The sequence below is a fragment of the Haliotis asinina genome, chromosome 3, assembly GCF_037392515.1.
Source record: "Haliotis asinina isolate JCU_RB_2024 chromosome 3, JCU_Hal_asi_v2, whole genome shotgun sequence".
In the NCBI taxonomy this organism is placed as follows: domain Eukaryota; kingdom Metazoa; phylum Mollusca; class Gastropoda; order Lepetellida; family Haliotidae; genus Haliotis; species Haliotis asinina.
The window spans coordinates 21,061,898-21,132,551 of record NC_090282.1 but is presented as its reverse complement, the minus strand read 5'-3'; the positions used below and the strand labels follow the sequence as shown (position 1 = coordinate 21,132,551).

The 70,654-nt window shown below is 39.3% G+C and overlaps 2 protein-coding genes across 3 annotated transcripts; one reads left to right on the top strand and one right to left on the bottom strand.

Moving 5' to 3' along the window:
- Window positions 1–15,882: 15,882 nt before the first annotated feature.
- LOC137277652 (uncharacterized) lies at window positions 15,883–32,574 on the bottom strand. Of its 2 annotated transcripts, none has more exons than XM_067809489.1 (4): window positions 31,303–32,574; window positions 30,643–30,844; window positions 20,682–20,876; window positions 15,883–20,123 (listed from the first exon to the last, which is right to left on the bottom strand). In XM_067809489.1, the coding sequence occupies exons 1-4, from the start codon at window positions 32,314–32,316 to the stop codon at window positions 19,204–19,206; spliced, it is 2,331 nt and encodes a 776-aa protein (XP_067665590.1). In that variant the 5' UTR covers window positions 32,317–32,574; the 3' UTR covers window positions 15,883–19,203. The 2 variants fall into 2 exon arrangements, with proteins under 2 accessions (XP_067665590.1, XP_067665591.1); XM_067809490.1 differs by having other exon boundaries at window positions 15,883–20,108; window positions 31,303–32,558.
- A 378-nt stretch (window positions 32,575–32,952) lies between these two features.
- On the top strand, window positions 32,953–63,126 carry LOC137277653 (prolyl endopeptidase-like). Its single transcript, XM_067809491.1, has 20 exons — window positions 32,953–33,101; window positions 35,419–35,546; window positions 36,151–36,246; window positions 37,337–37,505; window positions 38,714–38,815; window positions 40,043–40,185; window positions 40,710–40,825; window positions 40,955–41,004; window positions 42,031–42,126; window positions 43,066–43,170; window positions 51,679–51,783; window positions 53,297–53,377; window positions 55,392–55,505; window positions 56,352–56,500; window positions 56,994–57,110; window positions 58,071–58,166; window positions 59,317–59,418; window positions 59,661–59,811; window positions 61,086–61,154; window positions 62,313–63,126. Exons 1-20 carry the CDS (start codon window positions 33,036–33,038, stop codon window positions 62,376–62,378), a joined length of 2,121 nt encoding a protein of 706 aa, XP_067665592.1. The 5' UTR covers window positions 32,953–33,035; the 3' UTR covers window positions 62,379–63,126.
- Window positions 63,127–70,654: the final 7,528 nt, after the last annotated feature.

The following is a 70,654-nucleotide window of genomic DNA, read 5'->3' as shown; positions in this document are numbered from 1 at the left end:
TATGTATACAGCGGTGGTAATTCTATACAAGCATACAAGGTATTTTTTAAAACTCATTTCGGTGTAATTAATGAAAATAAAATAATTAGGTTTTAAAACGATAAAGGATTCTCTTCCGTTGGCCCAGTGGTTACATTGTGACATGTACGGTTTCTTCTTATGAAACCTAGGTATACCTGTACATTCTGAAAGGTACACGAGATACATCGGAGTTGTTTTTGACACACGGTCCCTGTAACCTGTTCACCACGTAATATATTTCACTGATTTTATGACTGGTCTGTTGAGAAGTATTGACAGAAGTGTAATTCAGCGTTTATCGCTGCGTTGACACCTATACAGGGTGTAGATCATATGATCTCTTTCAAGTGGAACTCTCGGATGAAACCCCCAAATTGAATGTTGGAATATTATATCGTCCTGTTGTAATAAACACAATCTAGACTACACGTTCAACGAGGAGAGAGTATCACTTCACACCAATAGCAGAAAACAGTTGCTTAAAGTGTTGCGCTCCGGTGTTTTAATACAAGTTTGTCTGTTAGTTCTCTTGTCGATTATAGCTACAGAGGGGACAAAGGGTTTTGGGAGCGGGTTCAACAAAACGATTGTAGCATTCGGACTGTTCTAAATCGGCGTAAACTCTCATTCGGGAAATCTCGGCATATTTCGTTATCTACATCCACTGGCAACGTTGAAACCGTAGTGATATAGCATCATATCACATATCGAAAATACAAACTCTCCGCATAAATGCAAAGTCCCTCCGGATTTCTTTTTTTAATTTTGAAACTCCTAAGAAAAAAGATGGTACAACCCGTGTCTTCGGCGTGACAAGCGAACGGTTTAACCACTGTGCTACACCAACGCCCCCGTAGCAATCAGGTGTGAAATAATGACATCAATGAGGGACTCCTCTCAGAGTAAGATGGGCATAACCTCGAAGGCCAATGTGCTATGTTGAAGTAAACTGTTGGGTGCAAATTCAGTGTGGCTAAAAATTTACAAAAAGAAAAAAACACACCAAAATCTACAAGACTGAAAACATCCTCCGAAATACTACAAGGTCCAAAACACAGTTATGGTATTCATGGGCGTATCCTTTCTTTTGTCCAGGGCAGAATAGGCCTTCAGCAACCCATGCTTGCCACAAACCGACTATGCTTGTCGTAAGAGGCGATTAACAGGATCGGGTGGTCAGGATCGCTGACTTGGTTGACACATGTCACCGTATCTAAGTTGCGCAGATCGATGTTCATGCTGTTGATTATTGGATTGTCTGGTCCAGACTCGATAATTTACAGACCGCCGCCATATGGCTGGGATATTGCTGAGTGTGGCGTAAAACTCAACTCACTCATTTTTGTCAAGGGGTTCAAGTGCTCCAGTACAACGATGACTCCCCGGAACAAGGACCCTTCAAGCGGCCAAGGTCGGATGTCTACAGCTGTCTTTGGTAAATATTCTTGTAAAGTAGACCGGTGAACTGGACTCAACCACACGACATTTGAGCGAATTTTATGCATGTTTGTCTATGAATGTGCATGTTTGGGGATAAAACGTACTGAGCGGTCTCTCTTATCGCCAAAAGGGTTATTCTGTTATTCGTTACGCTTGCCATTAGATACACATCACAGATGTTCATACATGGAAAAAGGATTACCTGAGATGATACCAACTGAATACACTGACAGCTAACGTTTGTACTGTCATAGCTGGAGGTCTAACACATTGCTTGGGCATTATAGACTTGAGAAAGTAGGCGCGGTCAATATCAAATGCCAGCTGGTCCTAAGTATTGTTGGTTTGTTTCATAGCTTCTGCTGAAATGATTGTGAACTAGCTGTCAATGTCTAGTTAATCGTGGAATAAAAACATCCACTATACATTTATATTTAACTATAGACATGTACTGTCTGGGTTAACAAACCTCTCCTTGCTGAGATAATCCTGGTTGAAGAAGTCACGATCATGACTTTTGGAAGTAGCAATATACAAGGTATTGGACAGCAAAACAGGAAATACTGGGCTTAATGGACTCTGGAACAATTACAGTCAAAGATGCAAGGTCCTGCGTCAACCTTGATAATTGTTCGGTAATCACCCAGTCACATGACCGGCAGTCTGTGCAACGTCTGCTCATTATTCACGGTGTTGATAGATCACCATTGATTTTTCATTCTATATTTAATAAATGATGGTCACGATGGAGTGTGGTGGAGTAGTCGTTAAACGCTGCTAGATTACAGTTATGAATATATGAGGGGGAGATAACTGCCGTTGGTATAAATAAAGCACAACATCACGGCACCATCTTAGGAATCTAGGGTAGCCATATTGGTCTTTTCGGATTAAAGGACTTCCGGTAACTTCAATAACACTGGGCAATAGAGCAAATCAATTTGACTGAATTAACGATGGAGGTCTTGACGTTGATGACAGTGTGCGTAAATAGATACTTGACCCATGATTTCATATTAAAAAACAATACATTGACGTATGGTGTCCTTGACGACGTAGAGGAATACTGAACAATTTAAGAAAGTATGCGCATGTATAATAAAATGGTTAAATATTAGAATAAATACACAACACTTAGTCAAGCACCACCTGACATATCTCACCACCGAATGTCCCCCGACCCTTACTCTTTGGAGTGTATGTAGGTCATGGCTGGTCGTCGAGTGCAACAAACGAATCATCCTCTACAGATAATACCCTAGTCGAAAGCTGCTTTAATGGTATGGCATGATGGTATGGCATGGACTGTCTCTTCAGAAGATCAGGAGGCTGACAGTGGGTGGTGAGGAGGAGACTGCTGGTTGCCATACAGTCACATGGAGGATACACTCGCCATAGATCTTTAATCGTGTAAGACTCGCAAAATAACATTTTGAATGTCCACATTCACCAATAAGTTCAATATTTAACATTCCCGGTCCTACTTGTACAAACGAAGTTTTGTATGATAGTCGGTGAGTTTGTTGTTGTTTTTGTCTTGTCCTTTTTGTTAAATGAGCGATTATCATCACAAAATCAATATGGAATCCAGTAATATCGTCGTTTTTTAATGTGTCGAAAGATCAAACGGGTCATGTCAAGTTTTATGTACATGTTGACAAATTATCATTGCAAACATACAAGGGGATCTTGGTGTATATGTGTCCGCACAGGTTTTAATTTATAGTTAATTTAAATTAAAGTTAATTGCCATTCAAAAGAAAGTAGATATATAGGATGGTGTCTCAAACTAAAGAGAATACAAATGGACATTCCATGGTAACGTGTACTGGTGGCGTTGATGTATTTAAGATGTAATTCAACGATGCACACTTTGAATACCGCACTTGACACATTACCATAGAAGAAATGTAGGTCCACCGTTTTGGATCACATGTATGACCACTAACTGTCAAGCACATTCCGCTTGAATTTGGTGATCTTGCTCTTATCGGACATTTTTGGGGGGCAATGGTAATACCCTGTCAGAGCCTTTTAGAACAGATTCTAGCAGCTAGATTTTAGCTTGCTAATAAGAAATCAAACTGTTGACAAAATGTAGATTTTTACCAGGACTGTTGATTTAGTGATGTTTGACTCGGATGTTAAGGTTTTTTTAACCTCATATTTACTATTTGTCCACATACAATTAATCTAACCTCTGTTCTCGCAAACAGCTACAAAGTCGTAAATGCAGCGTTAATTAATATTCCCTCTTTTATTGGTGGTGCCATATTACGCCGATGTTTGGTGAAAATTTCAACTATCCCCATGTAACTCAAACAACTAACATTCCTAAACATAAGAACAAGAAGAAGGAAACTTATTATCCAATCCAAAATATATTTGAATTCATTGCGTCAAGCATAAGTGAGTGAGTGAGTGAGTTTAGTTTTACGCCGCACTCAGCAATATTCCAGCTATATGGCAGCGGTCTGTAAATAATCGAGTCTGGACCAGACAATCCAGTGATCAGCCACATGAGCATCGATCTGTGCAATTGGGAACCGATGACATGTGCCAACCAAGTCAGCGAGCCTGACCACCCGATCCCGTTAGTCGCCTCTCACGACAAGCTGAGTCGCCTTTTATGGCAAGCATGGGTTGCTGAAGGCCTATTCTACCCCGGGACCTTCACGGGGCGCGTCAAGCATAAAACGCAACTCAACTTTCATCAACATTACAAATATAACGATTGTCTTAAAAATAGAACTAGAAAAGACATAAATAAAATATATATGGCTTGATCGAAACTTTCAGTTCGATGATGGAGGAAAGCAGAAAGTCGGGTGCTAACGTTTTCCAGAACCAGGGAGCACAGGTATGCTGTTGATACACAATGTCCCGTTATGATCTTAGCTACGGCTACAACAGAGAATGTCTGAGTGAGTATAGTTTTACACCGCTTTTAGAAATATTCCAGCAATATCATCCCGAATGGCTTCACACATTGTACCCATGTGGGGAATGGAACCCAGGTCTTCACCGTGACGTGTGAACACTTTAACCACAAGGCTACCCCACAGCCCCTTACGACTACAGCATGTTCAAGTGTGGAAGTTACAATGACTTTAATGCAACGGGACCCTCGGCAAATCTGGGTTCCGATTAAACAAATCTGGATTAGAACCCAGGAACATCGGATCCTTGCACTTGCACCACCTTCACAGCAGGATACAGCGTCTCCAACTAAATGACCATACGTGTCCAGCTCACGCAAAGCTAATGCACAAAATGAACACTGTTGCATCTTGCTAATCACAGTCAGCATAAGGACATGTTCTGTGTGTCACCAGCATCAGAACTGAAAATAAATTAACTTTTTTTCATCCGAAGATTTCTGCTTACCTTTCCATAGGAACGTTCGAAGCTTGGTAATCACTACTACAAGATAACACCAAGGTAGAATGGGTTCAAATTTAACACCTACCTTTACTGCCCTGACGTCTTGTCTCATCCCTGGTAGGTCACGTACTAAAAAATATCTCGTCACTGTCCCATTCATAAAAGTAGCAGTACGTGACAAATAAGACCCGCGTATCTTCATTTATCATAATATATTCCAGCAGCCAATGAATGAACGGCTGCTATCGGGCGCTCGTGCAGAAGGTGCTGACCTCTGGCGGTCGATGGATAAACCACTTGAACAGTTTCCACTTGTAGATGAGGATTTTCGCAATGCGTGCCTTTATCGCAAACTAGCTGACTTTTGCGTGCTGTGGTCGCTTCCCTCGTGTTATATTTGACTGATTGTATCGACTTGCTAACAAGGACAGAAACAAGGTTTGTTTATATCCACCCTCGATCCGTGGGAAAATCAGGAAAGTCACGCGTTTTTTTTCTGTGTATACTTACAGGGTCTATAGAGTCCAGCACGATTAAACATGTTTCAGTTTATATAGTATGAAACAGTTTCACAGTAAAGGTATAAATCGATAACACGACACTTTTATATCGACCGGGTATTGTGAATCTAAAATATGTTTTTCGATTTCTTAAGCAATACAATCCGGATTCCCAATAGTAATTAACGAATATTGCTTTACGCCGTGTCAGCATTTTTCCCAGCTATTCGCAACGAGATTCACGTATGTACTTAAAACCTAGTTAATTGCATTAAGAACTATTAAGGTGTATGAATTATGTGATGACTGGAAACTGCTATCCGCCCAGACTTTTAGAGTATAGGTTTGTTATCAAATGTGTAATAAAATGCAGTAAAACAGCTCCAAGGAGAAGTCGTAAAATAAAACTGTGAGTAATGTAGTAAATATAGTACTTTTATTTCAACGCTTAAATATTCGAGTGCTTTTTAACAACTTTAACTGCAATCTGTCACTCAGATGACACGGAAGCACAGATGACCTACTTGTGTCCAAGAACTGGGTCGTATGATTATTGACACATTCAGACACAAATAATACAAAATGTAAACTTCAGAACAAATCTGAGTCTCGACCATCCCAGCGGGCTAACTACATATACAATCAGCTCTGTGGCTCTCTGTGAGTTCTGTAAGCTCTGTAGGGCCTGCACAGGGTTAAATTAGAATAAGCAGGGGACATAAAAACAAGTCTTGAATTTACTTAGGGAAAATTTACGTGTCCTGCAAGGTGCAACAAAAGAGGGTTACTGGATTCATTCGTACTGATACACTGGACGTGTACGTTTTCTTTTCGAGAAACACATATTTTATTATAGATTATATTTGATTCTCACTAAATATTTCCTAACTTATTACGTGTATGGCAAAGTGAGTGACTGAGATTGGTTTTACGCCGTTCTTAGTAATATTCCAGCTGGATACACCAGAAATGGGATTCGCGCAAGTGGAAATCGAACGAGGGTCTTCAGCGTAACGGGCTAACACATTAATTAACCACTGAGCTACCCCACAGCCCCGTGAAACCAAAATGTCATATTTGTGGTTCTACAGTAGCTGTAGAAATGGCAGTAGTCAAACATGCACCGTCAGACCTTGGTTCTTACACAAGGACATCACATTCAAATGTCGCGACAAAAGTTGGTAATATAGTGAATTATCTTGGTAATATACTAAATATGATCGCCATTTGCAATTGTTTCAGTAGCCTTCCTCTCATAGACAACATTGGCCACCAAATCTGTCCACTTCCACTACACAAATTGCAGCGTAGCGTTCGTTACGACGTCGATATACACGTGCTCATCCGTCGGGATGTCGCAGCATGTAACGCGACTTATCACTGAAAATAACAGTTCTCCACCTATGTAATGGACATAGAAGATGTTGGCGACACCACTGTCTGCGTTGTTGCCGATGTTGACGTGTAAGGACAGGCCCTCGCCGGGCGTGGTCACACGGGTCGACCTGACCTGGTAGCGATGCCAAAGTCTTGCTATGGTACTCCGTGACACATTCAGTTGCCTTGCAATCGTAGACTAAGACTCCCCGGCCTCCAATGACCAATCGAATTGTTGCGCTTAGCCTCAGTAGGCTTGACTTTAACACCAAATTTAAGATTGTCAACTGTCGCAAGAGCATTGAAACCTCCCTACATTTATTGGAAATGATCAATGGAATGAGCGTGGCAAAGGAAACATGAACTTCTTCCCGTTCTAAATTTATTGCATTTATTGAGGAAAACAGATCTTGGTGCGTTTTGGCGAGTTGTCCTAAATGACAATGGATTCAAACTCGGAAATGTTTGCAGACAGGGTTCACCATAGAAATACCGATTACATAGACACCAATGATTCAAATTCAAGTTAGATGGGAAAATACTAACTAAGCGTTTCTTTTCTGGAGTAGTTCAGATAAGGCGTGTGTACCGTGGCTGTTGTCCCAAGATACCTAACAAGGTGATTCCTTGGTAGTTCCACAAGAGACATGTCCAGAAACATGTTACTCTCGTCGCTAAACTGACTTCGAGCAGAGTCAGGACGTGGTCAGCGTCACGGGGGATTATATTGCTGAAAATATTACGTTCTAGGTTCAACACTCGTTCACTGATAGCCATTTACATACATGACATAGGACGTATTGTTTTCAGCAACACAAACCTTTGTGGTCAAAGTCGATATTTCTCACACAACGTTGTCGATAAATACGATGTTGCTGTGTCCGTGCAGTCACTGAAATGATCTGCAGAGGCCCATTCTTGCATAAGGAAACGTCACTGTGATCAGTATCCTTCTTGATCTTACGTTGTTGTTGATGACGTCACCATGGGGAACCAGTTGTTTAGGCAATGTGTCCGGACATTCATAAACACTCGTTTCCGTGACCTATAATAAGGCTTGCCGGAATGACACGAGTAGTAACGAATGGTGTCCAGATGCACTGGTTTCCAGAGAGGTTGTGCCCCTCATCCTTTCAATTTCGGGGATGCCTGACCAGTTCGTTCGGACCGTCTAAAATGACTGATGATGGAGTTTTGAAATAGCCGTTCGCTTCTCGATGTACTGCGGTTAAGTTCGGAATTATTTGATGTTTCTATCACTAAAGGAAGGCTATATAACCCAATCGAACTGCTTTTAGAGTAATTATATACTCGCTGCACATTCAAATGATGAAAGTGAGAGTTGAGGTGGATCTGTGCGATAAGATTATGTACTGTTTTGATTTCTGCTACAAAATATTACCATCTTCAGGAGGTGTCACGTTTCTTCAGAACATAAGTTTCCGTGGAACACAGCTTTGCTAACCAAGGGTTATAACACTATTTCGTGAGGACATCGTGAGGCATCTGTCTGTTTAGGGGATAAGTTCTCCACAGCAGAAATGATGTGATCACCATTTGTATAGATCATGTCAGAAACAGCTCTGAAAGTATGGACAAGAGGACAGAGTCTGACTGCCTTTAAACTGTCAGGTCCATTTGAAAACGGCTTCAGTGGAAATCAGCATCATTCAAATCCCTAGGACTGGGATCGGTAGCAACATCACAACTGTTTTTACCTTTTGGAATAACTGTTGCTGAAAGGCACACACCAGACCAGATTTCCCAGTATTAACCTACCTCTAGGAGGCAAACGAGAATTACAGACTGGAACGAGTTACGTCCCCTTCCACTTTCACTAGCTCATTTTGTGTGTGAATGTTTTCCATGTCTAATAATCAGTGTTATTCCTTTATCGGTGGTGATTTTTTGAATGAATGAAGAAGAATGGAGAAGAATATCTCTAGGAACTGTACCCTTGTCAATTTGATCTGTATTAATCAGCGCCAATCAACGGGAGAGAAATAAAACAAGAGAGTAATGTGAAGGATTATGAGATTTTACGTCACTTTGCTTAAATACAGACAATAAATATAGACTGTGTCCTAACGAGTTGTCACTCGGACTTGAACGGTGAAGGTCCGTTATGTCTGATGTGTTCTGGCCCATGGACTGACTCTCGATGGATTACAGCAAACATGTGACTAACAGCATTAACTCGCCAGCTTTGAGTAGCTGAGAAGGGTCCATATTTGCTTGTCCAAGTTTCAAGCTGTAAGAAAAGTTTACTGAAACTTTCGCGCCCTCTGGTGGATGGAGACAGATACAAGTCAGTGGTGAAGCTGAGACATTTAACTTCTTTAAGTGGCCTTTGAGACGACGTGTTCCTCACGGAAAGAGGCGAGTATTTACTAATGTCCGGACACATTACCTAAGCAACAGGTTCCCAATGGTGACGTTTATGCACAATAGTGGTAAACATGCAGCATGCTGATGATAACTAGGTGACAGTTCTAAGCACACCTAAACGCAGAGGCCAAGCTTCCCGGAGACTGTCACTTATATAACTGCAGGACAACGATACTTCGTCGTCCACGTAGTCGTAAGAAATGCGAGTACCTACGCCAACCACGACTACTCCGCTTCCGTTGATGATCTGGGGCTCCTTTCACAAAGCACTAAGGTGATCATAAATCACTAAGGTAACCTTGGGGCAATGTTAAAGAATGGAAGTTAAGGTTAACCTTAGTTAAGTTTGCTTCGTCAGTGGGGACCCTGCCCTACAAGAAGCCGACTCTACAGGGCTCCTCAAACACGGCAGGGTTTTGTAGGTTGAGGAATTTTATTATGTGACGCAAGGTCACTGACCCACGTATATGTACATGTAAGGAGGTGTTCCTGTCTTGATAGGTTTTAATTTGTGGGCATACACCGAATTACAGCTGACTCCGAAGTATACATCAAATAGAAAAGCGAACATAAAATCTCCAAATCATTTCTGTAGCTAAATGAGTTTGTGAGCGAGTTTTGTTATACTCTGCACTCGGCAATATTCCAGCCATACGGAGGCAATATGTAAACAATCGAGTCTGGACCAAACAATCCAGTGATCAACAGCATGAGCATCGATCTACAGAACTGAGATGCGATTACAGCGACCCAGCGAGCCTGACCACTGGATTCGATTAGTCGACAAGCATGGGTTACTGAAAATCAATTCTAGCCCAGATCTTCATGGGTCCTCGCTGAACGAAAGATTATATAAAGTTATTGCAGTATAACAGGTATGTCTTGAATGACCAATGAATTGAGACACAATAGAGAACAGAATATTTAAGTTATGAACACATGATGAATAAACAAAACGAAACAAAATTGTAAAAAACATGAGACTTATCCAAAAACTGCAATAATTCAAAATTGTCCTGAAGGGAAAAAGGCTTATGAGCATCTCCAGTGCAATTAAACCTAAATTGACTAGTTCGATGAACAAAAGCCAACAGTTCGAAGTAAATTGCCAGTAGTGCTTAGTAGAGACAAGAAATACATACACACGCTGGTAACCAAGACTTAATACAATATATATGTTGCCTGTGTAAACTGTCAAAACCAAACTATCTAATCCGGTTTTCTCCTTAAGTCCCGGCAGCAAAGTTGTTCTTCATTTATCATTAAAGCGTGCTATCCGGACTCTCTCAGTTACGGATTACAGACTAAAATAACAGTCCTGACAATCAACAATACTTTGTAATCTGGACGTAGTTGACTAAAATAACACTCAATTGAATAAACGTCTTTGTTAGTTCTGTTCACAACGTCTAATGACTGGAAAGATTGTATTACGTGGAAACTTACAGAGGCAGAAGCAATTTATGTTAACAGGCTTTTTCCAACGGAAATCTAATAATATACTGAGCATAAATATTACTACTAATAATAATAAAAAACAAAAAAATAATGATTCAAGTTTTTGGTTGTCCTGAACGAAGGAAAGTAACTCACCATGGCAGGTCTACCGTAAGGGACAAAAGTTGTCTTATCTGGAGTGCTTTATAATCTGGACAAATGGGTTCAACCCACGCCAGTCCATAATAGATGGATGCTACTGTATACTACATAATAACAAAGATAATTTCCTTCTGGTGTAGCATATTCATAAATCAGGCATTCATTCATGTTCATTACACCCAATTCCAGCTCTGGATCTAATAAATAGTCCAATCTGGACCAGAAAATCCAGTGATTGACAGCCTCCATCCACACATAGGGTACAATGACATGGATGTCGAGCCAATAATGCCTATCAACAAAGTCACTAAATATGGGGTGTATCTGATGTGAAGGGAAAGAGTTCCATAACACAGCAGCAGCAGGTTACAATGATCTGGCACCTATTGCAAATCCTAGCTGAGTCTCTTATGATGAATAAAGCCTGTACTAACTGATTGTTGCTTTGTTCCAAAACGACATCAGCAGTACAATAAATCCATAAACAAGGGCGTAGCTACCATTATAAAACTAAGCCCAGGCTTGCACATAATTGTTGCTTTAGAGGTTGGGCATGCCTTCAATACTATCCAAATATAATACTTTCAAACCTATCAGGCTTTGACAAAAAACTTAGACTTGTTTCACACCTGATATACATTAACAACATAAGACATATAATTCTGTAAAATATTTATTTATATGAGAGCGAAATGAACACTAAGAAATACTGTAATCCAGCAACAGCTACTGAAAGACCAAAATGACAAGCAACATAGCCTGTCTAACACTGGAAACACTTGAGGCATCCATTACTGTGGTCTGTGGCCGAAGCTGAAATTACTTTGACAAAAAATCTGAGGAAAGCATTATCCAGTTTGGAATAATAATTGATTAACATCAATCCATGCCCTGTAACACTTTTAAGATTCTGTTATGGCTTGTATCCAACCTCCTGCTTATTTATCACTTACATATTTGAGCAATATGATAGCCTTTCGGCTATATCTAGAAGTATAATCTGGGAAAATTTGGGAATTGAACCCAATAAGGTTTCTTGCAAAGACAATATTGCACAGTGAATGAGGGCACCTAAGATGAATGGTCCTCATGTGATCCCTCTCATGACAGATATGGAGGATATACAGAAAATATCCTGAGATACATATATTCAGTGCCACGTTTCCAGTACAAGTATTCACAAAGAGGCAGTGGCTGATATATGTCGCTGTGTACTCGACCACTGACAAAACCGTCATGCAAGTTTTCTCTGTTCAATCTTCAGCAATGATCTATGAAGTGTAGGGACTTCTGAAGGTTCAGCTACCAGTGTCAATGATAAATATGCAGTTTATCCCAGGTAAAACCGAAGGTATCCTTCCATGAGACATATTGATGTGAGATGAAACTGGGTTTTACACCAACATTTTAACATCAGATCAAAAAGCAACCTTTGCTAAGGCTAACCTTAACTCCTATTCCTTAACATTGCTTTAAGGTTACGCTAGTGACTCATGATAACCTTCATGCTTTGTGAAAGGAGGCCCAATCACAATATTTTCAGCCAATTTACTTGATGCCAGTATCTGTCCTGGTAACAGTAATCACCTTTAAACTTCAATTGTAACGATACTGCTAAGGTTTGAACAACTTCTGGGCAAACACTCTATCCATGACAACAAAGTGCTCCAGTTCAACAAAACATACAAGGTGTGACCATCCAAACCAGCTGTCAAGGAGACAGTGTCAGTGTATGCAGTATTTGTCCAGTGAAAATCAGGAAAACAAAGACCTTGCACTGTGTATCACACTTTCTGTGAGAATAACACAGTAGATGGGAGCAAATGTGACTAAGTAAAGTTGTTATATTTGAAATGTTGCCATGGATATGTTTCTGATTCATAAAAAGTTGTTTCCAGAATGAAATATCTTGAGTGATGGCTTTACAGAATGTATTGTGGAGAAGAAAAAACATTCTGTGAGAAAACAGGCACTGTGTTAATCAGATTCGTCTCAAACCTTGTGTACGATACAGCATCACACTTCAAGACTCACCTTCATCCCGACATTGTAAATACACTGAAGGTTGTCACCACAAATCAAACCATACCATATTGATACAATATTCCCCTCTGAAACCGACAGACAAAACCATTTTCCTTGAATCACTTGCTAAACATAGACCAAGCCTATGAAACTGGACAAATGAACAAGTCCTTCTTTCACCTGGAATAAATAAGTACTTAAAACCTTTTCTGTGATACTTTCTAAAAATTAAAAAAAAGCGAAATGTCAAGCAACTTGTATTTATTTTTAAATACTGAAATTTCAAATCAGTGACAGACATAAGCATGATAATCATACAATATTTCAGTCTGTTTGCAAGCATGTCTTATACATTAACAACTTCTGGGCCCCGTTTCACAAAGCTTTCATAAGGCTAAGATATCGGAACATCTCTCATAGCATCTGCAGCTCGTGTGTTACAGTACAGGAGGTGCAATGGTTATGAGAAAACTTAAGAGATTGTAGGCTTATGAGAGTTTTGTAAAAGGGGCCCCAGGTCATCTTCACATCAATCCTTGACACAGGAAAATCAACAACAAGTATCTGCTCTATTGACTATACAGGTAACAACATCACAGTCTAGGTGAAGCGACAGTCACACTTCAGTGTTAGGAACTTGCATGTGTCAAAAATGTGACAGAGTTTAGTTCAAAGCAACATTCAAGCAATATCATGTCGGGGGAAACCAGAAATGGTACCCATGTGGGGAACTGAGCCTGGGTCTTTGTCATGACAGGTGAATGCTTTAAACACTTGGCTATCCCAACCACTCAAGACCAAAATGTGACTGTGACAGGGTTTCATGTTTTCTAAAAAAAAATCGACCCCGTGAAGGTCCCCGGGTAGAATAGGCCTTCAGCAACCCATGCTTGCCATAAAAAGCGACTGTGCTTGTCGTAAGAGGGAAGTAACGGTATTGGGTGGTCAGGCTCGCTGACTTGGTTGACAAAAGTCATCGGTTCCCAAAATTGCGATCGATGCTCATGTGGTTGATCACTGGATTGTCTGGTCCAGACTCGATTATTTACAGACCGCCGCCAAAGAGCTGGAATATTGCTGAGTGTGGCGTAAAACTAAACTCACTCATTCACTCACTCTAGAAAAAATCCTTGCCAAGCAAAATCAGGCAAAGACATGTATGTGTTTATCAATCATGACGCAATCTTGGTCCAGAAAACCTTTCTCACAATCCAGCATGCCAAGGTTTTAGTCACTACCATGTTTAAGGACAGGGTGTCAGGTGAGATACTAAACAAACTATATCTGGGAAGTAATATCATACATTGTGTCAGTGTTATCAAACATCAGATCGTGAGTTTCTTGAAGACTGCATCACTGTGAGATAATTCAGACACTGCTTTTAATCAATACTGCAATATTGTTAATAAAGTGTGGCAGTATATCATGAACAGACAACCCAACAAACAACAGCTGTGAGGTTGCTGATAATTAGCTAACTTATTAACATTAACAAAACAGCTGTTCACGAACTGTGAAACTGCACCAGAATAATTTGTCATGGAAGATTTGTGTTCTAAAGATCTAAAAGAAGATCAGTTTACATATTGCAAACCTGCACTATCAAAACCTTCAGATTCTTGCCTTCATGTGTATCAAACTGCTGGGAAGTGCAGTTGTACATCTTGTTTTTTCCATTCTAAATGCTGTACAAAGACTATGTAAACTAATAACAATAAAATAATAAAATAATGTAGGTAGAAAGAGACAGGTTTTAACTGTGAGCTAGCATGGCTCTGGCAAATCAAGAACCATCAGAGAGACAGGTTACAACTGTGAGCTGGCATGGTGCTGGCAAACGAAGAACCACAAGAGAGACAGGTTATAACTGTGGACTGGCATGATGCTGGCAAATCAAGAATCATCATCAGACAGGTTATAACTGTGGACTGGCATGGTGTTGGCAAACCAAGAATCATCATCAGAGAGATGGGATATAACAGTGGACTGGCATGGCGCTGGCAAACCAAGATTCATCATCAGAGAGATGGGATATAACAGTGGACTGGCATGATGCTGGCAAACCAAGATTCATCATCATCATCATCGTCGTCGTCGTCGTCGTCGTCGTCGTCGTACAACGTCGTACGACAGATTTCACTCACATTGAATTATCAGTAACTGTTTACTTTTCTGCATTTTTGACACATGGTGGTGCGACGGCTTTTTTTATCGGTACATGTAGCGATCTGGTCGTGTGACCATGTGGTCCATCGTATGGGTTTCAAGGGGCAACTGTGCTAAAAATAATCCGGGAAATACCAATTTTCAGTTTTGACCATGTGCTTCGAACTCTGTAATGGTGAATGTAGAAAAATTCCTTGAACTTGTGAGGGTCAGGACATCATTGTACGATGTTTCCTGCCTCAAATATAGGGATGCCCAGTATGTGAGCATCGCTTGGGATGGGGTCGCCACAGAAATGAAAGTGGCAGAAAACACTGATTCATTTAATTGTTGCCAATACTGTTGCCATGTACCAGACTGTGATATGCCCCCTGCTCTTTTCTTCACATCAAAATTGGGTGAACCCAAAAACGGTGCGTTCTTTTCATAATACTTTCTTTCTTTTTTTGACCATGAGATACAATCCAAGAATTGCAATCAATTTCTGCTCATACCACAGAGAGTGATGTCTTGAGACATGTGCCATAATTGCTATGTCAGATCCAGCGAATCGGATAGCTCAACCGATGTCGTCGCATGGCAAAATGAACAAATCGTGTATCGTCATAGACGTCACATGACATCGTACGAAAAAATCATGTAAAAGGAAACGAAGCTTTAATGGATTCTTGTGCTTCAAATACTCAATAACACCCAGAAATTGGCCAAAACATGATGTACATTATTCTTTATTTCTGGTCTAGTTATTGCCTTTTCTTCACATGGATAATGATCGAAAGGATTGAGAACTGGCCACAAAACTTTGTGAGAAACAAATAAAGAAGTAGTTATTCATAACCGTTGTCTTATTTTCCTGTGGGGTCCATTGATTAGTTCCCAAAGTTTCAGAAAAAGGTCACTGTGCAGTGGAAGAGACCACTAAGATCTGCCTTTAGTGAGAAGAATAAAAGTAAATCCGAAATGAATCTGAAAAGTCCATGGAATTGTTGAATACTATTTATGTGACATCACCAAGCAAATTAATGACATTCAGTCCCCATCTGGACTATCCTTGGGAAGAAAGCTAATTTAATTAACTAGTAATCCCAATGTCACAGCATTTCAGACACTAAATTAACAAAACCGTATTTCAAAACACATGAAATAGGTAAACAGATCAATCTTCAACAAGTTCAACACGTCTCCAACACTAACAAGTGGGGAAGATATGTGCATAGCAAGGAGGCATCTTGTCCAGTATTCAGCAAATGTCAGTAAAACACAGCAAATGAGAATGAAACATTATCCAGATCATGTTTGTATAATGGCTGTGTCAAGATGACCTGTACTTCACCAGTAATACCAAATAATGAGGAAGTGACTTTAAGGCTCAACATTATAATATAGCACTGAATATATGATCAAAATTCAAGATGAAAATACGTTTGAAATTAAGAGAGTAAGAACTGTAAAAAAGAAGTTTGAACTAAAGCATTATTTCAGAGTGTGCCTGCAAACTTTGGTTTCTTGTGTACATCCTTGTACGGGAGCCTGTACAAGTTCAAAAAGCTCTCAGTGACTGACATTTTCCGCTATATTCTGTTTGACTCAGAAGCTGACCAGTGAATTGTAATCAAACTCGAAAACTAATAACCGTGAAATACTCAATGAAATGCTGATCATCATAAAAACATTATACTAAGTCTGTGAGGTTTTTGCAGAATTTGAGTCCAAAAATATAAAAGTTGTTTAACAATCCATCATTAAAACATTGACACACTTCACTATTTTTTACAAGGAAGAAGTGCAGAGAAAGAGACAGCCAGGTGTGTGAGAAAGGATGAATGAATACAATACTTGTGTCAGTACATGTTCATGTTTCTTGAACACCTGACTTCTCTTCTCAGCACTTGTCCCTAGTAACAAACAGTGAAATGTAACAATATTTTTTTTATAATCAGCGTTCATTGAGTATGTTATGTTTATTAGTTTTTGAGTTAGATGGCAATTCATAAGTCAGCTTTTGAGCCAAACATACTATAATTGTGACAACTGTTGCTTATGAAACAAGCCTAGACACTTGGTAGATTACATAAAACATGATTAGGTGCTAAATGAATATTAAAAGAACATTTTCAGATTTGATTTGATTGAAAGACATAACTTACCACTACAGTTCACAAAAGGAACAAATTCAGACTCTACAAAAATGCATCAATAAATGAATTTTAACATGCATAAAACATGTCAACTTGATTCATCAAATATATTCAAAAGGACTTTTACCAAAATTTTCACCCCATGATTTACAAGCACACTTGCATGACAAGCTCAAAACAACTGGACATATGTAAAGCTGGTTATTTCAAGTCCCGTGATTAGACTAAAACACTGCAGACATATGCAAAGACTTTAACATTCCCACATGATATTCTTTGGGGTGAAACAATGCACAGGTGCTTCATGAGTTTTCATGCAACAATATCATACACGATACGTTTTTTTCTGTACCGATATAAGACAATATGCTTGCTAAAGTACTTACTGACACTCCCAAAACCACTTACTGTTAGTACAATATACATAAAATTAACTGTGATCAGCACTTAATATTTACCACTAGCTACAGCCAAGAAACATATGCGCCAGCAACTAGTATTTCCTTTAGAAACTGCTCTGAAATATTTATCATAAAAAAACCCACAAAAGTTGACATGAAAATGTGAATCATGATACGTATAAATCATGACTTGTATCGTGATACGTATAAATCATGACTTGTATCATGATACATATAAATCATGATTTGTATCGTGATACGTATAAATCATGACTTGTATCGTGATACATATAAATCATGACTTGTATCATGATACGTATAAATCATGACTTGTATCATGATACGTATAAATCATGACTTGTATCGTGATACGTATTGCATAGTGACCTTGGTGTATTGTGTCACCCATATATTTCAGTGTCTATGCCTCTACAAAAAAGCTAAAGCTGTCATTCTTAAATTCATTCTCAATAACTATAACAAAAGCTCACAACATGGATCCAAATTTATTGCATGGTTTCTCTAAAGGAAAAACATGACAAGTTTGAATCTCGTTCAGGAAACAGTAAACTTGATGGGAAACTTCAATATGGTCAGGGACTAGATTTTCGAAGCTCGCTTAGCGCTAAGACAGTCATAAGTTAATGTTAATGTATGGCACTTACTGCTATCTCAGTGCCAAGTGAGCTTTGAAAATCTAGGTCAAAGATGATAGTAGTGTAAAATATAACATATTATGGTAACAAACAAAAGTCTTTACTCAAAAACTAAACCCAACTTTTGGAAGCTTTGGATGACCAGTATATGATAAAGGCACATTAAATCAATAAATTTAAATATTTTCGGCATAGACAAACACTTCTATAGGGAGAAAAGGTCAACTAAAAGTCACGTGAACAACCTTACTGTTTGGCAAGCTTAGAATATATAACATTTTACTATAACATGTGAGTCCCTCCAACTAACTGTCACTGACATTACTATGGTTACTACATAAACAAACTTCACTCCGAGACCATAATAACAAAAGAAACAATATCACACAATGGTGCCATAGTTACTGTCACTCAAGCCATGATAAATGTAGAAGAGAATAACTACAGATAAAATGTAGTATATATGTTTATTGTCATAACACTATTGTGTCGTTGGCCAGACCAAAGGTCTCCCTTGATCATGTTGATATGCTGAGAATTCCCTATTCCCCTATCTGCAATTATCATTACTATTTGGTTACACCCTCCTAACCTGGATGCCAAAGTCTAACAGTAAAAAAAAAATCAGAAAAAAAGGTTGTTTTTTTTCAGTTTTATTCCTTTAATGTTCAAATTTAAGCATGAAAGATCCTGAGTAATTCTTATAACCTCATGAAAATTATTACATGTTATATGAAGACTCTCAAAACTGGCAAACAATTGGTCTGGCCTGTTTATGCTAATACAGTAGATGACACCTTACTACATCATCAAGAATAGCAAGGAGTATTTGTGTTAACCTGTATCACTGAAAGTTAGAAACTGCAATACAGGACTAGGATCTGTGTTGCCATGGTTTCCAGCTGGAGGAGTGAACAACAGAAAAGACATTGTAATTCCATTTTAATCTGTCAAGTTAAGTGTAGTTTCTTAGTCTTACAACATGTGCACAGTCTTCATATGATTCATGCAGATTGTTAAAAAGTACAAGACTAAGGACAAATACATGGCTTCAAGCCACAGTGAACCACTTGTACAATTATCCTGGCTTGATCTGACCACAAGACAATCATAAATATGTAACAACATCACATGGGTACGGATGACCCTGTGGGGCACTGTGACATCGGTCACAACACTCCACCTCTTCATGTTTGACACCGTCACACTCACATGAGTCAGCCTGACTTGTCTCCAGCTTATCACCAGCACAGGTATCATCGCGGGATTTACCTCCCCTGCTCTCAGAGCATGGTGTTGTCACCAACGTTGAAAGACATTTAATATCGATACTATGAACATCTTTTTTCCTGCCTTTCTCCCAAGTTCCCGATTTGCTCTTCAAGGACCCTTTCTGATTGCTCTGAAACTTTCCCTGTTGAAGATCATGAGCAGTGTGTTGCAAGGAATTCAGTTTCTTAGAAAAGATATTGGCAAAACATCCATTACTTTCCTTCACATCAAGTTCAACTTCTTCTTCATTGGAATCTTGTTTGTCTTCTTTACGATTTGTTTTTGACACTGGCTTTGAATCGGCCTCTGAGGCCAAGCCCCTGGATTCTGTCTTCGAAAGTTTTTCATCTGATGAAAAACTGAGCTCATTTTCAGACACCTGTTTCAGGTCTGTCTGCACGCTGGAATCACTGTCATCATTTTCTTCATGGGGAGTGTTATCATCCTTTGCCATCTTCGACACAACATGCGCAATTACTCGAGTGTACCCATCTTCATCAGTTACTTCTTTCACATCAGTGAGGGTGATGACAGCGTTCTCATTCCCAGCCTCATCAGACTGGGTCATCTCTGTTCTGTACGTCTGCTCCTCGCTGTCTGAGTTTGAGTTGATTGGTCGGTGCACCAGCACCTCCACCTGGCGTGAGTCTGGCAGCTGTACTCCAAGGACTACCCACTCGGGGTTGTTCTGGGTCCCGTCTTCAGACTCATCGATCATCTCAGCAGGGGTGGCAGGGGGCACTGTAGAAATTTTACCTGAAGATAGTGTGTACTAGTTCAATGAGATGCAAATAAATATACCATGCTTACATGATGAATCAAATACTACTTAGATGTAGCTCATTACTGAACTGACATTTTCACCTCGATCAGAGTGAGTCAGTTTGGTTTTACACAGCTTTTAGCAATATTTCAGTAATATCATGGCAGGAGACACCAGAAATGGACTTCAAACATTGTACCAATGTTCGGAATTGAACCTGGGTCTTCAGTGTGACAAGCGAATGCTTTAAAAACTAGGCTAGTCCACCACCCACACTTCAATCAGAAATTAAGTCAAATGTAAAGCTATAAATGTCCATTTGTCTTTACTAACTCACTTTCTTAAAATGCACAACACTATGATTATACAAACATCAAATCTTCAAATACAGCATTCTATTTGTCACTAGCCTGTATGAAGACCTGAATTTGTGCAAGACTGGTACACATAACAAACTCCATCCCCCCAACCCCCCACATCTTGTCTTAATGTTTGGAGCCCCCAATATTCCAAGGCATATCAATTGAGTGAGGCTATGTGTGTTCCCTCACCATCGGTATCCAGTCTGTAGACCCGCTCCTGCTTGTTGATGCGGGAGAAGTATCGCTGCATCTGTCTCCTCTTCCTCCTCTTGTGGTACCTGTATCCCCCAATAGCAGGCAGCGCCACCACACTCAGCCCCAGCAACGTCACACCTGCAGCCACAGCCAGACCAGCCAACACTACACCACCCAGCAACTTGCCACCTGTAACCATTGAAACATGATATACATACATCATGAAAATACATCACATCCCATTCTTTAATTCAAAATCCATAATAATAACAATGAATCACTCCTACCTTGATCAAGCTATATCAAAGTGTGCTATTTGATTGGTGGGTTGGTTGCACAGCAAGATCTCTTTAACATTCCAGCTATATGGCAGTAGTCTGCTATTAATGGGAGTTTGTACTAGATAATACAATGATCAACTATTTGATAGTAAAACGAACAGGCACTGTCACTCAGGTGACATAGTCCCCTGTCGCAAATTATCAAATCAGACTTAAAAAGAAATGAAAGTGAAGGTTGTAGTTTAATAAATGAAGTTTAATGCCAACAAAAGCAGTCATCCTGCACCTTCCCACCTTGCTTTGTGTCAGATATGAAGAAAATCAAGCAAATGGTTCTTGAGAGATCTCACTAACAAATGTTAGGCTTTTATGCTGAAATCTTCAAAGTGTTGCCATGACATTGAATATTATGTAAAGGTCACAAACATAATCTAGGCCCTGCGCATTCCCTAGATGAAGCTTGGTCTTGAATATAAAGAAAATCAAGTGAATGGTTCTTGAGATATCTTGCTGACAACTTAACATGTAGGTTCACCTGGTGAAATATTCAAAGTGTCACTGTGACCAGAAAAACGATGTGAAGGTCACCAAAATCAACTGGGCCTTGCCCCTTCCCTAGATGAAGCTTGATGCCAAATATTAAGAGAATCCAGTGAACCATTCTTGAGATATCCTGCTGACAAGGGTAAAATGCTAAAGTGTACTTGTGACCTTCAAATGACAATGAAGGTCACCAAACCTGACAGCGACCTTTTTCAGACTAGGATGAACCTAGGTACCAAATATTAAAAGAACCTGTGCCTAGACTATTAATGCTCTCCTAGCACTAAGATAGTCTTAACTGACCTACATTAACACTAACTATCATAGCGCTAAGACAGCTTAAAAAATCTGAGGTCCTGGTCAACAAGTTCGTGAGATATTCCAATTCTTATGTAAGTATGGACAGAGCCTAATAATATGTCTCTTGCTTTGCATTAAACACATGACGGGTGATAGAAATCACTAAAATATCATAATGACAATAGAAACTCTCCCTTAGGCAACTCTCACACCCATCAGTTACATAAGTGTTGTTTATTGCAAATTATGGAATACAATTATGTAACCATGGGTACACACTTGCAAACATCTTCAGATAACATTTTGAAAAAATTAAATAAGAATCAGATGTTTCCTGTGATACAATGATACAAAAAATGGTACCACAATCCATACCAAAACACAAATAAGTTATGACAAATATGCATGCATATTATTGTTTTGTTCAAAACTGGAACATATTTAAATTTAAAGCTCATATTTTCACATACATATGTTAATACTGAATGGTAATAGTGCTTTCTTTAAAATTACATAAAATTAAGCCTCTTCTCCTTCTTTACAAAATCCTTTTATCTGCAGAATACAACTCTCTTTGACCTGCCACTACAACAGGTACTATTACACTTACATGAAACTTTGAAAGAGGAACTATTTTAGTAACATGCGGATATTTTCACTCAAAACTGCTCACTTTGTGCCAAGCATGCCTAGCATATTTATTTTTGTGTCTCTTGTCATCTTGCATGCAAATTATTGATTGTTTTGTTTGTTGTTTCATCTTGCTATCTCCAAAGACATTCCAGACATATGACAACGGCCTGTAAATAACTGAGTCAACCAGACAAACAGGTGCTTGATCTCCGATGTCAAACATTGCTGGGGTACAATGACCAACAATCAACAAGCCTGACAATGCTGACCAAATGGACAAGACCAGTTACCATGCAAGAAGCAGCTGGAGTGTCACTTTCCATGACTAACTTATTCCTAACCATCACCCAAGGAAGCCTTCGATGAACTAACATGCATAATGCAATACCTACCAACTGATGTTCATACACATGCATGGGTTGCATCACTGCGTTGAAAAATATGACTCACTTACATATTCCAACCTCACATTTTTGTCAACTGTTTTAGTGTTTAGTCATTGAAAGTGGTAAATTTTGTTTAGATCAGGATCTGGATATCTGTCCAATTAGAGTACTTACACTTTTACTTCTTGAAGTACACACTTACCTGGTCCTGCTCCTTGTGAACACTGAGGGGTATTTGCCAGCACAATTCTTATTGGGGCTACAAAGCATGATGACTGGTCTATACTTACAAGACGAGGATATCGACAAGGTCACATCTACCTTCAATAATTTACAAGCTTTATTAGCCTAAGGCGCAACAAACAAACCTCAATGGATTAAATATTTGCTTGTGACGTCAGATTTGATTCTCAGCATAGGAAGAGTGTGTGAAAACCATTTCTGCTGTCCCCTGTAATGATACTGAGGACAGTCTACTGGACATTAGACCTTCTTAGCACAATTTATACCTTTTTAGTATAATGAGACCTTTTCAGTAAAATCGCCAAGGTTAACATGGGTAATAAAAGGTAGATAATACAACTTGAACTATTTAGTAATGTATTAGTAATTTATCCTTGGCTCTAGACTTGAATAAATAAGGTCTATGTAAGTATGTTTCTTCCTCATACTTTGATCGTTTGTTGTTAAGCACTGCTCTCAGCAACATTCCAGCCATATGGTGGCGGTCTCGAGTGTAAACACTTAAGTCGGGGCACAACTGGGATACGATGACATCTGTCACAGCCTGCCTTAACACCCAATCCTGTTACTCGCCTTTTACAACAAACATGAGTTGATGAGACCAATTCTAACTTATACACACTGAGACTAAATACTGTTTTTTGAATATGTTAATATCTGCAATGAAGGACAACTACTACATATGAAAATGATGTCACTTTTAAAGGCATATACAGTTATCAGTTGAATAACTTCCTCAATTGTTTATCTGTCAGTATCCTGGTACATTATGACAGTGCATGGTGTTGAGCACTAGTACATTTGCCTGCCACAAGCCTGATTCATGTCAATTCTTACCAAAGCAACAAGTGAATGCATTTAGGGTTGACTCATACCCCTGACCTCCTCAAGTCCAATAATGTCTTGCACATATTTTCCATGAGAATTTCAATTTATTGATTGAAGAAAGTCTTAAACATGAAAATTTGTAAATTGTTGTAACTTTTCATAACATAATATCATAATCTACATTGGTAACTACAAAGGTAAACCCTCCATTAGACTGAGATTTAAGAATGTGATCCATAATAGTTTTTATGTTACTGGCTGAAGAAAAATGTCGACAGATGGATGAACAGACAGAATTACTTGATATAACACTTTAATATAAAAGAAATAATAATATCCTTTTTTCTACAGATCCTAAAGTGAGATCACTGATTTTATGAACCATATCTCTTCTTTGATGCTGTGAAAGATTGTGAGGGCACATTTTTCTGAACCTAACCTCACCCTATTTACTAATGCATGTTTAATCATTTTATCCATGTTGCACAGGAATGGCTCTTCAGGGGCAAGAGCAGAATTCTGAATCAGAAATCTGGTCACATTTTCCATGTTAATGCAACATATAGTTCACACATCTCATATATAAACATAATCTCTGTGCAGTATTATCAAAACTCTTTCATCATGTTCAATGGCCAATGAGAAGCTGGAATTCAAACTCTCCATATTACACAGTATTCATCTGCCTTCGCTAAATACTTCTTTAAACCAGTTATCATGTTAACAAACCTGTTGATGGTTCAGATATCAATTTATTCGTGTCAGCCTATGTTGATTAACCACTTATTCATATCAGTATAACACCACCAACGGTCAAAGTCTGGGTGCACTTGGGTAACAATCAGGATTATATCTAGATGACAAACGTAACAGGATTAATTAATGAATGATGCGGACCACTGTCATCCACCATTACATCCACCTGAGTTGACAAACATGTTCATAAGCAAGCTGAACAAGCCTGACAAGGATGTACTATTCTTGATAGACTTGTAAGACATATCTCCAGGCTTTGTGTTGATAGACTAAACTAAGTAATGTAGCCAAGCCACTGACCATGTGAATAAATATACTGTCTGTGGTTCAATGAGCAGAATTATAAATTAATAATACTCTTATTCAAGCACATGACACAAAAACAAATTCCACTTTGAAATACAGAAAGCAGAGTTTGTCATCTGTTTTCAATAATCCTGATCACTGGGGTTTGAAATTCCTAATATATTTCTCAAGAGGTCAAGCACACACTGCAGCAGACTAACTTTAACATTTTGTATACCTAGTTTTGATAAGCAGCACCAAAACTTGTGTAAAACACTCCTATTTTCAAACGTTCATGAAGATTTGATGCTTAGTTCACAATAACAAATTATATTCATGAACATGATGAAGGGATACAGTACAATTCACCAAATACACAAGGGAATCACAACAGCCTTATTTAGCTTAATGTGTGAATCAGCTTTCACATCAAGCATTGTTTCTCTTACTTCCACCATATATTCTGTTTAATATGATCCACTTCTCATGAAGCAGAATCAGCCAGTACAGTAAATTAATTTTAATTCTATTTTAATAACAAATTGAATGGTAACAATTTTCTCAAATCAAAAAGAAGATTTTAACCAGATGGAGCATTCAAAAGAGCAGGAAACATCTAAACAGGTTCTGACTGAAAAAGTCTGAAATAAATACGAAGCTGTTTTAAAGTTTATGAAATAAGTTGAAAACCTAAAGAAATATTCTCTTTGTAGTCTCCATGGTATTCATGCTAATACATTCGTTCCTGGATGACCTTCAGTTTTCTTGCTTGTTCTTTCAGGGCTTCCTTGTGTATTTCAGATAAAGCACATGTCATATTTCAAGTAATATAGTTCTAAATTGAGCTAAAGTGCTTCCTTGTCATGTCTATCTGTTTTTCCTGGTCTTGAGCAATGTTCTCTGAGTGGCTGAGATCATCCTTGACTGCCACCACCTTCTAATTATTTTGTTAGTTCATTGTGAGATAATGATGAACAGAATATTTTCTTCATAAGAGTCATATATGTATCGTACTCATTATGGCTTGTCAATGTGTCCCAGATGTGTGTACATAAACAACGATTAGTGTCCACTATTTAATCTACTGACATTCCAAATATCCTTCCAAAGATTCTTCTTGTTTATAAAACAATTTCTATATAGTAAATTCACACTTGATTAATATAAAAAAATAATCAAGATGACATCAATACCAACACAAAGGCAAAATATGCTTATGAATATGTCTACTAGTTATGATCATATGTGCAAAGTTTGGAGAAGAAACAATGTGTGGTTTTAGAGTTTTGCTCTGGAAAAGAACACTACCACAAGTTTGAGTCAGAGACATATTGTTGCCATGGATATATCAAAAAACAATTTATTCACAATTCCAAAACTATCAAAAGGCAACCATACACTACCAGACCTATATTTGCCAAATTTGGTGATAGATTAGAGAAGGCTTTTAAAGTTCTGCTGTGGAATTCGAGTCAAAGTCAAACTTGTTGCCATGGAAATGCCAACACCTACATGGATACCACTCATGTAATGCGTTGCAGGGTATAAAAATATGTTACCAGAGGGTATCAACATAATCAGCAATTAAAACACCATACCAAAATGAAATTTAAAAGGGAAAATAACTCTTAATATCTCTGGCCCAGGTTTACCTCAGGATAAATTGTTGTGTGGAATAAAAATCATGAAGCATGATTAGGAGCAAGATAAGGGGAAATACGTGTGTAAGATAAATATGTGCTCTTACTGACACATCCTGTCGCATGCAGCATTTGCACAACAAAGGTATCTAACCTCTTTAAAGTGAAATATGACAATTTATTCCATTCCTATGGAAATGTTTCTGTATGGATATACAGTATGACTCTAGATACCAAATAACTGGGAACCCAGCCCTCTTGGCATATCTCATTCAAAAAGCCCAATCCATTATGCTATAAAAGTGACTGTCTACAACAGGTATTCTGTTGTTGTTTCCGGACGGTGAATTTTACAAACGATCCTGCTAAATCAACACAAAATTGACTCATGTTAACTGCACAAAGCTTTGCAAGAAACAGTATATATAATGAATCGCTATAATGAATTTGATGTCTTAAACATTATCACTTCATGAATTCAATTTATTAATCTTTAGTAGTAAGATACTTTATAAAGAACAACTTCTTTAATATATGCAACATTGTGGTATAGTTTTTTATATAATAAAGAAGTTGTTTTCCACAATGTATTTTACTTTCTTATTACTCACCAACTTCTAAAATGCCAATCAAACAGGCCATTATTCATTAATCAAATATTTTTTAATACTATCAGAGAATGTGTTTACTTTCACTTGATTTATTTATCTCAGCCAGATATGCAAAATGGAACATTGCCAAAGTATTACTTTGCCAAAGCCTGCTTATGGCACTTAAGTTGCATTGTTTGGGATATACTGCCTTTTTCATTTGCTTCACACAAAATGTCAGTTGTCATTGAAATGTTTCAATTTCATATATAACATAGCATGTTTGCAATTTTAATTGCTTGAAATTCATGAATTAATATTCATATGTGTTACTACTTCTTTGGCAAACATATTGTAGTTGTCTCTTAGGTTATTCCATGCAACCTTTGTAAGAATGCAGGACATGGTTAAGAAACAGGCCAACAGTAAATACCCTATGGCATGTTAAATTGGTTGAAGAAAAGCTCTTTATCATCAGGATTCCAATGGGCTTGTGGGCACTATTTTCCCTCAGTGTAAGATGTAATTTCACTGATCATTAATCAATGATAAATGGTAAACTGACTAAAAGTAGTCATTATTTCACCATTAGCACCATTTTGGCCAATAACAATTACAAGACATCAACATGAAAATCAGTATGTATTTTTGTTGTGCATCATGTTCTCGTCATTCACCATGTAAATGGGAGCCCAAATTATTTAAATGATTGTACGGCTAAATTTGTCATTGGTGATACCATTTGTTCTTCTTTAATTTAGCATCCTGATTATTCCAAATGACAGAAAAGACAGTTTATTTCTACATTAATGATAATCTAACATCACAAATCTGATGTGCCAGTTAATGTCTTGATGGAAGTTCATAGATAACTGATTGGTTTCTGACAAAGGAATAGCAGAACATCATTAATAATCAGAACACTTGTCAGATGTTTGTGAAGCAGACAACATTTATAAAAAGTTAAGGTTTTGCTTTATTTTATACTTATGTATACATAGTACATGTAATTCAAATGAACATGATGAACTCTAAGAATAAATGCTCAATATGTTTGCCTCTCATTAATCAGTCATTAAACAAGTCATTCATCAACAATGATCATGACAGTTAATCCTTCGTATTTCCAAAACTACCAATGGAGATTTCAAAATGTCCTATATCACATTTTGCAGCGGTTTAATCCATGAGTTCAATCAGAAAAACTCAAGAACTCAATACTTTCTTCAACACGCAAGCATGTTATAACACATTAACAAAGCTCAACATGTCTACATTGCTGATACAATTCATCTTCATGGTATTTGCAAGAACACATCAGATATGTCATCAAAGATCAGTGAGTTGGGATGAGTGGCTGTTTCAACAGTATTCCAGTAGCATCATAATGATTCAGCTTAATGTGGGAACAACTCTGAAAGTGATGTAGGTCACAGACACTGACCATTTCCGTGACACCCTTAAGCATTGATAAATCTACAAACACCACTAGGGTGAAACAGAAGTTGAATAAAATAGCAGATATGCCTACCCCAAACTGGTGCAATTAGGTATGTGAACTCCCTAAGATACATAAATATTAGGAATTTTAGGGATCCCTATAAATTGTTACACTCGAGGAATGCAACTTTTCAATAAGATTTAAATGATAAACAGATGTCTATACTGATGCAGTATTTTCCTGCTTTACCACGTGAAAATTAAGCTATATAAGCTATATAAACACTGTCAGTTGCCATCTGCACTGAAATTCACTAGTCTATGTGATTTACCAGAGCTCAGCTGCGGCTTTGTTTATGAGCTATTTCAATTTCATGAAGGGGTGTGATTGCAGTTCAACTTTTTTATGGGAGCCACGGATTAGCCGTCCGTTTAATTAACCGAATCATTAGTATCGTGAAGAGAGTTATTGTGCGGGATGACTGTAGTCCAGTAAACATTAACATCAAATGCCATGTTGATTTATTCTTTCATAAGTTCATTATTATCATTACGTCATAAAAATCAGGGCAAGTGGGTAATTAGTCAGGACAAGTTACTTTCTATAAGTCACATGCCCTGAGGCAAGTGGCTTCTAAAAAAGATTTTGAACCCCTTTTAGATGCATATTACTTTCTAAGACGGGAATAGTGTTAACAGGACGTCTCGCGTACACGTTACGTCTTGAACTAGTTAACATCATCATCATTTGATTCCTATTTCAGAGATGCTAACCCTCTCGAATTTATCAGAATCATCCCGAAAAATGCATGTCAGTATCCTGCCATTCAGACAAAGCCAATTTATTCCAATTTTTTTCAAAATATAACAAAGATACAGATAGTCTTACTTATTGTAAGGCTATGATCATCGTTAACAGTAAGTGTCCAGGTTGAACATTACAGTATTGGGAGCTAATGACCTACATCATGTATATTTCGGAATAAATCTGTCTGGGAAATGGTCATGGCTGGCATGTGTATACAAAATGTATGTTTGATGCTGATCATGTGAAAAACCTCTGGATTGCCATGCCCAGACTTGATTGTTTACCATTTTACAGTTCTCTATGAAATAGCTGGAATATTGCTGTCCACTCAGTAATACAACATTCATTCAATGGCACATCACATAGGTTCCTGAGATTGAGACTAATGAGAGATAGTTGAAAACAAATTTTCATGATCAGTTTAAATGCCACCATCATTTTCACAACAGTTAATCTTCATATTCATGCATCATCTTGAATTCATGTAAAACACTTTAAACCATAGCTATTTTAAAATCACTGTTACATTAACTCATATCTTACTATTTTACTCTTTTAGTGATCTAACCCATTTTGGGTTTGTTTCTCATCTTAGTACTTGGCGAAATGTGATATGTTTCACAATGTAAACAAAATTTTCCTCAGGAAAAATCTCATCTGTATACAGTGTTCACGATGGTGTTTTAAAGTAACAGGACATTGGGTCATGTAAGTTTCAGATTCAGTCTGACCCATTGAAAATTTGCAGGACCCACAGAATTAAGTTAAACAAATATTTCAGATTTAACATTACTTATAACTGGCATTGAAATTATTAACATTATATGATAACAAACATAAGATTTCTAAACAGCAAACAAGTGTCAGATGCCGCAAATAACAACTTCACACAAAGTCATTGTGAAATATTCAGTCAGACACTGGGGCTGGCGGGTTGGTGATTTCTATCTGACCACGGGCGAATCTGCCAGATTTGTCAGAGGGTCAGACGCTGTTCGTGAACACTGTGTATATATATGGCTAATCAAACAGAAAGATTTCCGCCTGTAACCTTGTTCGATTCTATCTATAAATAAGAACAAATGTTTATTCATCAAAACCCCGTAACACCAACTATTACCCTAACACTAAAGCCTCGAAATAATCATAATAAATATATATCTTAAGCATGGGTTACAGGAAGAACCCCTACCAATTTAGCTACTCTTGCAAGGTTACTCACTAAGAACAGCTCCTCTAATGAATCGCCTTGCTCCTGGTCTTTCTGGCATGAAGTTGTACTTGCAACCAAATGGACTGAAGCGGCTGAAGTGGTCTCCCAAAAGCTTTGTACCCCAGTATCGGTCACCACATCGGTAACAGAAATTGGTACGGCACTGTGAGCATGTCATATGGTCACATCCAGTTGTTCGCTCAATGAAAATCTACAATTTGAAAAGTAATCAACATGAGTTTTCGCAACTGCATTAGCATCATGCTAATTGTAAAACAGACATATCGATAACTTTGGTAGTGACTCAAAAATGAAACAATGCTTTTGATCTACAACAACTCAAAGTGCTGAAAAATACACTTGTTTTCCTGCCACTATTCTGTGCTGTACATGTCATAAAGTTGATAATGTAGGTGATGTAGGGTTGTGAAAACATTTTGTCCACGTTGTCTATGGGTGCTTTCCTACATATTCTGTATGTACATATTGCATATTGGAACAAAAAAAACCAGCTTATTTTCACATATTTAATCAATACTTTGTTAAGCAATAACTATCATACTACTGTAATCAGAAATGAAAGATTATGTTCTACTCTTGCCCTTGGCATATCATAACGACTTTACCATTTGCTTTTAACCAACTTTGTAATCAACAAACATTATGTACCTTGCACTTGGGGCATTTTTGAGCATTTTGTTGGCCATAGTGATATTCATTGGCCCATGTTTTGACAAGGCGATCTCCCTTTCTGAATTGTTTGCATGTCACACCTTCATGCCAAGGAGCCTGACATGGAAAACACCACTCAAGTTCACATTTTGAACACTGTACTTGAATGCCATCCTTGACATGTTTCTTTTCTTCTCTGGATATAACAGCTCGGTCTTTTTTCTTGAGCTTCAAGGCATGCGTGTTTAGTCTTTGGTTCAGACCACTCAGTCGCATGACATGACTACATCGAGGACAGGTCTTAACATCAGGATCCTTGTTTGCATCCACAAGAAACTTGTAATATTTGTCTTTCAGCTCAGCAGGCAGACGGGCAAGTATTTCGTCTCTGTGTACATAAGAGCTGCACTCAGTCTTCAAACATTCAATTTTGACGATTCCCTGGTTCACCTGAGTGATTAGATACATTTCAATGCACTCATCACACACTGGAAAGTTACAGCATATGCGTTTTCTCAGTTTCTTGTTTTCAAAACATATCCAACATTCAAGTTCTTCTAATGGACTGTGGGGGTAGGGTGGAGGGGGGTTCACTGGCCGAATTGTCCTACCATGATCCAAAACAGGGTCAAATGGATGGAGATAGAAGTCAAGGTCATACTCTGAATTGTCTGAAGAAAACATGTCATCTTCATCGTCATCATCTTCATCGTCATCTGAGAAATCGTCATGGAATAAATCAGATAATACCTCTGCGGAAATTTCTGATGGCGTTCCTTCTATGTCATCCTCTTTCGGGGTACCCCATCCAACACTCGCCATAGCTTCTTCCGACAGCCCCGCATCCACTTCGAAATCTTTAGATTTGGGATCTTGATCTTCCTCACCATTCGCCATTCTCAAATCATCAATCTGTGACTGAACCGATTTAATCCATGCCCTGCTTGTCTTATTCTTCCGAATCTTTTCTAATGTAACCCGTAACGTTGTTCTGTCTGACCTGGCCGCCATGTTTCATCAAAAGCAAAACAAAATATGTTCACTTCCTCCCTTTACAAAACTTTCCCGAAATAAAGTCCCGTACACATCTCCTTAATGAGTGTCATCTTCATTCTGTCAGTAAGCTACCGATATGTCACCGACAGCGACGTTGAGTGAAGGTCCATTTTCATATAACGCCAATAATAACAATTTCGCTCGTATTTATAACAGCCTTATTTACGTTGTGATCCAAACAACGTCACCACAAGGAGAAAAATCTATAATTATCTCGACCAATGATGAATGATCTTCTGTCGGCATAGGTAACCACCTCATACAACGACATTTGTTATTGGCTAATGCTTTTGGGTTGAAAGGTCAAGAACCAAATTGGTACAAAGCTCCTATCCGCGCGTGCATTTTTCTCCCCTAGTTCAAGAAAATAGACTGCACAGTTAGGAGCTTTCACGAGCAAGTTGCATTCAAACGCAACTAATATTACTAGCAACGACGGAAACGTGAAGTATGTAATTAAGAATTGAAGAATGTGCATACAATAAAATAAAAAACATATTTCCTTATTGTAAATATAAATTAGTATTGATCAAAATAAATGTTATATATCTATTCATATCTTTTTTAGGTTTTGGAAAATGAAACCAATATGGGTTGCAACGAACATACAATAACCGGCACGTCGTATTTCCGCTAACTTTTCTACACTTGGGGTCTGTTTCATTCACTTAAACATGGGAAAATATACCTATCCGAATGCGAGACGTGACGAAGTTGTTGAAGATTATCATGGCACTAAGGTATTCCGATGTTGTGTTAATGACACACTGTGGATTGCATAAAACAATTATGATACACTTACTCGTTTGGGACCAGTTATCGCCGGTTTTTCTTTTGACGATTTGCTTCATTGCTTCTTAATGAAATAAAATTTATCTTCGTGCTAGATAAGCTATTCACCGACATTTCCTGCTTGTTTACAGCTGCCGATCGTGTTTCTCCGTAGTAGTGTATTTTGTGCTTTCCCAACGACTAACAAGACCAGTTATCGCCATTTCTGATTTTGGCCTACCTTTAGAATACATCACCACAAACTTTAAAGACACGTCATAATACTATTTTACATAATTGCAGGTGATTTTGTTCAAAAGCATGTTCTTGAAACATAGCCCTATGACGCTGGCATAGCAACAAGGTCATCAAGCTCAGTGAGTGCGTATAAGCTGCGCTCACTGATGTTTCATCTCTACCGGCCATGGCATTAGAGAAACCCAACGATGTTGAGAGTTTCCAGTGGTAGTTCCCGGCAGATGCGCAATTTTTCTCAAGCACCAGTTTTAAATATTTTTTTCTTTTTTGACTAATATACTCATATTTCTTTATATCAAGAGGTGCTGAGGTATTATATTTTGTGTATTTATATATTTTCTATTTTTAAATTTAGTGAGAATGACTTACATTGGTCACATTGCGCCATGTTTTATTATTCACAGTTTTGGTCAATGTGAAATAATCTAAATATATTCTACATTTCGGTTTCAAACTGAACTATTTGGATCAAATGAATTTTAACTGTAAACTAATATACATATATATCTTTGGCATTCAGTAATTTGCCCCATTACAAGAAAATATTTGTTTCTGGAGGCAGTAAGAATTCATTACACTTGATACGTCAGCCATTTTCGTGCCAGTTCGGTGAGCGTATTCTATTCCTCTTCCATTTCTAATACTTTGTTCACAAAGAAAAATGTGAGACCAAAAACGTCAAAAGTTAAATGAATGATGAAATGGTTTAATGTTGAAATTTTGGGCAGATGGAAATCAACCTCCAGCAACTTTCACCTCTAGATCTACATATTTTCAATAATGATTCGAAGTCTAACTCACCAAACATGCCCATGTCTCACTCATTCCTTAGCGCAATCCTCATTATCCTTACTGTGTTCCCTACAACACTTTCCTGTCACGAAAGCACAGAATGATTTTTATACAAGCACGCCATTCATGCATGAACGTCAGCGTCTGATGCCTGACATCAACAACCGTTTTCAGTTCGAACCATATCGGCTCATTCAACACAGCATGTTATCTTGTAGATTACGGAATAGAACGATCATGCCAAATGATATCAGGACTATTCGGCAACCGTCAGTAGATTGAAAGCATGAGGCACCAAGTCTACCCGTAACCTTCGTAATTGTCCGCAACCAATTCGACTCTTTCCGTTCATTTCCGTGACGTCACAGGAATGACTAGCTAAATTTGCACATTGTGCAACAATGTGGACGTAGCTCAGTCAGTTAGCTGTCGGGCTAACAATCCGAAGGTCGCAGGTTCGTGTCCGACGGGTTCTCACAAACTGGTTACCTGTCTCACTGACATGTGACGTACGGCTTGGAACGTCCTCACGAGAGATTGTGGTGCTGAATTTTAAAGGTGCTCCCTGATTTTTTCATGTTATTCACCAAATGTTACATAATTTCTCTCTAGTATTCATATATAAGAACAAACCCTGTGAGGTTATGTAAATATTCCTGCATTGGGTGTGCTATGCACCCCTCCAGGGTGGCGCCGCCAGTCAGTGAAATATTTTTATGGTTTCTTTTTCCACATCATATTTTTGTGTTTTAAACATAGGTTAAAAAGATGAGTACACTTCGCTTGGTCATAAATTGCTCAGGCCTGAGTGATGTCTGAAACATAGATAAGGTTGGTAGTATGCCATTCCACATGATGACTGCCCTGGTGAGGATATTTTGGAGATGTCACGGTTGAAGATATCAAGGCATATATTCCAGCAAAAACATATGCTGTTACATGCATTCCTTAATTGCAGTAAAATAATGAATGAAAACTCTGATATATGTTTGGATGAAATAAACAACTAAGAATGTCGAACTTTATTAATATTAACCATGCATAATAGGATATCAATTGTAAGAATGGTATGACTATGAAACACATTATTAATTTACTTAGTACACCAGTCCTCCCTTACCATGCGCACTTTGACACATGCTATGTTTACTAATTGGCTGATTTAGTAAAACATCTTATTAATGACACAATTAGCATGATTAATTTGTCTTGATTTTCTATTTTGTATTGGTTCAGGTGTCTGAATACTATCGGTGGCTGGAAGATCCAGACAGTGAGGAGAGCAAGGCATTTGTCGAGGCTCAGAATGAACTGTCCAGACCATTTCTTGATGCATGTCCCATCAGAGAGAAGCTGAATTCAAGGTGCGATTTGGCAACTACACTCATTGGTTAAAAACACGTGAAAACGTGGGTTAGAATTGGTCTACAGTAAGAGGTAACTAACGGGTTTGGAGGAACTCTGACTTGGGTGATTCCTCTCAATGTATGTTGGTTACATAGACAGATGTTAATCACTGGATTGTCTGGTCCAGATCCAGTTATTTACGAACTTACATCATATACTAGTACCTGGATTATTGCAGTGTGCAGAGTCAGCCCCTTAATCGTTAGCACACAAAGTCGGACACTTACCCTGGTCAGCCATCACGACTTCCACCAACACTTTGTGTGCTGGCATTTAGGTGCCTGACTATTAGTTACCTCTGTTATATGAATCTGGTCCAAAAATTGCCTATTTCCATCATGGATAGTTTGCCAATAATTGTCACTACTTTTCCAGGGAGAATTCCAGCTTGAAAATTTTGCTATTATTTGATGTTTGGTGAAGAATGAGTATACCATCTGAATATTTTGAAAATATTTCAAATGACTAATGTTCCATAATTAACATGTTGCCAGTATTTACTGCTATTCATATGATGAGTCTTTACCATTTAGACATGTAACTGTTGTTTTGTAACCTCAGAATCACTGAAGTTTGGGATTACCCAAAGTACAGCTGTCCAGGTCGTCATGGCGATTACTTCTATTACTACCACAACACAGGTCTACAAAATCAAAGGTTTGTTCAGTCGAGTTTCATAATACCATATTAACACAATGCTGCAGCATATATATACATTTCTCTGATATTATCCTTTTCGACCAGCTGGAAAGTAGTATTAAAATACCCTGCTGAACTAGCTTGTATGTGGACAAGTAGTATCACCAGCCCCACAGATTGTACCACAAGAGGTACAGTATCAACAGTTTCAGATCTTAAAATCAGAAACTTTAATTTAAATAAACTGTCCTTACAACTAGCAACTAGAAAGGTTATTTGTTCCCTATACATGCTTTTCACTTGTTTTATATAATCTCTAAACTTCACAACATCGATATGGAATATGTGTAGTGTTTGTTGAACATGTACCTTGTCTGCTTATTCGATGTTGAATAAGATATTTCATTCCGCCATGTACCTGTCAAAGGCTAATCCATGGGGATTTCAAGTTAGAATTGATCTCCAGCAACCTGAACTATTCATAAGGGATGAATGAAAAGATCATGTGATCAGGTTCAGCGATGTGGTTGATTTCTTGTTACATGGTGCAGACCTTTTGCCATAATGTCAATCACACCTTGTCTGGCCTGGTCATAGGGCTGACATGTTGTTGAGGTGTTCTGGTATATCACAACATACTTTTCAAACAATGTGTATTGCAAAAACATTTCTGAGAACCTGTACATTTTGTAAAGAAATGTGTTAAGGTGGTTTTTTTTGCTATCTTTATGGTTTAAATTAAAATTCACTTTACCTTTTCCTTCATTGTTCAATGACACAAAACAGCATAAATTATTGTATGAAAGAGAAAATAGAATCCATGGCTTCAGCCTAAGTATGAGATTGCTGTTGTGAAAACCATGACATATATGTTTAGGAACCTATAATGTAGAAAATAGGGTAGATGTACACAGTGTCAATCTCTGTAAAACACTTAATTTCCCATTATATCACATTTGTATCTCGATATGTGAGCCTCAATCATATATTGCAATGCCATTTATTTGCCAATACATGCCCCTATTGTTTAGTGTGGCATACAAAGATCAAAGTTAATAAAGGTTAGGTACTATGGAAGAGGCTCTAGTGCAGTTTCTTTGTATTCCAGCGTTCTGTATGTGCAGAAGGGGCTTGATGCTGAACCCTCTGTGTTTCTGGACCCCAATTCCCTGTCAGACGATGGAACAGTGTCTCTGCGGGGCACTGCTTTCTCTGAGAATGACGAGTTCTTTGCCTATGGCCTCAGTAAGAGTGGATCTGACTGGGTCACTATCAAGGTCTGTCTTCTGTCACACTGTAGCACTGCCATCAGGATTACTATAACTAGATGTAACAATATACCATATAAACAAACTCTTTATAGTAGGCACATACAGTGGAATCTGTCTATTAATTTGTCCAGATTGAAAAGCATTCCGAAGCAGACAACTTTTGTCTGTTAACATGTTCCCTGCATAGGTGCTCGATTCTGATGTGTATTTGGAAGTATGATCTAAATATTTAAGATATTGAAAGGTGTGACACTAAAAATGGTGGCCCTGCTCGCCTCGGCTCGTTTTCGGTCTGACAAATGCTCTTGTCTCAACGGAGTATAAATTGTGTAGTTTTTTCAACCATCAAAGAGACAAGAGCGTTTGTCAGACTGAAAACGAGCCGAGGCGAGCAAGGCCGCCATTTTTAGTGTCACACCTTTCTATGTCTTATCTATTTAGGTCATACTTCCAAATATACATCAGAGTTGAGCGCCTATAGTTCACTGCCACTATGAGTCCCCTCCCTTGGTTAAGGATAACCAGCAACTTGAATCATTCTCTTTTTTTGCTTTTTTTTTTCATTGATGATGAAAGTCTTTTAACATGTATTTCGTCTGTCTCTGTAAATATTTTTGTAATACAATGTTTTCAGTCTTTACCATTGTGAACAGAAGTAGCAGAAATGTATGTTCAATGGATTGTTATTTCAGTCAGCTATATCCGAATATTAAAACATTGTTCTCAAAGCAAGTTGATTATTGGGACCGTTTTTTAGTCTGCTGAGACCAGAGGACAAAGCGTTGTTCACATAGCAAGTTGACTGTCGGAACAGTTATTTTTGTTTGCAATTCATAACTGAGAGAGTCTGGATTATAAAGCATGCTTTAAAGTTTAGATAGATTAAGAACAATTTTGTGTGTAGTCAGGATTATTGAGAAAAACAGATTCTACTGTACGTAATTATCTAGACTGCTCAGAGGCTAATATTGAGCCCTAAGTCTGCAACAAATGTCAACAAATATATCAAATTAGAATTTAGACGTCCCAATTAATGTTGTTTTGAATATACTGCAACCCTGAAATTATATGTCTTTGTCATTATTTCTGGCAAGGACAGTTGGTTTGTAATCCTAGATAGTTACTTGTTACAAATCTCTGTCTCTCAGAATCTGAGAAAGTGTTATGGTTATGATAGTATCAACATTGAAAACTTTGTTTCAATTTATGTTCAGTTAAAGAAAGCACCATCAGGCGAAGACCTCCCTGACACATTAGAAAGAGTCAAGTTCACAAGTATGGCCTGGACTCATGACCATCAAGGACTGTTTTATAATGTAAGTTGGTTGCATAAATGTGGTGGTTTATCATGTTTATTGACTAAAAAATACCAGTGCAAATTTACCTTATATCATGTCATATGGTAGGGTAGCAATGGAATGCCATGCCACGGTTCAGTATGTACTGCGGTACATATCTCTCTGTTTGGTAGAATTTGATTCGGTTCAGTAACTATAAAATTTGATAGGATAAACATTTTTATGGAAACTCACGGTCAGTTTAAAGTTCTGAGAGGAAATTTTCTTGGAATTGGGACCCAGATAAACGTGTCTTTACATGATCTTGTTCATCCAGTCAAATTTACATGAGTTGTTGACAAGAACAGCACAGAAGTGTCAGAAACGCTACATGAGGATGTCATCTAGAATTAAATTACATGGAATATTTGTGCAGACATTCCAAAAGTAATGTGCATAAGGTGAGTAAGTTGATATTTTTGATACATCAACCAAAAATACCATATTTTCATAGTGAATTTCACTGTACCAAAAACCGAATTTCGTGGTACACTGTGTTAGTCCTAGCATATGGGGGTGTTGGGTAGCCTGGTGGTTAAAGTCTTCGCTTGTCAAGCTCAAGACCACCATGGGTATAGTATGTGAAGCCAATTTCCCACCATGATATTGCTAGAATATTGATAAAAGTGTCATAAACCTAAACTCACTCATTTTATCATTCATCTTATATGGAGCATTTGTTGCACAAAACTGGCAGTTCATACAATTATATTTATTACACTTTAAAAGAATAATCAAAAGAATATTCAGAAAACATATCTGATATAGATTAATGGTACAACTCTGAGATGTTCAGTAATAATTGTGTAGGGTAGTTTCATTGTTTGCCTTAGTTCAACTTGCCATTAGTTAATTTGTAGTGTGTGTATCAATAGTTCAATTGACTTGTGAAGATCCATGGTATGAAAGGTCTCCATCAACCCATGCAGGCCACAAAAAGCGACTGAGTTGGTCTTCAGAAGCAACTAATGGGACCAGGTGGTCAGGCTTGCTGACTTGGTTGACACATGTCATCGGTTCCCAATAGTGCAGATTGATGCTTATACTGTTTATCATTGGATTGTCTGGTCCAGACTCGATTATTTACAGACAGCTGCCGTATAGCTGGAATATTAGTGAGCGTGACATAAAACTGAACATGCTCACTTACTCACTCAGTAGGTTGATCAGTCTCTTCATCCTTCATAATTAGTTTCTGCACCACAGAGATACCTGGAGCAAGAAGGCAAGTCAGACGGGACAGAAACCACGTTGAATGTTGATCAGAAGCTCTTCTATCATCGGATCGGCACAGACCAGTCAGAGGATGTCCTTGTTGCAGAGTTTCCAGATCACCCTCGCTGGATGATGTGAGTCTGGGAGAGTCATCATTAGAGAAAACTTAGAGTATCACACATGCTTTTGTTTCACAGGGTGAAAAAAGATTTGTTGAGTGTTGTGAACACTGCATATGCCTTTAGTGAATTCAGGTAAACAAACAGGTCATAACAAACATAGTCAATATAATTGTCACTTTTTGAACTTCTTGCTGCATGTCTTTTTATTATGGAAACATGTTATTGACATGTAATGGGTAAACTGCAACAAATATGACATTTAACAACATAATTTATGGCATATTTATGTATGCATCACTCAGCTAAGTTTCTAAGTTATCAGCACAATACCCATTGGTTTTTGATAAATTAAATGGCCATGTAAGACCTCAATAGCTTCTAGATTTCCCCCATATATGCATGACTGGAATTCTCTTCAAAGTGGCATGCACTCACTCACATACTTTTATAATGTTTTGATGCAAAACTCAAGTACATGTAGTTTTCTTTTCCAATTATATTCTCACCTACAAACTCACTCACTCATTACGTTGCAGTGGTGCAGAGGTTAGTGATTGTGGCCGATACCTGGTGGTGACCATCCATGAAGGATGCGACCCAGTCAACAGGCTCTACTATGTTGACCTCAAGTCATTGCAGGATGGGATAAAAGGTTAGTGTCAGCAAGTTATCTCTCAAATAATTTTCCCTCTTTGACTTCATCTTAAGTCAGGGCCCCAAAATGTCACTCAAATGAGAGATTTCCTGTTAAGTTTGTATTGAGTGTTTTGGTTTGTTTCAGGTGTTTTGCCCTATGTCAAGATTGTGGATAACTTTGATGCTGAGTATGAGGTGAGTCTAATTACAACGCTGACCCCAGTACACAGTGACAGTACTATGCTGTGCCCAATACACAATACAACCTTGACCCCGGTACACAGTACAACATTAACCCCAGTGCACTGTTCAGTCCTGACCCCAATACACAGTACAATGCTGTTCCCAGTTTGGTTTTGGAGTTATTCTGGCTGTATCTGCTATATTGCTTCATGCCCAAGTGCCCAAGAAACTCTGCCTATGCTAAACCCAGTCACTGGCTTGTCAGTATAATACTTACTCAAGTTGTTCACATGTTTGTATTTGCAAAGTCAAATGCTACAGGTACAGATATAGATCAGTATTGGTCAACTGATAATGACCAACTGGTGATATCACTGTTTCCCAGACCAGCTTGTTACCAGTCTTTATCAGCTGATTATTTCTGAAAGTTCAGCACCTTTATGAGATTGGATTGTTAAATAGGAACACCAGCAGATCTTGGTCAGTTTCTGAAACATGATGTAACACTGAAACAAATGAAACACTGACCATCTCAGATACAGCACAGTACAACTCATTAATCTGACTAGACACTGCCTTGAAGATAGTGGTTAAAGGCTACATATATTGTATGTGGGGTTCCACTCTATAAGTCCAGTACTGATATTAATACAACACTGAACCCATGCACAGCACAGATATCTTGAGACCCGTGAAGGTCCCGGGGTAGAATAGGGCTTCAGCAACCCATGCTTGCCATAAAAGGTGACTATGCTTGTCGTAAGAGGCGACTAACGTGATCGGGTGGTCAGCCTCACTGACTTGGTTGACACTTGTCATCGGTTCCCAAGTGTCCAGACTCGATTATTTACAGACCGCTGCCATATAGCTGGAATATTGCTGAGTGCGGCGTGAAACTAAACTCACTCACTCACTCACAGATATCTTGAACAAGACAGATCCACAATGCTCAGTTACAGAACATCAAAATGATATGTTTGTATGTGGTTTCTTGTTTTAGCCTACCAGTGTAGTTAAAGTACACTCTGCATATTTCAGTACATCACAAATGAAGGCAGCAAGTTCATCTTCAAGACCAACCTGAACGCATCAAGATACAAACTCATCACCATCGACTTTGCTGACCCCGATGAGGTACGAATGTGTCTTTGATGACATCAATGTCACACCTGTAAAAGTCACGCCTCATCCTACATAATGAACTATCTATACTGAACAGCAGAAGAAACGCAAGTTTTGAAAAAATGAGATCTCATGAAATTAGGTGTTCTTATCATTATGTTTATGCCTTCTATTTACAAACTTGACCCAAAAACAAAACAATGTTGCTTGTCTTTTGCTGTTCAGTATATAACTCTTCATCATGATCTTCCAAAGGGTTGCCAGTGTATACTGTGGGACAGATATGACCTATATTATGCTTTTATGAGAGGCCACTAAATGAGGATTGACTGGACAATATGTAGGCAATGTGTGAATAGTAGTAGTGAGGCGATGGCTGTGGCTGCAGCTTCCAAGGGCAGGTCTTTCCTCTACTCCACTGAGCTTTTATAAGTGATACAAAAGCTCAAGTAAATCTTTGAAATGAAATGAGCACATGAAGATGTCACCCAAGCTTGTTATAAGACACAACACATACCAGGAATATAGCTGAGTGCAGTGTAAAGCTAAATTCACTCATTGAAAGGCAATGGATGTATACATACATGGCATGGTTCCATTATTATGTCACTGTACTGATGTACATTTGTTCTAATACATGTCATAAGAGGCAACCAACAGGATCGGGTGGTCAGGCTTGCTGACTTGGTTGGCACATGACATCAGTTCCCAATTGCGTAGATCGATGCATATGTTATTGATCACTGGATTGTCTGAACCAGACTCGATTTCTTACAGGATGCCACCATATAGCTGGAATATTGCTGAGTGCGGCATAAAACTCAACCCACTCACTCTAATACATGATATATGCCATGTTTGAACAATACTGCTGTTCTCCTTCTCATATCCTTGATATGTAGATCTTATTTTTGCTCTGCACAAGATACAGATGGTGTGATCATGTTACAGGGTAACTGGACAACCCTAGTGGAGGAGGATGAGAAGTGTGTGCTAGAGTGGGCTGCTTGTGTCAACAAAGACAAGCTCATCCTCTGCTACCTGAAAGATGTCAAGGTGAGATCTAAGTACAGTGCCAGCTGTAAGTTCATTTGTTACAGATGTCTGGTCCTTGCTCCATGATTTGTAATACCCCTGCTACAAAGTAACGTTCTGAAACTTTGTCCAGAGCATATCTCTTAAAGTTTACATGCTAGGTGCACTAAACTTCATACACATGTTAATCATTACCCATAGATGTGCCATTTGCTATTTTGAGGTTTTTCAGTATTTGTATATTTTTCCTTATCCTGACCCATGCTTAATTGCTTATCTCCTCTTCAGTGGCAAAGGTAGTGGAATACATGAGATCCCTTGAAGTACCTTTTTAAAAGAAACGGACGTAAAAATACACTCACCCACAAGTAGCCTCCTCTTTCCTGTGTAATTGGTCAGCTGACTGACCACGCTTGTCACTCTCTCCTTATCACCCGAAGAGGGTGGCTGGAGTTACCTGGGGTCTCCACTAGCAATAAGTTTTTCAACTATTTCGGTCCTTTTACTATATTTATGTGGTATGCAGTATTTGGTTTATATATATGTATGACAGTTTGTTTATTTGTGATTATTGTGTGTTGATATAGCACATATTTCATCACTTAGTTTTAGTTGATGAAATCGTGTTTAAAGTGTTCATTACGGCTGTCAGCGGTTGACCCGCTCTTGGTTTCTCCATCGGCGTGTAAGCCCTTATGTTGTTCCACTATTTGCTGTGAAATTTGCAGAAATTTGTCTGTTTCAGAATTTATTGTATAAATTCGTTCTTTTCACAGGCATGCGAGGGACAGGCAATGTCGACTTTCATTAATCATGTCTAATCATACTGTGTACTGGTTCCAGCATTGTACTGTACTGGGGCCTGTGATGTACTTAGGCTCCCCTCATTCATTCCAGTTACCAGTCAGGTGTGTCTCTAGGGTTATACCTTGGGTCCAGCGAGTCATCCCCTAGACCACTGAAGAGTACTTCATTGGGAACAGGGTCATCACAGCCTGCTCTCACAGGTCTACTCGTCAACGGAGAAGAGCTTCTGCAGTCTGCCAGACCTGGACTCACATAAGTAGGATCGTCGGCATCCATCGAATGCGTCACACTCAGAGAATGATGAAGACAGATTACCAATCGTCTTCTCCAAAGGAACCTGTTGTCTCGGACTCGGAAGTCACATTGTGAATCACGAATAGTCTGGACTTAGTCTCACCATCCAAGGACTCCAACGAACCCAACACTTATAGGATGAAGAAGGAAGGCATGCGTTGATGTTTGTGCCAATAATTCGGATATCTACGATTTCTGAGAAGTTATCTACGGCATTCAAGTCAGCAACCAAGTTTCAACAACAACCTTTGCCACCTTTTCCATTTTTCAAGATGACTACAACACACCACTGCAAACTACACCTCTGATCACAAGAGATGACGGTATTATCTTCAGGGAAAAAATTCTGACAATTTGTCTACATCAGCTTCAAGCTCCAAAAGTTTTTTTGTGTGCTTTACTCATCTAGACATGTGCTCGCCAAACAGCATGGTTATGGACAAGCCTAAATGTTAGCAAGGGTATCACCGTTTGAACAAGGTTTCACAATGATCAGTTGTCTGCTGCACCGGTGACGTGACGTCTACAATCTGATTTGTCACCGAGAGACAACGCCCTACACAGAATGTGGTGTTATTGTTCCAGTATCAGGAAGTCGTCGGTGACTTTCAACACAGCATAGCGGTCTTCTAACAGCAGACTCAACATTGCCCTTCACGAGGCTTGCAGCAATGAATGACAGCTCCTGATCGGATTGGCAGCCAGCTATAAACAGACTTCCTTCAAATGTCAGCATGCTCTTAATGAATAGAATTGACGATCTGAAAACGAAGAATGACAGCATACAAGGTCTTCATGAGAGAAGTCAACTCAGTCTACAGCTGGACTTCACTATCAGGCTCGGATGAAATGTGAATCTAAATTCCTCGGGATTTGATTCATCACTACATTAAAATAGGACAACGATGCGTCAAAGTTCAAGTTGATGTTAGAACAAGTTCTACTCTCTCCGCTACTAGTGTCAGTGTCTACTCGGTCTGCTCACATCATCTCAGGTTGTGACCAGACGAAGATGCCTACAACTACGTCTGTGACAGCAATTCCTGAGTCACGTTCACACATCTCTATGTAGACACGTCTGTCCAAGGATGGGGTGCCCATCTAAACAACGATGTTGCAACAGGAATCTGGAAGAAGGAAGATCGAACTCTTCCCATCAACAAGTTGGAGATGAAAGTGGTGATTCATGCTATCCATCACTGGTCGACAACACTAAGATACAAGCTACTGAAAATCTTCTTGTCCATCCCCCCACAAAACAAGCACACAGCAACCCACCTGTGTTCTGAATTCACCTGTGAAACGTATAAAAATCTGTTTAAAACACAGAGGATACTCAACGAGAGCAGCAAAAGCAGTTACCTTAGCCTTACGGAAATCCACTCGCACCCTTTATGATGACAAGTGGAAGCGGTTTGAGACATACGCCAAGAAGAAAGTCTTCACGGCGATGAAGGCAACATATCCACAGATAGCAGAATATTTATGTCTCCTATGACATTCCAGAGGTCTAAAAGACTCTGAATTATCTACATACTTGGCAGCTCTCAAGGACCAAGCCGACTAAAGTACCCGAGCTACTTGCCTTGCTACGCTCCTTCCAGTTGGAAGATCAACAACGTAGATTTAGAGCTCCAGCATGGGTTCTAAACATCGTACTCCAACATCTCGCAAGTGATGCATACGAGCCGCTTGATCAGAAGTGCTAAGTCAGAAGACTCTGTTTTTACTTGCCTTGGCTACAGCTGCACGAATGTCAGAAATTCATGCTCTAGACTTCAACCGCACAACCTTTGATGCAAGTCATCAGCAGACAGCTCAATTGGGTCTACGATGGGATTTTATAGTGAAAAATCAACTGCCAGGTCAACTGGATAGACAATTCCACATACCAGCACTATCTTCAATCCATAGACCGCATGATACTCAAGATTTATCATTATGTCCAGTCAGAGCATTGAAGATATACATCGCACGTATTAAGTCTAGAAGGCAACATTTCAAGCGCCTGTTTATCCCTATATCTACTGAGACACTTACAGAAGTATCCTGCAACACTATCTCAGTGTGGATCAGAGCTGTTATATTGAGAGCCAAAAAAGCAGCAGGATTGGAACCTCCGTGAGCCTCCAACCCATGTGAAGTCAGAGCCTAGACCTCTACACTAGCGCTACATGGGAATTGCTCGCTATCAGCTATAATGGAGGGCTGCTTTTGGAAGTCAAACACAGTGTTTGCCAACCACTACCTATGAGACAAAGCCATGGAGGACGTCCATGGCATTCATCAGTTTGGGCCTCTTGTTGCTCAGCAACTAACAGTTCCCCAAAGGCGCTGAGTTCACTCACCTGTTTTATCTCGTGACTTGTGGAAGCCAAACACTCTGCGGAGTATAATGGTGGAAAGTCCATGCACATGTCTTAAACAGACTAGCATGAGTGATTATGACCCTGTACTCGTAATGAAGATACTTGTACATGAAGAGGTGTCACAACAAGTCTCGATTACTATATCTTGACATTTAGTTGCATCAGAAACTAGCTGGACGCTTGTTACTTTCGATGTCTTTTCTACAATGAATAGTAGAAGAACAGGACCGAATTATCGCCATTACAAGTTCCCAAGGGGGAAAATTACAGGACGTAATTTTGAACAGCCAGCAGAATCCAGCGTGGCCTGACCCATCGCCATTTCCGTCAGATTCTGTAAGCAATAAAGAATGAGTCAGAAAAGGAAAAATGTGTAGTTTTCTGAATAAAATTGTTATTTTATACTTATCCTGACTCATGATGAAAGCCCTCCCAGCCTCCCCTCACAGGCACGCTGAATTCCAATCATTCTTGTGTCGGACAATTTACAGGAGAGAGTGACAAGCATGGTCGGTCAGCTGATCTGGGAAAGGGGAGGCTACTCGTGGGTGACTGTATTTTCACATCCGCTTCTTTTAGAAGGGACCTTCAAGGGATCTCAGGTATTCCACTACCTTCGCCATTGAAGAGGAGATAAGCAATTAAGCATGAGCCAGGATAAGTATAAAATATCAATTTTATTCAGAAAATTACATTTTACTGTTTCCATGGAAACACCACTTAGTGCTAAATGTGTTTGATGGTTTTGTCTGGAGCATATCTCTTAAAGGTTACATGTTGAGTTAATAAAAATTCAGACACATTAATCATTACCCATTCATGTGCCTTTTGGTATTTTGAAGTTTACAGAATTTTGTTTTTGGGGAAACACAACTAAGTGCCAATTTTTCTTAATGCTTTTTGTCCAGAGCATATTTCTTAAAGTTTACATGCTGGGTTCCCCAAACTTCACACTTGCCATTCATTACCCATTGATGTGACATGCAATGCGGGGGATACAGTCGACGCCTCTTCTGTCTATCCATCCGTCCATTTTGTTTCCGGAGCATAACTCACAAATGTTCATTCTTTTTCAGAATTCCTCCTTGGGGTACATATATAGCATTAAAATGTCCGTTTTAAAATGCCTACGACAGTTGTAACGATATTGAATAAATATTTTACAAAACAAAAAACTTGTTTTTGTCTTGTGAGACTACCCCTACAAGGCCCCTACCTGGGCCCCTTGACAGCCAAGAACAGGTAACTCCTGCTGCGAACCTCGCACCTCACTTGTCATACTGTCGTCATATGAGACAGACGTCCACAGACAACTCTCAAGTACTGTCAAGCTTACGGCTAGTTATGAGTGAGAAGTCTTCTAACTCTGTATGTATGGTTCCTTTTTTACGCACGGGCGCTATTAGGAATTCGTAGGTTAGACCTTTTCATTCATGAAATGTTGTAACTTTATGTGGTGTCTGCGTCTTTCAGCCATGTGGCTGGCAAGATGGCATTCGGCACGTTCCACATGGTTAATATTTCCAGCCTTGTTAATCATTAGGCGTGGATTCTATTGCTATGGGGTCATAAAGGAATTTTCCTTTGCTTGCAAATTGGTATGTTTTAGTATAGTATCCTTTATGGCTTCTCTGCTTAGGCGCATTGGGCTATTCGTACAGAGATGTATAATAGCTTTTATATTTTACAGATTAATTATCACCCGTGCGTTTTAATTTTTCTGTAAAATTATGTGTGCTTGGTGGATTTATTTACCTTGCTACTGTCATAGCTTGGTTCTGTATTTTTTCAGTTTAAAGGATGCTCAACATGCAGCGCCATGCTGTCCCCCCAAGATTCGCACACGTCTTGCCTTAGGTGCCTCACTGAGGACGCACATGATGACCAGGGGTGCGATATCTGCCAGGGTTTTTCACCCAGGGCCATAAAGACTAGACATGCAGACCTCATGTTTTATCTGTCTTTGATTCAGGCAGGGGGTGACATTTGGGCCCAGGAGTCACATTCTAAAAAGGCAAAAGGGGATAAAAAGAAGGGTTCTTCCTCGGCAGGGGGGAAATCTTCCAAATCAGTGAAGTGGTGGCTTCCACTTCGTCCAGCACACCTCCTTCTCAACCTTCACAACCCTTAACCTTTAATGTATTAACCAGTCTTTTACAGCAGCAAATGGCTTCGGTCAACACGCTCATTTCGGACGCGATGTCTGGTCTCCATCAGGAGATCAGCATCTGTCCGGAAGGGGGTGTGGCTCCTAATATGGCGTCCCAAGGGGTCCCCAGCCAAACCTCCGGTATTGGTGTGGGGACACCCCTAGTGAGTGAGCCGGTGCTGCTGGCAACTTCGGTAGCCGGTCACTAGGGGACAACCTCTGTCGGTATTCCTAGGGAAGCGGTGCCAGCTATTTGCCACACGGACTCTGTCGGGTCTATGGCGTCGAGCCGCTCGGCTCTTCTTGAGCCTCTCTCGCTCTCCGATGTTCCCTCGACCGATCCTACAGAGCTGTCTCTCGAGTCAGAGATGTCGTTGCTGGAGGACCACGTCGAGGAGATCATGGAGAAGAGGGTGGGTCGGGAGGGGCCAAGCGAAGCTTCTTTTTCGCTCATCGCCTCCCTGAGGCAGGTACGGGAGCATATTGCTACTGTCCTGCCTCAGGTGGTCGTTGCCACGGCGACACCCGACCCCACGGGTTTCGGCTTCCGGGCGAGGCATTAGCTCCGACGAAGGTGGCGGATACCCGGCTCCGGCCCCATCCTTTATAGCCGATGTTATCAACCCTCTCCTGTCGGGATCCCGATCTCGCTTCGATTTACCGGAGCTTGATCGGAGATACCTGATGGGGGATCTCGGCATTTATAACCCCCCTGTGGTGGACGACTGCATTTATGCGTCAGTCGCCCTGGGGGGTTCATCTGGCAGCTCGCTTGCCTCGGCGAGGCGGGGTCGGAGGTTACCACCCTTTACATCTAATGCGACTGCCCTCAAATCCGGCTATAGGTCATTTGAGGAGCAGTACCGCAACGCTGCGCAATGCCTCAAGGTCACTATCCATGCTGTTTACACTTCGGTTTTACAGCGCCAGCTGTGGACAGTGAGGGGGGCGAGGGGGAGTCTGCCGCCTCGACCCTAGCGCAGCAGCTTACGGAGGTGCAGTCTCATTTGGCACGGGACTCGATTAGGTCCTCGGCGTACCAGATGATGTCTGCGGTTATGGCCCTCCGTAGGCTGTGGCTCTCGGTGGCGCGGTACTCGTCGGCCACGCAACAGGCTCTTCTTGCGTTGCCGTACCGGATGGGTTCCACCCTGTTTCCGGGAGCGGCGGCGGTAGTTTGGGAGGCCCCGGAGGCTGTCTCCACCTTTAAGAATTCTAAACCCTTATTGGAGCAGCCGCATTCGTCTCGTGCACGGCCCTCGACCCTTGCCTCGGTGTATCCTTCCAAATGGGCACAGCCTTTACAGGTGCGCAAGGGCAAGGCAAAGGGTAAAGGTAAGGGCAAGGCTGCTGGGGCCCGGCAGCCTTTTCAGTGGAAGGGGAAGTCGGCACCGGCTTCCCAGTAGTCTCTCCTCTGGTGCCCTTCTTGACCCCGAATCAAGCAGTCGGAGTACTGCCGACGTCGGGGATTCACTGCCTTTTACCACATATCCCTGTGGGTGGCTCCTTTCTCTCTTCCTACCGGAATGGGAAAAGGTCACATCCAATCCTTGGGTCCCATCCACACTCAGGGACGGCCACTTACCACAGTGGAAGCGAGACCCACCTCTCTTTTCCGGAATCCGTTGCACGCTAGTGCCGGCTGTTCCGCGCCGAGGTCCAGTCGTTACTGGTCAAGGCGGCCATCGAGGTGGTTCCGAGGGGACAGGAACAGGAGGGATTTTATTCCACTTATTTCCTAGTCCCCAAAAAGGACGAAGGGTTCCAACCTATTCTAAATCTAAAAGGTCTGAACAAAATGTTGCAGGTCCATTCATTCAAGATGGAGACACTAAGGTCGGTGATCTCATCTGTAGAAAGAGGCGATTGGCTTACGTCCATGGATCTCAAGGATGCGTACCTGCACATTCCCATGAGAGTGTGTGAAGGGTATACGTTAGCAGACAGAATGCCTCTCCCGACTCACGTTCGTTGGGAGTCTATGTACCCCAAGGAGGACTTCTTCTGAAAAAGAATTATACAAACCTGTAGAGGTTATGAATTCTTTGAAGAATGTCCTCTTTGGGGTACGGCCACCCACCTCCCCACATTCTGTCTGACGAGTTCAGCATGAAAAGTGAGGTGCAAAGTTCGCGGCGGGAGTTACCTGCTCTTGGCTGTCAAGGGGCCCAGGTAGGGGCCCTGTAGGGGTGGTCTCACAAGACAAAAATGAGTTTTTTGTTTTGTAAAATATTTATTCAATATTGTTACAACTGTCGTAGGCATTTTAAAATGGACATTTTAATGCTATATATGTACCCCAAGGAGCACATTCTTCAAAGAATTCATAACCTCTACAGGTTTGTATAAATATTTTTAGACCAAACTTGATAGATATAGTAATCTCAACCTATGGTTGTGCTATTTGTGCTTTTGCTATTTACAGAGTTTGGGCATTTTTATTTTTTATGATGTGTGGTGTTTGGAGATTGTGTGTTGTTTGGAGACAGTGTGTGTGTTGTTTGGAGACTTATGATGTGTGGTGTTTGGAGATACTGTGTTGTTTGGAGACAGTGTGTGTGTTGTTTGGAGATTTATGATGTGTGGTGTTTGGAGATTGTGTGTTGTTTGGATATAGTGTGTGTGTTGTTTGGAGACTTATGATGTGTGGTGTTTGGAGAAACATGGTACATGTGTTGTTTGGAGACTTATGGTGTGTGGTGTTTGGAGAAACGTGGTACATGTGTCGTTTGGATGTAGTATTCATGCTGTTCATGAGACTAACATTATGTGCATCTTTATTTCGATTCACTGTATATGTAGTGCTTGGAGAGACAGATTTCATGTTTTGGAGACTCCTGGTGTTGTTTGGACACTAACAGTGTGTGTGTTATATACAGCCTTTCAGTGCATGTGTTTATCTACTTTCAGAACGAGCTGTATGTACATAACCTGAGCACAGGGTCAAGGATGTCCCAGCTGCCTCTAGAGGTCGGGTCAGTCGTTGGGTACTCAGGGAAGAAGAAGTATGATGAGGTGAAGCAATTGGGACAATGTGGTTTAGTAACATCTGTCCGTAGAGCAAAGGGCCAATGGTTCAAACTGCTTTATACCAAGGGGCACAATTAGATCATGTTTGTTGTTTCTTTGATAAGTTTTTTTTGACATGTAAGACAGTGACACAAATCAAATCAGCTTGGAGTCATTAGACAGGGGAATTCATGTTATATGTGATGTGATATCACAGAAACAAGCACTATTTAAGAGTGGCATTTTAACTGGGTTGTGATGGGTATGAGTGACATCCAAACACAGGCTTTGAGTGTGAGTTTTTATTCACACTGACTGTAAGTGAGTTTACAACACCCTGCAATGCACAAAACAACAACCTAATACACAGCTCCAGATACCGGCCATATCAGTGCATGTACGGATAAAAAATATGCTCGATGAGGTAGGGAAAAATAAGAATATGTAGGAGATAAGCACCACGGCAATGGTATACAGTCTGTAGAATCATTTGCAGACATATTTATCTGAAAAATTATTGCTTTATTGTTTATTGACCTGTTTACACAAGAGTAGCAATGTTGTGGTGCATATATGAAACGAAACATGAGATCACTTACACGCCATTAAATTCCTTTCAGTAATCTAACTTTTTCCAGTACTCTTATATTGAAAAAATAAGACGTACATATTCCTCATGCTGAAAAATTGTCTCAAGGTCTGCTAATATCCTAAAAATATGATCTATCACATACAAGTACACCATCCCGAACATCTCCAGGGTATACGTTCCGATAAGTCTCCACTATACCCTGGATGCATCTGTGCCTCAGCCCGATAAATTTATTACCTCCCTTGGCTGGCTTTTTATTCAATCAGGTATCTACGCTGGGAAGCTGAGCGAACCAATCAAAACTCACTTTCGATTTTCAAATCATCTAACTAATTAAACATGGCAACACAAACCATGCATAGGTTCTCTGAAAGAAGTAGAAGGAGTTCTTGCATGTATGTTTTTCGGACCTATAAATTTGTGTTTGTGATTTCCCCCAAATTAAGTCACACTGGGAGCAAACCACCGCGACTCAGACCACTACCTTCGTTGACACTGGGTCAGTTCGGTTATCACGGATCTCTAGCTGATTGGCTACTGTGAGAATGCGGAGGGAGGTAATAACATTATCCCTGTAGATGCATCCAGGGTATAGTGGTATATATATTATCAGAACATATACCCTGTAGATATCAAGGATGACAAGTACACATGCACACCCATGCATAAATGTCTTTGTCAATGAGGCAAAGAACATCCAACAAAGAACAGGAAGTGGTTTGTCAAACAATTCATTGTTTACATCAGTTAAAATGAAGAAATATCCAAAGACTATCCTTTTTCAAAGATGAATTCTTTAGCTTTGGATTTGAAAAGTTCAATATGGCATTGTACTTATCTGAGTCATTCTGTCAATAATGGACTTTTGTCACTGTTGGAACAAATTGGAGGTATTATTGACGAAGTACTGGTATTTACCTGTTTCAGATTTTCTACCAGTTCACATCATTTTTGACTCCTGGTATCATCTACAGATGTGACATGACAACAGACGAGTATACCCCCAAGGCAAGTCTGTGTAGCATCATGTACACCACATGTCAGTGAAGCTTGCCAATAGCTGACTTTCACAGGTGTTTATTAACAGCAGGAGAAGGATAAATACCTAAATGGAAATAGTGTTGTCTATTTTGGAATATTTTCCCAATCAGAGTTGATATCAATATTCCTTGAAAATGAAACTAAGAGAAAATATGAACTGGTTACATTTGCTGTTAACAGATATTTGTCATTTTTATACCCCTGGCATGTGATGTGGGAGGATATACTAGTATTAATGCCTCATCTGTCTGTTCATCTGTAATCAATTTGTTTCCAGAGCATTACTCAAAGACCATTCATTATTTTGCAACAAAAAGTGGTAGATAAGAAATAGTATGTAAGGTGGTGCCTTTTGCTATTTACAGATTTGGGTCATTTTTTCTTCTCAGCTTCCTTGGACTTAGTCTTAAATTAACGGGTGGGAATTCATTTTCTGAGTATTACTCACAAATCGTGCAATATTTTTCTACAAGACTCGGAAGATATGTCAAACAGAACCTAATATGGTGCCTTTGCTATTTGCAGATTTTAGTGATTTATTCTTTTCTTGGTTTCCTTGGAAACAAATCTGACTCAAGAGGCTGAAGTGGGCTTTGTATCTGAAGCACAACTCGAAAACTTCTTATCATCTTTCAGCAAAATTTGGCAGATATGTGAGGCAGAATTTGAAATGGTGCCTTTTTGCAATTTCCAGATTTTTGGCATTTTATTTTTCCTGGTTTCCATGGATACGATTTGGACTTATTCTTAAAAGGGAGGGGACGGCTTCATTTCCAAAACACAACTCACAGACTTTTTAATATCTTTCAACAGAACTTGGCAGATTCATGAGATGGATCTTGAAGTGGTGCCTTTGGCTGTTTATAGACTTTTGACATTTATACTTTTCATGATTTTCATAGAAACGATTTGGACTTAGGCCAAAGAAAAAATCAAGCTGGATTTTAAGTAACTGATGATATCCCAGGGAGGTGGAGGGATATGTCATCTTCTGATGACTGTTGCAATTTTTGTCAGTTGCCATAGAAACAATTCCGACTTAGTCTCAAAAGGGAAGAGGTCGTTTTGGTTTCTGGAGTACAACTTAAAAAGCATTCAATATCCTTCAGAAGAACTTGGCAGATATATGAGACAGGTCCCATGGTGGTTCCGTTGGATCAGATTTTTGTGCTTTCTGTTCTTCTTGACTTCCATGGAAACGTTTTGGACTTGTCACAAAATGTTGTTCATGATAAATAAACACACATCTAGTCGCAAAAAGGGGAGATAGGTTTCATTTTAGGAGCTCAACTTGAAAAACGTTCATTATTTTGAAGCAATTAAAAGTGGAACATCTGTCAAACAGAATTTAAAGTGGTGCCTTTTGCTGTCTGCAGATTTGGGGGGCATTTTTTCCCTCATTACCATGGAAACAATTCAGACTTAGTCTCACAACTTGAAAACCTTTCATTATCTTACTAAAAGACTAGGCAGAGATATCAAACAGACCTCTAAGTGGTGCCTTTTGCTATATGCAGATTTTTAGCATTCATATTTTGCATGATTTCCATGGAAAAGATTTGAACATGTTCTAAAATAAAATCAAGCTGGCCTATGAGATAAATGTCGGATGATTTGTGATTTCTAATATGTTAGGGCAGGGGGATAAGTCATCATCTCTGATAATTCTAGTATATATACTGTCTTCTTACCAGTATTTAAATTAGTATTGTGAATCATGCATAAGAAAAAAATAAAATAGCCACTGGAGTTCACTCTGCTTGATACCTGTGTTGTTGGCTTAGCTCGTTTGTATTTGGTTAGAGAACTGGATAAGGCAGGAACTATATGTGTGACATGAAACTTGTAAATTACTTCATTGCATGACACATGCGACTGCTGGCATACTGATCCTTGACAGGTGATAAGAAATCAACACAATGAAAGAGTTCAGTATGTCATTTTTAACTGTTCACAATGCTTATCAAGTTTTCTTTTTCAGATTTTCCGTGAAATTAACGTAAAAGATTTTGACACCAGCAAATTTGAGACAGAACAAGTTTTCTTTCCCAGTAAAGATGGAACAAAGATCCCCATGTTTATTGTTCACAGAAAGGTATTGTCACTTGCCACTGTTACTTACAGCTTCATATTATGCTGTAATAAATGGAGGAAATATATACCTCAAATGCACAATTCTTTTTTCATTTTATGCTAACTTCAATGTTTAATGCAAAAACATGTGCATACAAATTGTGAATCTGCAAGACCGTGAGATTTCATAAGAACAGTACTGCGGGGTGGTGTTGCAGCCTATTGGTTGGAGCATCCTGGTTCGAGTCCCCACATTGGTACAGTTAATGTGTGAAGCCAATTTCAGGTATCCCCGCCATGATATGTATTGCTAAATGGGGTGTAAAATTGAATTCACTCAGTATGCAGCACTTCACACAAGTCAACCTATCTTTTGTCCTTTGGGGGACAAAAATCATGAATGTTTAGGTGAGTTTCATTTTTTAAATCAACAGTGTTTACAGATTATAAATCCCAGAGTTGTCTGGATATTGGACATTGTCTGACACCACCATTTTGTTCCAGTGGTGTGTGCAACGTGCCCGTGCTCGTAGGTTTTACCAAAGTGATGGTGAAGTGGGGTAGCCTAATGGTTAAAGTGTCCACTTGTCATGCTGTAGCCCCGGGTTCAATTCCCCATATGGGTACGATGTGTGAAGCCCATTTCTCGTGTCCCCTGCTGTGATATTGCTGTAATATTGCTGAAAGCGGCATTAAACCGTACCCACTCACTCATTCACTGTAGTGATAAATGTGTGACAGTTGTATCACTATTGGCTTTCATCCTACATCTCAATCGCTCACTCACTCAGTCACTCCTTTTTGTCAAACAACTCATCAAATAAACCAAACTAAGGTTGGTTATAGCATGTATTTCTTCCTGTTTCAGGGCTTGGTTCTTGATGGAAGTCACCCAGTGATGTTGTATGGCTACGGAGGTTTCAACATCTCCATCACTCCATCCTTCTCGCCGTCCCGACTTGTCTTCCTGCAGCATCTAGGGGGAGTGTACGCCATCGCCAACATCCGTGGTGGAGGGTACGTAGTCCCGTCTCTGGTGCTGGTTGAGATAATGTACTGTTTGTTTAGCACAGCCTTCAGCCGCAATCTTCCTGCAATGGTCTGAAAACAACCAACCTTGGATGAGACAATCCAGTGATGGACAACAAGAGTTTCAATACATCTGGATATGATGACAGCCTGATCCTCAAATCTGTATAGCCTTTTATGATAAGCATGGACAAAACCTGGATCTTTGCAGTGATCTGAGTGTGAGAGACAACAATGTTGAATGTGTGCTTACACTAAGGGACCTTGTCCACTGTGTGTCATTGTTCCTGTTGGTGTGAGACATGACATGATACTCATGATATCAACCACGTGTTTGGTAGAAAGTCAGTTGTTTACACTTCATTGGTGATATGGCTGGAATATTGCCGTCTGTGGCATGAAAGAAGAGATTATTTTGTCTTGACATTTTTAGGTTTGGACTGTGTTTGTGATCTACTGTATACAGTATATCTATTTCCAGTGAATATGGAGAGTCTTGGCACAAGGCAGGCAACTGTGCCAACAAGCAGAATGTGTTTGATGACTTCCAGGCTGCTGCTGAATATCTGATAGAGCATAAGTGGTCATCAGCTAGAAGGTGAGATATGGAATAAGACCCACTGTAGATTGATGAAATCTGTGTGTCCTCAAGTTTTGTAAGACATACAGTCATGTCCCGTTTATCAGAACCTCAGATGTCCAGAAAACTCACCTTCCAAACAAAAATTCCTTAAAACGAATATTCACAACGTTGTAAAATTACTCACCTATCCGAAAATCCGGTTTTCATAACCGTACGCTCATTTCCACACACAAAACACTAAATTATGTGCATTTTTTTGTCTTATATTTCCGAATGGCTGTATGTTTTCACACGCGGTTACTGAGGGCCTCGCGTGCCGTAACATGAAAGAAGTCAGCATTCTTTTAAGCGTGGGAAGATTAACTACCTCTGAGTTAATTTTGAGACGTGTCAATTTGTGGGTCACTATAATTAATTCATCCGGATGATCATGCAAGCCTGGGCAGCTGTGAACGAAAAGACAATAGCTAAATGTTTTCATCATGTGGATATTATCCAATCAAATGAGGACCCACAAGAAGACATGGCCTTGTCGGAACTTCACGATGCACTACAATCCTATGCACAAGTTGCAACTGTGACTGTTACTGCTGAATATCTTGTGAATGTCGACAGTGAAAGTCCTCTCGTTTTTCAACACTGCCAGTGCAAGAAGCTATGACTGATTTCTTCAAGCGAGCATAGCTGCATGAACAGGTCTGAGACATTTTATGCATGCACTGATATTTGTTTATGTGTAATCAATTAAGATTGATGCCTACTATGTTCGTTTTAATTTAAGTGAAAACTCAAGTGTTCGGATAAACGGGGCACAACTGTATTCTGATGTGGAAATGTAGTGACATCAGAGTGTTTTTAAGTTATTAGGGTTGCGCATCCATCAAGCCAGGGGAACATACAAGATGGTAGCTGGCCAATCAGAGACATAGATGTTCCAGGGGTCATGACAAACATACGTATGTTTTTGTGTTCCAGGATCACAATCAACGGAGGATCTAATGGCGGACTGCTAGTAGGGGCATGCATCAACCAGAGACCAGACCTCTTTGGATGTGCAATAGCTCAAGTGGGGTCAGTTTACTCAAATGTTATTGTCATATGATACAGCAGTTTTCTTTGTTTCATACTCAAAACGTTTGCTGTTTGTGTTGACAGGAGTGAAAGTTTGTTTAGCTGTTTGTTAGTGAAAGCTGTTCAAACTGTTTCCACTCAGCTTAATCGTTGTAGTAACTACTGCCTCGTTATTGTTTCCATTATTCCGTGCCATAAACCCACAGAATATACCATAAAGGTATTATATATTACGCATGTTTTATTTTTAAGCTTTTCACTCAAAATATTTTAAATAAACCTTTGAAATATTCACTCCACCCACACTCACCCCTGAGTTGTTACCATAACACATCAACAGCCATCAACACTGTAACAATTAGTCCCCTTGTTCTCATCATGTTGTTTCACCACGAATAGCTAATGTTACAACTTCCTTTGAAATATCACCAACAATTGATCGTGATTGTAAGACAAAGTACTTGCCTATTAATGCTTGTAGCAGTAGTAGTTGTCACATGTTTGTTAAGCTTAAAAAACTCAATATGTTCCTTTGAACATGTGAAAACTTTTTAGCACACTTGCTCACCATTATCCATTTGATTACAGAAAGAAAACAGCTGTTTGATTGGGTGCTTTTCACTGCCGATCAGTGAAGAGTTGATAAACCACCTTTTGTAAAACACGTAAATATTTCGTGTGTTTTAGTACTCTGGTGTTTATTTTTCTTGCATATTTCATCTTTTCTGTAGTGTATTTGACGCGAATATGCAGCTTATTTGTAGTTCTGGTAAGTGAGCCTTTTACTGTATATATCGCACAGGTAGGGATTTCCAGTGAGAAAGCACTACTCACCCCCTGACAGGTTAAGCCACACTGGTTGTTTCCATTCCACCATGCCTAACAGACAGCTGGCAATTCCAGCAACTGCTGATAGCACAAATAATAGAAGGCACAATGTAGTCTAAATTGTCAAATCTGCACCAAGTGAAAAGAAGTATGTTTACACAAATGTACTACTCAGCTCTTGATGAATATGCTGTGTTATTAGGTTCTCAAGTCATTAGGTTTCAGATATCAAGTCCTTAAAGAATCAATGTACTTTAATTGGATCCTTCCGGACCCCTTTGTCGTTGTCTTTTCCTTCACATCAACCTGTTATTTACCTCAGAGTGCTAGATATGCTGCGATTCCATAAGTTCACTATCGGCCATGCCTGGACTACAGACTATGGATCGTCAGATGATGCCAACGATTTCAAGGTTCTTATCAAGTGAGTCCAGATTTCTAATCCAAAAAATATCATTCAAGTATGTTTGTTCATGAATATTCATCAAATTTTAATGGTTGGTTTACTTCATTCAAGTGTGCTATGCTAAATTTAAATTCTGATTAGTTGAAAATGTTTTTAACAATCGTAATTATTTTTAATCCTTCATTCGATCGATTTTCTATTATTTTTGATCATCAGAACACCACTATCAGGTGCTTCCTTACAGTGTAATGTTGTTTCAGGTACTCCCCACTACACAACATCAAGGAACAGAAAGACCAGTACCCAGCCCTGTTGTTGCTGACTGGCGATCATGATGACAGAGTTGTGCCCCTTCACTCACTCAAATTCCTGGCTCAAATCCAACATACATTCAAGGACAGTGATGCACAGGTGAGCAATGTCCTACCTCCATCATAACAGCTCTATCACATATTGGTCAGACAACCCTGTTAGGACAATAGTATAGTTGATGTGATCCATCTATACCTGAATACCAGGTGGCAGTAAATTTGTGCAGTACTAATAGGTGGTGTAGAGGGTTGAATGGGTAGGCAGGTTTTTTATTCCTGACCATCCTCAATATCTCCAGGGTATGACTACACGATGCCACTTAGAAAGTGGTCAGATGCAACATGTCATATTTGGGATTTCACTTTCTTTGTAAAGCACAAATTCTAGTACTTTTTGGGCTGAGACAGTTGGTAGAGGTCGCGATGGCTAAGCGGGCTGGCAGCTGACTTTGTGTGCTGGCAATTAGGTGCTTAACTCTGAGGGTGTGGGTTCGAATCCTGGATGGGACTCAACCAAAAAAGTACTAGAATATGGACTTTTACTAAGAAGGTGATACATCCCAAATATGACATATGTTGCATCCCCAGGGTACATATTCCGATAAATCTCCACTGTACCCTGGAAGGATCTACAGATCGGCCCGATAATTATATCTCCCTGGCTGGCTTTTTATCCAATCAAGTGTCTATGAGTGAGAAGTTGAGCATACCAATCACAATTCACTTTCGTTTTTTTTCTCTTATCTAACTGCATAAACTTGGCAACACAATTCATTCAGAGGAACTCAAAAAGAGGTAGAAGGAGGTCTTGCACAGATTTTGTTTAAAGTTTCAGACAATTTGTCTGCATGATTTCCCCCAAATCTGAGTCGCACTGAGAACAAACGTTCACAGCTGCGACTGCTATCTTTGCTGACTCAGACAAGCTCAGTTGTAACAGCGGCTTACCTGATTGCCTAGTGTGAGAGTCAGCAAAGGGAGGTAATATAATTATCAGGTCATTGTAGATGCATCCAGGGTATACTGGAGATTTAACGGTACATATACCCTGGAGGTATCAAGGATGATTCCTGACTAATGCCAGTTTGATGTACAAGCCTATAGGAGATTTGTTACTGTGTGTTTTGGAGACCTCACTCAGACACCATACACTGTTTTGTCCCCCACGTGCCATACATGGCGTCAGCTGTTACCATCTCTTCATGTCTTTTGGTATGATGTACCATGTCTTGTGGCATGTGTTGTACAATCCTGATCCTGACTATGAGATGCAGTTGCTGGATTGGCTTAGACTGACTTGTTTTCCCTTTGTTCAAGGTCAGCCCGCTAATTTGCTGGATTGGCATAGACTGACTTGTTTTTCCTTTGTTCAAGGTCAACCCGCTAATGGGGAGGATTGACACCAAATCAGGACATGGCTTCGGCAAACCAACAGCTAAAGTTGTAAGTAGAAGAGTGGCAGTTGCCAAAATTATCATTTCTAAACATATAAACAATTGTGTTTCTAGAGCAGACTGACAACAAATCTGATGAATAACGTTGCCTTACTTTGTGTGAGTACATATAAGTGGTGGTCAAATTGAGAGACAATCAAGTACGGCTTTCAGTATTCCACATGGCTTGCTAATATATATTAAAATATAAACATTATCCGTTAGTTTGGGTAAGGGTGAAGTGAGAGAAAATACACAAATAATTATTTAACAATGTAAGATACCGATTTTTAACTTCTTTAATATTTACAACATGGCGTTTCTGGTGAAGTGGCAAGAAGTAGCCCAGAAATGTTGTGTTGTGAATATTAAAGAAGTTATAAATCCATACAATATGTTGTTATGTTACCTACCAACTTCTAAATGCCCATCAAGCGTATCAGGTGGGGGATCTTAAACTATATTTCCACGTAATTCCATACCATCAGTATACAAAATCAGTGTGACAAACTTTTTTCAGTAACTACCGGAGTTACAAGTAATCAATGGGAATTACTCTGAATTGGTGTTCTAAGCTAATCAGATGTCTCAGTTACTGTAAACAGCCAAATTTTCGCGACCGTTTAATTTTCACGAACTTCACATCAGACTTCATGATGCGAGAATAAAAACACGCGATAATATAGATATATCATTCACTTTATTCAGATAAATCAACAACGTAGAAACAATACAAGTGTACACTGTTCATTCACGTGTCACCACTGGGCTAATCTGAATTAACATGTGTCACTTACTGATCCTCTTACTAACAGTTTTCCCAAGAGATAAGCATTTGTCAATATATTGGTCAACTAGCACCTCGCGAAAATAAGAAGGTGCAAAAAGGTTTAGTGACCGTCACTAATGAAAATATAAAAGCGCGGAAATAAGACAGTTTACAGTATTTGATTCCTCTGAAAAGACACATTAAGCACAATAACAGTTTTCCTTAGGTTATTTAACTGATTGAAGTAAACTGTTTTAAAAAACTGCTGTGGAAAAATATCCATTTGGAGCATCCCCATTTATATTTGGGTGTTGCCCTAATTAATCCCTAGTCATGTGTCTGACAGTTGGGATACATAGGGTCGGCATGTCGTAATAGCCCTGATCTTTACTGTTTCAGATTGAGGAACTCACAGACATCTACAGCTTCATGTACCAGACAGTTGGTCTCCAGTGGTCAGACTGACTGCGGTCCAATCTCTGACCAGCTCAGATAGAAGTTTGCACAAATCAGTGGCCAGTTTGATAAGATAATTGTTCAAAGCAAATGCTGTCAAAGATGAACTTGTTGTAAAGTCAAAATTACCCCTTCTATGTCAGATTAATGTAAGATTTTGAAGCTTGTATGTATTTGGGGATTTAATTGTCGGTGAATGAAATCAAAAATGGAAAGTGAAAGAAGTTTGTGATTTGGATAAATGATTATAATTCATTGCCTAGAGTAACAACACCATTACTCTAACATGAGGTGATTGTTTTCACGATAATGTCGTCCCAAGGAATTATACAAATGTTTCTTATATTGTTTTATAGATCATGAACTGGTATTAATGGACATTTTGATATATCCTGAAGTGGAATTGTATAATGGTATACAGTTATTATATAGTATATAAAATAGTCTTTTTCCTATAATCTTGATTAAGTAAGATTGGTTTTCATAATCTTTTCTTATCTCTTATCTACAATAACATCAAAGTTTTACTGATACATCTTTGGCGAGACTCCCAAGGTTAGTGCGACATGAGCTTCTGGTTGTGTGTTGCACCAGAGAGTGCATGGTCTTAGTATGAAGTGCTAACTGATCTGGAACAAGTGTACAAAGCAGGTGCTGTGTAGAGTGGAACAGACTTCTGATGTATGAAATTTGTCTTGTATCGGATGGCCAACCATCAATAAACTTACAATCAGTAATAATACTTTTCACAAACACATTGTCTTGTTATGTTTTGACAAAATCAGTTTTATACAATATGCTAATGAAATTACACCCAGTATTGTGATTAATTTAAAAATGATCTTGTGTGCAGATGTCTAAAGATATCACGCTCCTAGTTACCTTGGGAATATGTAACCTCCACCGAAAGACTTTTGATGTCTAAAGACATCACGCTCTTAGTTATCTTGGGTATATGTGACTTCCACTGAAAGACTGCAGATGTCTAAAGATATGACACTCCTAGTTTTCTTGGGTACATTTGACCTCCACTGAAAGACTGCAGATGTCTAAAGATATGACACTCCTAGTTTTCTTGGGTATATATGACCGCCACTGAAAGACTGCAGATGTCTAAAGATATGACACTCCTAGTTTTCTTGGGTATATATGACCTCCACTGAATGACTGCAGATGTCTAAAGATATGACACTCCTAGTTTTCTTGGGTATATGTGACCTCCACTGAAAGACTGCAGCTGTCTAAAGATATGACGCTCCTAGTTTTCTTGGGTATATATGACCTCCACTGAAAGACTGCAGATGTCTAAAGATATGACACTCCTAGTTTTCTTGGGTATATATGACCTCCACTGAAAGACTGCAGATGTCTAAAGATATGACACTCCTAGTTTTCTTGGGTATATATGACCGCCACTGAAAGACTGCAGATGTCTAAAGATATGACACTCCTAGTTTTCTTGGGTATATATGACCTCCACTGAAAGACTGCAGATGTCTAAAGATATGACACTCCTAGTTTTCTTGGGTATATGTGACCTCCACTGAAAGACTGCAGCTGTCTAAAGATATGACGCTCCTAGTTTTCTTGGGTATATGTGACCTCCACTGAAAGACTGCAGCTGTCTAAAGATATGACACTCCTAGTTTTCTTGGGTATATATGACCTCCACTGAAAGACTGCAGCTGTCTAAAGATATGACGCTCCTAGTTTTCTTGGGTATATATGACCTCCACTGAAAGACTGCAGATGTCTAAAGATATGACACTCCTAGTTTTCTTGGGTATATATGACCTCCACTGAAAGACTGCAGATGTCTAAAGATATGACACTCCTAGTTTTCTTGGGTATATATGACCTCCACTGAAAGACTGCAGATGTCTAAAGATATGACACTCCTAGTTTTCTTGGGTATATGTGACCTCCACTGAAAGACTGCAGCTGTCTAAAGATATGACACTCCTAGTTTTCTTGGGTATATATGACCGCCACTGAAAGACTGCAGATGTCTAAAGATATCACACTCCTAGTTTTCTTGGGTATATGTGACCTCCACTGAAAGACTGCAGCTGTCTAAAGATATGACGCTCCTAGTTTTCTTTGGTATATGTGACCTCCACTGAAAGACTGCAGCTGTCTAAAGATATGACGCTCCTAGTTTTCTTGGGTATATATGACCTCCACTGAAAGACTGCAGATGTCTGAAGATATGACACTCCTAGTTTTCTTGGGTATATATGACCTCCACTGAAAGACTGCAGATGTCTAAAGATATGACACTCCTAGTTTCTTGGGTATATGTGACCTCCACTGAAAGACTGCAGCTGTCTAAAGATATGACGCTCCTAGTTTTCTTGGGTATATGTGACCTCCACTGAAAGACTGCAGCTGTCTAAAGATATGACGCTCCTAGTTTTCTTGGGCATATATGAACTCCACTAAAAGACTGCAGCTGTCTAAAGATATTACGCTCCTAGTTTTCTTGGGTATATGTGACCTCCACTGAAAGACTGCAGCTGTCTAAAGATATGACGCTCCTAGTTTTCTTGGGTATATATGACCTCCACTAAAAGACTGCAGATGTCTAAAGATATGACGCTCCTAGTTTTCTTGGGTATATGTGACCTCCACTGAAAGACTGCAGATGTCTAAAGATATGACGCTCCTAGTTTTCTTGGGTATATATGACCTCCACTGAAAGACTGCAGCTGTCTAAAGATATGACGCTCCTAGTTTTCTTGGGTATATATGAACTCCACTAAAAGACTGCAGATGTCTAAAGATATGACGCTCCTAGTTTTCTTGGGTATATATGAACTCCACTGAAAGACTGCAGCTGTCTAAAGATATGACGCTCCTAGTTTTCTTGGGTATATGTGAACTCCACTAAGAGACTGCAGATGTCTAAAGATATGACGCTCCTAGTTTTCTTGGGTATATATGAACTCCACTAAAAGACTGCAGATGTCTAAAGATATGACACTCCTAGTTTTCTTGGGTATATATGACCTCCACTGAAAGACTGCAGCTGTCTAAAGATATGACGCTCCTAGTTTTCTTGGGTATATGTGAACTCCACTAAAAGACTGCAGATGTCTAAAGATATGACGCTCCTAGTTTTCTTGGGTATATATGACCTCCACTAAAAGACTGCAGATGTCTAAAGATATGACACTCCTAGTTTTCTTGGGTATATATGACCTCCACTAAAAGACTGCAGATGTCTAAAGATATGACGCTCCTAGTTTTCTTGGGTATATGTGACCTCCACTGAAAGACTGCAGATGTCTAAAGATATGACGCTCCTAGTTTTCTTGGGTATATATGACCTCCACTAAAAGACTGCAGATGTCTAAAGATATGACACTCCTAGTTTTCTTGGGTATATGTGACCTCCACTGAAAGACTGCAGCTGTCTAAAGATATGACACTCCTAGTTTTCTTGGGTATATATGACCTCCACTGAAAGACTGCAGCTGTCTAAAGATATGACGCTCCTAGTTTTCTTGGGTATATATGACCTCCACTAAAAGACTGCAGATGTCTAAAGATATGACGCTCCTAGTTTTCTTGGGTATATGTGACCTCCACTGAAAGACTGCAGATGTCTAAAGATATGACACTCCTAGTTTTCTTGGGTATATATGACCTCCACTAAAAGACTGCAGCTGTCTAAAGATATGACGCTCCTAGTTTTCTTGGGTATATATGACCTCCACTGAAAGACTGCAGATGTCTAAAGATATGACACTCCTAGTTTTCTTGGGTATATGTGACCTCCACTGAAAGACTGCAGATGTCTAAAGATATGACACTCCTAGTTTTCTTGGGTATATATGACCTCCACTAAAAGACTGCAGATGTCTAAAGATATGACGCTCCTAGTTTTCTTGGGTATATATGACCTCCACTGAAAGACTGCAGATGTCTAAAGATATGACACTCCTAGTTTTCTTGGGTATATATGACCTCCACTAAAAGACTGCAGCTGTCTAAAGATATGACGCTCCTAGTTTTCTTGGGTATATATGACCTCCACTGAAAGACTGCAGATGTCTAAAGATATGACACTCCTAGTTTTCTTGGGTATATATGACCTCCACTAAAAGACTGCAGATGTCTAAAGATATGACACTCCTAGTTTTCTTGGGTATATATGACCTCCACTGAAAGACTGCAGATGTCTAAAGATATGACACTCCTAGTTTTCTTGGGTATATATGACCTCCACTGAAAGACTGCAGATGTCTAAAGATATGAGACTCCTAGTTTTCTTGGGTATATATGACCTCCACTGAAAGACTGCAGATGTCTAAAGATATGACACTCCTAGTTTTCTTGGGTATATATGACCTCCACTAAAAGACTGCAGATGTCTAAAGATATGACACTCCTAGTTTTCTTGGGTATATATGACCTCCACTGAAAGACTGCAGATGTCTAAAGATATGACACTCCTAGTTTTCTTGGGTATATATGACCTCCACTAAAAGACTGCAGATGTCTAAAGATATGACACTCCTAGTTTTCTTGGGTATATGTGACCTCCACTAAAAGACTGCAGATGTCTAAAGATATGACGCTCCTAGTTTTCTTGGGTATATATGACCTCCACTGAAAGACTTCAGATGTCTAAAGATATGACACTCCTAGTTTTCTTGGGTATATGTGACCTCCACTAAAAGACTGCAGATGTCTAAAGATATGACACTCCTAGTTTTCTTGGGTATATGTGACCTCCACTGAAAGACTGCAGATGTCTAAAGATATGACACTCCTAGTTTTCTTGGGTATATATGACCTCCACTAAAAGACTGCAGATGTCTAAAGATATGACACTCCTAGTTTTCTTGGGTATATGTGACCTCCACTGAAAGACTTCAGATGTCTAAAGATATGACGCTCCTAGTTTTCTTGGGTATATATGACCTCCACTAAAAGACTGCAGATGTCTAAAGATATGACACTCCTAGTTTTCTTGGGTATATATGACCTCCACTAAAAGACTGCAGATGTCTAAAGATATGACACTCCTAGTTTTCTTGGGTATATATGACCTCCACTGAAAGACTGCAGATGTCTAAAGATATGACACTCCTAGTTTTCTTGGGTATATATGAACTCCACTAAAAGACTGCAGCTGTCTAAAGATATGACGCTCCTAGTTTTCTTGGGTATATGTGACCTCCACTAAAAGACTGCAGATGTCTAAAGATATGACACTCCTAGTTTTCTTGGGTATATGTGACCTCCACTGAAAGACTGCAGATGTCTAAAGATATGACACTCCTAGTTTTCTTGGGTATATATGACCTCCACTAAAAGACTGCAGATGTCTAAAGATATGACACTCCTAGTTTTCTTGGGTATATGTGACCTCCACTGAAAGACTTCAGATGTCTAAGGATATGACGCTCCTAGTTTTCTTGGGTATATATGACCTCCACTAAAAGACTGCAGATGTCTAAAGATATGACACTCCTAGTTTTCTTGGGTATATATGACCTCCACTAAAAGACTGCAGATGTCTAAAGATATGACACTCCTAGTTTTCTTGGGTATATATGACCTCCACTGAAAGACTGCAGATGTCTAAAGATATGACACTCCTAGTTTTCTTGGGTATATATGACCTCCACTAAAAGACTGCAGATGTCTAAAGATATCACACTCCTAGTTTTCTTGGGTATATATGACCTCCACTAAAAGACTGCAGATGTCTAAAGATATGACGCTCCTAGTTTTCTTGGGTATATGTGACCTCCACTAAAAGACTGCAGATGTCTAAAGATATGACGCTCCTAGTTTTCTTGGGTGTATATGACCTCCACTAAAAGACTGCAGATGTCTAAAGATATGACACTCCTAGTTTTCTTGGGTATATATGACCTCCACTAAAAGACTGCAGATGTCTAAAGATATGACGCTCCTAGTTTTCTTGGGTATATATGACCTCCACTGAAAGACTTCAGATGTCTAAAGATATGACACTCCTAGTTTTCTTGGGTATATATGACCTCCACTAAAAGACTGCAGATGTCTAAAGATATGACGCTCCTAGTTTTCTTGGGTATATATGACCTCCACTGAAAGACTTCAGATGTCTAAAGATATGACGCTCCTAGTTTTCTTGGGTATATATGACCTCCACTAAAAGACTGCAGATGTCTAAAGATATGACGCTCCTAGTTTTCTTGGGTATATATGACCTCCACTAAAAGACTGCAGATGTCTAAAGATATGACGCTCCTAGTTTTCTTGGGTATATATGACCTCCACTAAAAGACTGCAGATGTCTAAAGATATGACGCTCCTAGTTTTCTTGGGTATATATGACCTCCACTAAAAGACTGCAGATGTCTAAAGATATGACGCTCCTAGTTTTCTTGGGTATATATGACCTCCACTAAAAGACTGCAGATGTCTAAAGATATGACGCTCCTAGTTTTCTTGGGTATATATGACCTCCACTAAAAGACTGCAGATGTCTAAAGATATGACGCTCCTAGTTTTCTTGGGTATATATGACCTCCACTAAAAGACTGCAGATGTCTAAAGATATGACACTCCTAGTTTTCTTGGGTATATATGACCTCCACTAAAAGACTGCAGATGTCTAAAGATATGACGCTCCTAGTTTTCTTGGGTATATATGACCTCCACTGAAAGACTGCAGATGTCTAAAGATATGACGCTCCTAGTTTTCTTGGGTATATATGACCTCCACTAAAAGACTGCAGATGTCTAAAGATATGACGCTCCTAGTTTTCTTGGGTATATATGACCTCCACTAAAAGACTGCAGATGTCTAAAGATATGACACTCCTAGTTTTCTTGGGTATATATGACCTCCACTAAAAGACTGCAGATGTCTAAAGATATGACGCTCCTAGTTTTCTTGGGTATATATGACCTCCACTAAAAGACTGCAGCTGTCTAAAGATATGACACTCCTAGTTTTCTTGGGTATATGTGACCTCCACTAAAAGACTGCAGCTGTCTAAAGATATGACACTCCTAGTTTTCTTGGGTATATGTGACCTCCACTAAAAGACTGCAGCTGTCTAAAGATATGACGCTCCTAGTTTTCTTGGGTATATGTGACCTCCACTAAAAGACTGCAGCTGTCTAAAGATATGACGCTCCTAGTTTTCTTGGGTATATATGACCTCCACTGAAAGACTGCAGATGTCTAAAGATATGACACTCCTAGTTTTCTTGGGTATATATGACCTCCACTAAAAGACTGCAGATGTCTAAAGATATGACGCTCCTAGTTTTCTTGGGTATATATGACCTCCACTGAAAGACTGCAGATGTCTAAAGATATGACACTCCTAGTTTTCTTGGGTATATATGACCTCCACTAAAAGACTGCAGATGTCTAAAGATATGACGCTCCTAGTTTTCTTGGGTATATATGACCTCCACTGAAAGACTGCAGATGTCTAAAGATATGACGCTCCTAGTTTTCTTGGGTATATATGACCTCCACTAAAAGACTGCAGATGTCTAAAGATATGACGCTCCTAGTTTTCTTGGGTATATATGACCTCCACTAAAAGACTGCAGATGTCTAAAGATATGACACTCCTAGTTTTCTTGGGTATATATGACCTCCACTAAAAGACTGCAGATGTCTAAAGATATGACGCTCCTAGTTTTCTTGGGTATATATGACCTCCACTAAAAGACTGCAGCTGTCTAAAGATATGACACTCCTAGTTTTCTTGGGTATATGTGACCTCCACTAAAAGACTGCAGCTGTCTAAAGATATGACACTCCTAGTTTTCTTGGGTATATGTGACCTCCACTAAAAGACTGCAGCTGTCTAAAGATATGACGCTCCTAGTTTTCTTGGGTATATGTGACCTCCACTAAAAGACTGCAGCTGTCTAAAGATATGACGCTCCTAGTTTTCTTGGGTATATATGACCTCCACTGAAAGACTGCAGATGTCTAAAGATATGACACTCCTAGTTTTCTTGGGTATATATGACCTCCACTAAAAGACTGCAGATGTCTAAAGATATGACGCTCCTAGTTTTCTTGGGTATATATGACCTCCACTAAAAGACTGCAGATGTCTAAAGATATGACGCTCCTAGTTTTCTTGGGTATATGTGACCTCCACTAAAAGAGTGCAGCTGTCTAAAGATATGACACTCCTAGTTTTCTTGGGTATATGTGACCTCCACTAAAAGACTGCAGCTGTCTAAAGATATGACACTCCTAGTTTTCTTGGGTATATGTGACCTCCACTGAAAGACTGCAGCTGTCTAAA

Excerpts from the sequence above, each read along its gene's own strand:
- LOC137277653 (XM_067809491.1), top strand. The coding sequence starts at position 33,036 with ATGGGAAAATATACCTATCCGAATGCGAGACGTGACGAAGTTGTTGAA. Across the intron at positions 53,378-55,391 it reads CAGACGAGTATACCCCCAAG|ATTTTCCGTGAAATTAACGT; the intron begins GCAAGTCTGTGT and ends TTTCTTTTTCAG. Across the intron at positions 61,155-62,312 it reads GCAAACCAACAGCTAAAGTT|ATTGAGGAACTCACAGACAT; the intron begins GTAAGTAGAAGA and ends TTACTGTTTCAG.
- LOC137277652 (XM_067809489.1), bottom strand. The coding sequence starts at position 32,316 with ATGGCGGCCAGGTCAGACAGAACAACGTTACGGGTTACATTAGAAAAG. Across the intron at positions 30,845-31,302 it reads AAAAATGCCCCAAGTGCAAG|ATTTTCATTGAGCGAACAAC; the intron begins GTACATAATGTT and ends TTCAAATTGTAG. Across the intron at positions 20,877-30,642 it reads CATTAGAGGAGCTGTTCTTA|GTGGCAAGTTGCTGGGTGGT; the intron begins GTGAGTAACCTT and ends CAATGGTTACAG.